The 72089-nt window shown below is 30.8% G+C and overlaps 1 protein-coding gene and 1 long non-coding RNA gene across 5 annotated transcripts; both read right to left on the minus strand.

Moving 5' to 3' along the window:
- Nucleotides 1-21239: 21239 nt before the first annotated feature.
- LOC129317451 (receptor kinase-like protein Xa21) lies at nucleotides 21240-37320 on the minus strand. The gene is made up of 10 exons (XM_054961776.1): nucleotides 37244-37320; nucleotides 35352-35416; nucleotides 35067-35132; nucleotides 33059-33666; nucleotides 32300-32440; nucleotides 30480-30623; nucleotides 29462-29605; nucleotides 27498-28793; nucleotides 26884-27314; nucleotides 21240-21416 (listed from the first exon to the last, which is right to left on the minus strand). Exons 3-10 carry the CDS (start codon nucleotides 35096-35098, stop codon nucleotides 21240-21242), a joined length of 2973 nt encoding a protein of 990 aa, XP_054817751.1. The 5' UTR covers nucleotides 35099-35132; nucleotides 35352-35416; nucleotides 37244-37320.
- Nucleotides 37321-46639: 9319 nt separating this feature from the next.
- Nucleotides 46640-53297, minus strand: LOC129317089 (uncharacterized). 4 transcript variants are annotated; one of them, XR_008594919.1, is made up of 9 exons: nucleotides 52780-53297; nucleotides 52628-52670; nucleotides 52504-52543; nucleotides 52128-52252; nucleotides 51738-51909; nucleotides 51555-51659; nucleotides 51033-51135; nucleotides 50698-50870; nucleotides 46640-47355 (listed from the first exon to the last, which is right to left on the minus strand). It is a non-coding gene; the product is annotated as an uncharacterized LOC129317089 (long non-coding RNA). The 4 variants fall into 4 exon arrangements; XR_008594918.1 differs by lacking the exon at nucleotides 46640-47355 and having other exon boundaries at nucleotides 50419-50870; nucleotides 52780-52893; nucleotides 52964-53297; XR_008594920.1 differs by lacking the exon at nucleotides 46640-47355 and adding an exon at nucleotides 52352-52428 and having other exon boundaries at nucleotides 50419-50870.
- Nucleotides 53298-72089: the final 18792 nt, after the last annotated feature.

The raw sequence follows: 72089 nt of genomic DNA on the forward strand, positions 1-72089 counted from the left end.
ATGAACTTGTGGGAGTGCAACACTAGCGATTTAGGAATCTCACCAGACAAATTATTTTGGGAGAGGTCCAGCTTTACTAAGCTTAGGAAATTCCAAGTGATTCTCAAATCTGCCCTTGTAATTTGCTATGGAGAGATTCTACAAATTTTGTGAGCTACCTATGGTTGTTGGAATGATACCTGAAATATGATTTCTTGACAAATTTTATAGAATAAAAGCTTTTAGATGTTTCCAATCTTGAGTGAGAGATTTCCATTTAACATGTTGGAAAACAGGTTTACTTTCAATATACTTGTTAAATTCCAAAAGGATATAAGAACTTACATTTGGGCTCCTTTCCAGGATATGTTCATTGATCTTGCTATAATTCTTGCATTGAAACTCTACCTCTCAATTGTGGACACTTAAGAGTGTCCAAATGTTGTCACTAGTGCTGTTAAGACTCTCGGAAAAGTTATTTTCAGGAAGTTGTGAGTTGTGACTTTCACTTTGAGGCATCATGGTTGTTTACCATATGTATCTAAATAACACGAGTCATGATAAGTGTAAAGTAATAAGAAATATTAGAGTTAAGGTGCATTTTTTAATTTTTTTTACATACACTAGTCACCTTAGGGTGCCACCATATCATTCCTCAAGTATTAAGAAGGATGAAATGTTGCCCCTCATTCAACCTCCATATCTCCATTATTTTGATCATTAAGTTAACACGAAAAATTATAGAAAACATGTCAGAAAATTAATGTTGATTAAGTCTCCAAAATTATAAATAAATGCCAAGAGACTGATGTTATTTTTTACTCATGTAAAATACCAAAGTATCATTTTGACCAGTCATTTTAACTAATTACAAGGTGACTAACTACTTTGCTAAAGACAATAGCAGTGCATAATTAAAAAATATTAGTTAATTTTATTTCAATAATATTTTATTAACGAAAAATTCACAGCTCAAATCTACTTTGAGGAGCCTACTTAATTTAGTATAAGTCATCCTTTAAAAATTCATAGCTCAACTAACGTATTAGAGATTTGTAAATGAATGTATTTTTTATATCAATTGAGTTCTAAATTAAAACAGTGTGACAATTTATAAGCTTTCCACTAAAATTAATGAGTCATCCTTATTATGAAATTTACAATTTAGAAATATGATTTTTAAAATAATCTAATGTGGCTTACATCAAATCTAACCAACATTTTAATAGTATGGAGGTGTGTCAATATCTGAATGTTGAGGGTGTGATTTTAAACATCCATAAATGAGGGATCTTATTTGCAATAGATCTAAAGCTCAAAGGGATATATTACGGGTATTTTGTCCATTTTTTGAAATTAATCTGTCTCATCCAAAATACAAAAACCAAAAACATTTATTATAAAATTTAAACTTTCAACTTCCAAGTGCTTTGCATGAATTGGCCCAGAAAAAAAAAAAGTTCTTTGCATGAAATCATAGCCCAGATATTGCGGGCCAAAGAACAAACAAACTCATACTCTTCGTATTATAAAGATTTAGCCTCAGTTCTGTGATTATTAATTAATTAATATTTTTAGTTCAACCGTCTTTCATTTCCTACTCTAGCTAGCTCCATATCCATTGTTCTACTTCTACCCTTGTATTATTGTGATAACTTTTCCTTTTTAAAATATTCATTAATCAAATTACATCTCAATGTTGGACTCAACAATGCCACCCCATTTAAGAGCCGATGTCCCCAATAACTTCACTCCATGACATTTCGCTTAGCTTCCAGTTGATCAAAACCATCTATGAGTAGTCATTTCTATGATATTGACCTTTCATCAAAAGCACCAATATTATGAGTATAAGTTGATAGGGAGAGTTTATCCCAAAAGACTAACCCATTTGAATGGAGTGCCCCTTAAACTTACAAACTCTACTTTACTTGTGAGGCTTCCAATATTAGGCTCATAATATTACCCTTGTGGAAGGTTTGCATGACAATGAAAGAAAATCATCAACATCAATATCAATGTAGATTACAAAAATAAAATTAGGTGGTACTGTTGTAACACTTTTAATCTAACCTTATTTTCAGTAAATATATAAGCATGTGTATGATGGTAAAAATTAATGGAAGAATGACATTTAAGGCCCTCTCAAGGGAATTTATCACAATAAGAACCCATATATTTTGCACCAGATATTGTCTTGTAAAAACACATATATGTTATTCTTAAAAAGCTGAACATTAACTTTTTAAATTTCTAGGGAAACCTTAAAGAAAAATACAAGTTAAGGTTTAGTTTTTAACAACAACATTTACATGTTTTCATAAAACAATATCTAATGCAAAACTGACGGACCCTTATTATGATAAATTCCCTTGAGAGGTTCTTAAATGTCATTCTCCCAAAATTAATCCATCTGATTATAACATCAACGTGGAACAAAATTCATCAAAATTAACTGTTGTCAATCAAATGGGCTCCAAATAATAATTTTGAATTAATTAATCCTCTATTCTTATTTATAAGATTATATTCTCTGGTCCTTCAAGATTTTTTTAAAAATTTAATAAAGTATTTATAACTCATTTTCAAAAGCACCTTTGTCTCTCTTTAACTCCTAGCTTAATTGATAGCTTTTCCATCTTTTCTCCCTTCCTTAATGAACTATTCTATCAATCAAATGGTGATTTTGAAATGTTTTAAATTAAAACTTTTTTGCATGCATTTAACTGATTGTAACTATTCTTTTAATCTCATGAAAATAGTTGATAAGGCCTTCTTATAAAATAGACATAGGAAGTATTTAAATTCAAATTTTGAATTCCAATCTGTTCAACTCTTCAATGACAAAAGTGGAATCAAAATTTCTCCCTACCTAAACTTCAATCTTGATCCCAAATAAGTCATCAAATGGCTTGAAAATAATACCATGATTGTGTTAGAATTGAATAAGATTGGCTAGTTTGACCGATAAATAGCCTTTAGTCTAGTCTGACCAACCATAAGAACCAGAGGAAAAGTGAATTAACCAAGACAAAGTCGGCCAAAACAATGAAAATTGATATAAGTGATCAAGAATCAATTTTTCACTTCTAGTAAAAAAATCTCCATAATCCAAAACAATACAATTTTATGTTTTTATATGTCTTGTGATTGGTTTTTCTCTGGTGTGATATGTGTATATATATATGATGATTCAATGGTAATTTTTATTAACATGGAAGCTTGTATTAGGTTGTTGCAAAATTAATGTGACATATTCCCTCTGTTTTTAAATATAAGCAAATTTTAACCACCTCATATAGTTTAAAAAAGTTCATTAATCATACTAATTATGTTTGAAATTAAAAGTTTAGACTAAAATTATCTTGTAAATCTTGGTAATTTGTGATGAAAACCAATAGTATTTTATTATAATGTTGGTGGGATTAATCATAAATTTGCCATGTATTAACCATATTTTTAATATACATCTCCATGGAAACGATACTCTACTTACTCTATATTACTTGCTATGATCCATGCACTCGCAGAGTGAAACAAAAGTTTATTAAATGCATGTCAAAACTCTACTTCTCATATGAAGAAGTTCATTCTCATGTGAATGAGACTCTATAGAAATACTTGTATAAAGCTTAGTCTACTTCTCACATGCATGCGGTGTGGTTCTTGCGTGAATGAGGCAGGTATAAGCACAAGCTTTTTGGACACTTACTTCATGCATGGGTTCACTCTGGTTCTTGTGAGAATTGGATGACAGAGGTGAAAGACCTCTATGTTTGCTAGTTCTCGCGTGGAAAGGATTCAATTCTTGTGAGAATTGGTTGGACAAGTTTTGGAACACAATACTTAGGATATTCCATAAAGTGTTCAAGGTGTTTTGGGCTCTCTAAGGCAAGCTTGAGTTTTTCTTAAAGAAAGACTAATTCTCGCATGAAACAATTGCTTCTTAATAGAATTGGTTTGGACACAACTCAAGGAGTTACTGGAACTCTCATTCTTGTGAGCATGACATCTACTTCTTGCAATCGCCTAGCATTGAATTTTTAAAACAAAAGGTTTCATCATGAAACAAAAAATTTATATAACATCAATATCAATGATTTCATAACGAAGGGAGTGTTTTTGCACCTTTGAAAAATGATTCATTGAAATTTCAATTGTCATTATTAAGACATTTATATAGAGTATTTAACAAGGATATAATTAAAATGATGTAAATATTTGAAGATATTAATATTTTACCTAACTTTTTTTTAGAACCCTTATGATTGAGAGGGAATATATATATATATAGGTGTAGAAAGCACGTTTGAAGGAGTGGTGTTCCATAATGTCACAATGCCAATGCTGTCCTCACTACTGATGTCATTTGAAGAGTTGAAGTTGGAATTCAAAATTTGAATTTCGATGCTCCTTTTGGTCCATTTTAAATGACCATATTAACTATTTCCACAAGACTAAGAAAATTAGTTCCAATTAGTTTAATGTCAAATTTTTTTCTTTTTACAATTTTTCAAAAAAGCTATCAGTTAGGCTAAGAATTAAGGAGAAAAAGACATTTTTGAAAATAAATCATAAATGTTTTATTCAATTTTGTAAAGGGTCTTGTTTTAAGGATCAATGGATATGATATCATAAATAGCTAAGGCTGGAAGAAATAAGTAATTCTAAGGGAAAATGACAAGTAAGGACCTCATAAAAAGATTAATGCCAGGTTAGGATGTCTTTAAAACTAATATTCCTAAATTCAGTACTCTTTCTTCCATGTTCAATACTAAAAAATATTTAAAAATATTGATTTGGAATTAATCTTTTTATGAGGTTCTTACTTATTATTCTCTTTAATTCCATATTTTTTGGAGCCCAATATTTAAATGATAACAATTAATTTTGTTGAAATTTGATCAACGTTCAGACAGATTTTTACGATCAAGTTCTCACATGATCAAGCTTAGATTGTACACTCAGCATAACTTTTTCAAGTATTAACCAAGTAAGCACAACAATTTTATTGGTGGCCAAACAACAAGAAACATTAAGCATGGAGCAAAATGAACATAATAAATTGATTTAACACAAATATGAATTATCAATACGTATTCTCAAAGAGACTGGATGAGGGTAGTGGTGTCGAACAAAAATAATATATATCGTCATTGGAGGTTTGTTAGGTTCGTTTATCCAACATGATTTTAACAGTCTGTTTTCCCTTCAGAGTCTTCATTTTCAAGTTCTTATTATGTTACTTCTCCAATCTTGCTCCCTAATTGGTTGATGGATTATATAAAATTGGGCTCCTATAGCTTAAGCATAGCCCTAGCAACCCATTCTATGTTTTATTTTTCCTGGAAACATCTTATTTAGCGTGTAGGTATATCAAACATGCATATTTATCACTTTATCCAAATGACTCTGAATCTCTCGATGAATAGATGCCATATATATTAAGGATATGGACACGTATATAGATTAGGAAATTTTTAATTAATGTAAAATATAACTACAGATCGACCAAAAAAAACAGAGTTATTTCTCATGGTAACCTATGAAGTACTAATATTTCAAATTGCCTCACATGTCCGTATCGGTATCCTATGCAATACTAATACTTCTTCGATTCATATCCATAAAGTATTGAAATATTATTTTTAAATTCTAATTTTTTTATTCTTGATACATATTCAATACTTTTAGATTGCAAATAGGTACTTTAAAGCTGCTACTTCAAGACTATTTTTAAGAAATTAAAATTTGTGAAATATTGTGGTATTAGTTTTTATTGATTTGTTCCCATGCCTATCACCCCCCTGTTTTCAGGGCATGACAACTGGGTAGCCTCTACTATCAAGTGGTGAGCCTTCTATCAATTTTAACCAAATATCATTTATTTTTAAACTTATGGAACCTATAACACGTCAATTTCTCTAATCTTTTTATCTTCATTCCCAATTTTAGCTCGAGAAGAAGTGACTTAAAGAATTATTATATGATAATATTCACGAGGATGACACCAACAAAGTATGAGAAGAGTAAGAAGATAAGGTTTCATTTAAATCTCTATGGCAATTGAAGAAAATTAGCAATTTGAATTGTGATGCTACTACACATGAGAAAAGCTTAATTCAAGCTTACTTTAGCCACAAATTATTTTTACACTTGTAGTAGCATTGCAAATTTAGCCACGAATTATTTTTATAGACAATGAAATGATTGAATCAAGCTTCTCCAATACATAATAGCATCACAAATCAAACTACTACTTTACTTGAATTGCCATAAAGATTTAAACAAAATCTTGTCTTCTTCCTCTTCTTTTACTTCATTGGTGTCATTCTCAAAAATATCTTCGGATAAGAACTCTTTGACCCTCTTCTTCTTAAGTTGAGACTGAGAATGAAAATAAAAAAAATTGGGGGGGGATTAACTTGTTTGTAGGTCCCATAAGTTTGAAAATAAATAATATTTAGTCAAAATTGATAGGAAGTGCTGGAACATCCATTTTTCATATTTGATAATTTTCTTTGCATCATCAAAAGAGCAGAGGCTACCTAGTACTTCTTGAGTTAGTGGCTAAATTTGCACCTTTACCCTATGTTGAGGTGGAGTGTCATGTGTCATTTTTTAGTCATAATTTTATAGGCCCACATGGGCACTGGATGCTCCATTTTTAAAGTTGAAAATTTATTTTACACTACCTCATAGTATAAGCTATCCAATACTCTTGAAAAAATAGTTAATGACCAAATTTGTAGCTTTACCCTTTTATTTTTTTTTTAAATTGTTGTAATCATTATTATTCTCTTTACATGTATTTTTGTTCACTTAGCTTAATTTCAAATTTTCAATGCATTGTATGTATGTCCCTTTTATCAGCAATAGTTGAAATTAAACTATTGACATTCAATGAATTTAGATGTTACTCATTCTTTTCACTAATCGATAAGATGGCTATAACGTGGAGAAGAAGTTAATTATATGGTGACGGAATCAAGAAGAGAGCAACTTTTGTCACTCTCATAATTAAATTCGTAACCAAAATAATTTTAGGTGTTATCAATGGAATAGACTAAATGTACATAGAATTGAATAATGGTCAAATTCTAAAATTATGCTTTTTTGACAAAAAAAATAAAAATAAAACTATGCCTGTTTTGAAAACATAATCAATCGTAATTTGATTCTCTCTCCATCTCTCCAGTAATTCTTTTTTCACCTTTAATATGTTGGACTAATTTGGAAATATAAGCCACATTATTTATAATTTGTAAATTGTTCAGCTAGTTATTGATTTTATAGTGACATTTATTTGACCAACATTGGTTTTAGGGATAACTATGAAACACTAATTCTTCAAATTGTTTCTTGTATGCATATTAGTATCGTATCCGATACCCATAATTCTTCAACATATATCCATAAAGTATCAATATTTTTTTAATTTAAAAATAATTTCAACATATATCCAATACTTTTAAATTGTGAGTTGATATTTTAAAGCACTACTACAAAATATATCTTTAGGAGCGCTTCTTTAAAAAAGTACTCTAAAATGCTAATGCAGAATTTACTAGAGCACTTTTTTAAATAAGCGCTCATGTATATCAGGGCTTTGAGAATGTTCAATAAGATAGCACCCCTAATTAATATTAATAAAAGATTTTAAAAATTTTAAAAAGACCTTCGAGAGTGCTTATGTAAGAGCGCTCCAGAAGGTGTCAATTGAGTGCTCCAGAAGACTCAATCTTCCAAAGCACTCTTGAATGAGTGCTCTAGATGAAAGCTCTTCCAGAGTGCTCTTGGATGAGCGCTTTAGAAGAGCCTCTTCCAGAGCACTCTACAATGAGCGCTCTGGAGGATTGAGTCTTCCGATATGCTCAATTGATGAGTACTCCAGAAGAATGGCTCTTTATTTTTCTTCTTCCCGTCAACTTTCTTTTCTTCATTTAGCTTCTTTCAAACCTCTCTCTCATTTTCCACAGCCGTGCATTCCTAACGAGTTTTAGATCCGTCACTGAAAGAGTAGTCCGTCCGTTGAGGTACCTAGTCTATCGTCTGTCATTCCATCATCCACTGTTGTTTATCGTTCATTTTTCCATAACATCATCTCTGTTTCTATGTTGCACCATCTGTTTCTATGTCACAATTTCTCTATTTTTGCATTGCCATCACTGCCATCTTTCTTTCTTTACTGTCTTTGCGTTTCTGCATCACATCACGAATGTAATAACCCAAGAATTAAAAAAAAAGAAGAAAGAAAGAAAAGAGGGGTAAATATATAAATTGGTGTTTTAATTGTAGTTATATTAATTTTTAGATAAATAAAGCAAGAAAAATGAGCTGGTGTAGTGTACTTGAACAAGTATTGTTCTATCAAGTCTCAAGTTTGAATCTGATTGAGACCAAGAAGATATTTTTTTATTTTTTTTTTCCTTGAAATTATGAAATTGCCCTCCTCATTATTTGATAAAAATCTTCATCCTCCTTATTTCTTTTTCCTCCAGAAAACTCACGAAAAAGAGAGAGAGAAAGGAATGCTCTGACCCGATTAAGCCATCTTTCTTCTTCTACACCTTCATCTCTGTCTTTTCTGCCAGTGACTATCGTCGACATGTTTGTGCTCATGGTCAATCATTGGATGATAAATTCATGAGGAACCATGGTTGAAGCTGGATCAACTGAGAAAGAGAGAGCTTGGATCTTCTTATCTTTATTCTCCTCTGCTTTCTTCCTCCTTTTGCTATCATCATCGATGACATGGGTGCTGTTGCTCCGTCTACCTCTGATCAATTAGCTTGTGACTTTTGTTTTTCCTTCCTCTATTCTAGATCGATAAGGTTCCTTCTTCATTGTCGGTGTAGCTATACGGGCGAGCTAAAATCTCTTCCGTCCTCTTGCTTCTTCTGTCAATACTGGTATGCTTATCTGCTCTTCTTTCATGATGATCATTCCCCTTTTTCTTCACTGTTCAGGCATGCTATTGTTTTCTTCTTTCTCAGTTCATTCGCCATGAGTCAATTAAGGTGAAAGCCTTGACCTTTTCTCCTATTCTCTAAATAATCTGTGCTATAGGAGTTGATTTGTGGCTGTGGGAGTTTTATTTTATTGACTGTCATTTTCCCTTGCAACCATTGCCTTCTTTTCTCCCTGATATGCCAATGTTAATAAAGGTAAAGAAGTCTTAAGCCATTTATTTCTCATAGTTTATGTGTGTGAATGACTGAATGGATGATTGAAGTTGCAATTTTTCCCTTTTGGTGGCTACTACATGATTGTGTGAGAAGGATATAAGTTCAATTGAAGCTGAAATTATGCTTCTATATTTCCATGTGAAGCGTGGGAGGTGATTCTTTAATTTTCTTAAATTAAGATTGATTTATTCAATGAAGAAATTGGACTTAGGAAGCTGATTTACTTATTTATTTATATATTAGAGTTTTGGGAAATAGAATCTAGGAGCAAGGAGTAGTTGACCTTAAAAAAAAAATAAAAATTAGTGTATGCAAGGTGTTTGACATAATGCTTGTTAGAAGAAATTTTATTTGATTTCTATACAAGTTTTAAATTTTATTTATTCCTGTGAGTGATATGTCTAGATTGAATGCTATCGCTCTATGAGCTTAATTTGAAGTCTAAAGGAAACTTGAGTATGGAATTAGTATTAAACTATTTGAATTCTTAGGAAATAGATGGTATTATGACGGAGTATTGAGTTATGGTTATGAGGGACTTTTACATGTAAGGTTTTATTCCTAAAATTCCAAATTTACTTTAGTTAAATTTTGATGGTAGTAATATTGGGAGGAAATAATTGACATTATGGGAAGTTTATTTAATTTTTTTATTTAATTCATAGGATATTTAGAGGAGGAGAATTTAGCTGGCATTAAAAGGTGAATTCTTGAATTTTGAAAATTTCAGGTAAGTGGATACCGTCCTAACTGATTGTCTAATAAAATTTTCTATTACTAAAATATTACAGCTTTATGCAAATCATTTTATAACAACAATGTGAATATCGGGTAATTTGTTTGTTAAACTTCTTTATTTTATGAAATTACCTTTATCACTTTTGAAATGTTAATTGTTCAATAAATACAAGTTTGGATTTTACTTATGGGATTTCATTCTAGAAATTATTGAATTGCTATGAAAAAATAAAAATTTAGTAGCATAATGTATCTAAATTCTGTCAATCAATTGTAATTTAATTAACAACAATAATCTCCCTTAAAAGAATACTTCATAAAAAAAATGTTCAAGTAGTTTCTTCAACTTTAATTTAAATTATCAGCTACAAATACTTCATAATTCTAATATAAATAGCTTCAATTCATAGATATCTATGATATTGATTATTAAAAAAATATATATGAAATTTATTCTCAAATATATATAAATATATCAATATATTACATTATAAATTAATTATTAAAAAAACTTCACATTGTAGTCTTCACGGCAAAAAATGGCGGTCTTCACAGCGACAACAAAGGTCTTTACGATGTTGCATCCTCGAGTATACAGTAGCGATGCACGGTGGCAACAGAGGTCTTCGCGACATTACTTCCTTTAGTATACAGTAGTGACGCAGATCTAGAACAGTAATGCTGATATGGAACAGTGATGCAGGAGACTTCATTGTCATGCCCCGAAAATAGAGGGTGACCGGCACAAGTGCGAACTACATCCCACACTCCCGTAAGCCTTAAAATGAAAATTTCTTCCATTTAAAGAAATAATTAAATTATATAGAAATTTTAACACTTTTATTAATTGCCATAACAAGACTTCAACATTTTTTTTAGAAATTTCAACAGAACTTCCCCTGTACCTACGATCTCCCAAAAGTTCTACAACAAAATTTTTTAGTAAACAATATCATTTAGGAGCTTAGTTTTTTCCAGCCAGCAATAGTATATAGATCAAAATAAAACTCTAAATAACAATCTATGTGGAGCAACTGATCTTTCTTCTAGATTTAAAATGTATGAGTACTAATATATAAAAAGGTAATAATGCCAAGCAAAATTTTCCCACCCAATATAACTATGTTTCCCTTTTTTAGGTCGGTGGTACGATTAGCATCAGCTAATGAATCTGTGACCAAAATAAATTTTTCCAGTGAATATCGTCCCAACAATAAATAATTGATCATGAATAAATAGAAAACTTCAAAATAATTATGTAACCAAAGAGGCAACTCCTTCTATAAAAATTCCATAAGCTTTGGAATGAAATGGCTCTATAAAAGTTAAATAAAATCATAAATCATTAAACTATCATAAAACTTGTTATTATCACTTGATTTCAAGAAAGCATGTAAATGAAATAAATACTTATAAATAAGTTGCTAAGTAAGAACCGATGGAATATAAAATCACCAGATAAATAGATTATAATTATAGGGACTTATTAAAACAATTAACAAACATGAACACATAGCCCACAAGAGTAAAGAACTAGACGTGGTCAAAGCCACGAAGACAAACGTGGACACACCAGTCCACGAGGGTATGTAACTAAATGCAGCTGAAGCTATGAAATAAATGTGGACACACAGTCCACGAGGGTACTATTAACCAAACGTGGCTCAAAGCCATGAAATCAAACGTGAGTACAATGCTCACAAATAACCATCCCTCTGTTCCACGTGCGCTGGCCATTGCACAGGGCTAGCACCTCCTATAAACACCTTACTAGCTAGGTGTACCATGGCACAACAAGGGCTAACGAAACTGCCGTTAGCAACCAGTGTTCTGTATAAGGTCCCTTTCAAATTTATTTTCAAACATGTGAGAAAATCATCACTTTGAAAATAAAATTTTCATTTTCAATCTCTACAAAAAGATTAAAAATTTGATTTATATGAAAAATAAAATTAGATACACATAATCATACTAATAGTGTATCAGATGCATTAATTAAGAACTTTTCTTAATCAAGGCTTAAGGTATATAGATTTGTGCCTATATTCCATGCTGGTCATGTCTATTTTTTCTTTTTGCATGACAAATAAGCTGAAATAATTGCCAATACATTTAGAGGGGAAAACTTTGAAGTTTTTGAAGCAAAAATAGAAACTAGGAATCACAAGAGGAAACTTCGAAGAATTTTAAAATCAATAGAGAAGTTTTGAAAGAAAGAACTTTGAAGTTTTAGAGAAACTTTGAAATTTGAGCTCTAGAGCTTAGAGAAACAACATGAGATGGAGAAACCTCTATGTTTAGGAAAAACTTCAAAGTTTAAACTAGAAGGTACAAGATATTCTCAGTATAGAAACTTCTCGAAGAGCCATACAAACTTGGAAACTTATTAGAGAGATGTACAAAAGCTACTCAAACTTCGAAGATTGACAGTGAAATAACAAAAGCCATAGAAACTTCAAAGTTTTTCAGACAGAAATTCAAAGTTTAGAGAAACTTAACCACAAAGGCATAGACACTTTGAATAATCAAAACAAAACTTTGAAGATTTGAAGAATATGACATAAGATGAAACACGTGTGTATGCATATTGATTCACAAGTGTATGAGAAATATGGTAGAAGTTGAAACACACGTGCAAGCATGCAGATCCATGTGTGTATTAACTTTGAATACCAAATGCATTCAAGAGTTTGACAAAATCAAGAGATAGGAATTTTAAGCCATCAAGCTTACTTCCTTACTATATTTCTGAGTAAATTAAACATGTTAAACGCACAATATTATCTAACTTTGTTATAATCAAAAACTAAAATATATATATATTTCTACTTTCTTCTTGAAGGCACTTTGGGGGCATTGTTTAGCTATGACTCGGCCATTAGAAGAGTTAGGATCAAGAGTTTAAAATTTTAAAGACATCTGGAGCTTCATTTTCATTTTTCTTGTCTCAATAACTACTATAGCCTATGCATGAGGGGGAAAAAGAAAGCTTATGTTATAGCCATCCTTCAATAAAAAAAGATAAAAGAGTTCATTCGTGAATATGTTTTCAGTTAGATGGAATAGCTTAGCTATATTATATAATGTTGAGAAATTAAAAATCTGTTAATGTCACAACATAGAAGATGATCGACGAGCAGTAGGAAGTTCCAAAACCTGAATTTTCCTTGAATAATAAAAGAAAATATTTGTTATTACTTTTTCCCCCATTCATTTTAGTTTTAAACCAGTCATAGACGATGATAAATGTTGACGTACATAATCTACTTTGCTTTACTGAATTATTTACGTGATAACGCACTAATCCGATCAAGATGAAAGTCAAAATTGAAACTCTTTTTATTTTATCATTTATTTCAAATTCATCTTTTACATACGAAAGTGAATTTTATTTCACTCATAATATGTGTGTAGAAACAAACACTACCAATCTCCCACATATTATAAAGTAAAGACTATCACTGGCTTTGGATCAACTAATAATAAGTTGATCCCTCTTAACTAGAAGTTTCAAGTTCAAAGCTAGGTATATAGATAAACACTTATATTGATGCCTTTATGGCGTCACTATATGCACTTTTGAGATTGAAGGACCTGTCCTAGATCATAACTCCACCGTACTTGGAAGACTGATTGATTGCTAAAAGAAACTGAGAAATCATCACGTCCGTTGGAATAAACCCACTGTTTGTGGCCGCATCCACCAATGCTGGAACCCCCAAGAACACCTGATCGGCCTGCACGGCGGTCCATTGGTTCCAAGTGGTCAAAAGATTGTTAGTGTCTCTCCATTGTAGTGCCATAACTGAACCCAAATGTAATTGAAGAAACCCATTTTAAGTGTATTGTCCAAGTAACAGATTTATGGGGTTATCAGACATTGCGGTGCCACCGAGAGAATCAGTTGCTGGTCAAAATTCTTCAAAGCTCTAGCCAGCTTGTCCTAGTACTGCCCATCGCTGGTCTTAATGTCGAAGTCGATGCCATACAAAATGGCGTTGCCCAAGGGGCTTTAGTCAGAACTTTCTCTTGAGGAAGTGGTCCCCAAGATATTGAGCAACTTGTTCGTTCAAAAAAAGATATTGAGCAACTTGGCTGGCGTCATTGGCAGAGCTCAGAGAGTAGAGTCTGGAAACACCGCCGAGGGAGAGAAGTACTTTGATGCCATTGACTTGGAAAGCTTTAATCTCGGAGCAAGAGACGGTGCAGGTGTTGCCGTCGGGATGGCAGTGGAAGCCAAGGTTAAGTTTCAACATTTGGCTGACATCGAAGGTTGATAAGAAGACTATGTTAATGAATTGGTAGTTTTATCCTATAAGAGCATTCAAAGAAGGAAAAATATCAATCAAGGACCATTGAAGGATATTTATATCAATTAAAGATTACTTATTGTCAAAACTTGAATAAATACTTATCAATTTGGGATAGTTTTTTATTAACAAATATTTATTCAAGTTTTAACAACAACTTATTCTAAATTAACAACAATCTATTTGAGCTTTTTTTCATTTAAATTTTGATAACAAGTAGTTCTTAACTGATATAAATTTTTTTCAGTGATCCGTCATTGCTATTTTCCCTTCAAAGAAATTGCCCTATTGTATCTTGAAAAGTTCAGCCTAGCCTCGACTTGACTCAATAATATTAAATCATATACTCTAGCCAATTCAAAGGACACGGAAGCAAATCATAATTTCTTTATCATAGTTCGGGTCCAAAAAAACAATTATGTTATGTTATGTACATATGGATTTGGATTTGAGTCAAATTCTGAATTTGGGCTTTTAAAAATTTATGCAAATCTAAATTTTTTCTTAACTCCTTCATAATTTAAATTTAAATTTTTTTCTAAACTCTTGTTATTTCAAATCTTTAAATATATATACCCTTGAATACTATTAATAATAATCTTTATTATTGCATTTACACAGACATCAATTTTGAATATATGGATTTGAAATGTGAGGTATTAAATATAAATTTTAAATCCAAATCTATGAAGTGAAAATCACTTTAAAATCCCACATAACTAGTCTAAACATCTAAAAGACCCACTAAATGCACAAATAGGCAATAGCCGTGAGGTTCCTGGGACATAACCGTAAATAAGGTTGAAGTGATAATGACCTGTTTGCCCTTCTTGAGTAAAAGAAAATAGGGGTGGAAAAGAGGCATTTGATACAAGTCTTAACCTTAGCTGAGCTCTTGTTCACCGTCTCTGGGAAAGTGAGAGCTAGGAACGTAATTTTCTAGCTAAAATGTGATCACATTTGTATACATTTTTTATTTATCACCTATGTAAATTCAGTGTACGTGATTGTAGGATTTCGTCAAGGGAAAAAAAGAGTTTTGAGTTGCCATGCTGAATTTATTTTAATTATAATTCTTTAGATTAATGATTGATGCATATTTCCAACGAGTCTTATTTATATCGCTTTATTGGCATGATATCAAGAGCTGATCAATTCGGAATACATCAAAAAAGAAAGGAAGAGGAAGAAAAGGAAAAAAAAAATACAGAGGGCTGAGAAAAAAACCAGCAAAAAGAAGAAATAAATGAGAAGATAAGAAAAAATCTGAGACTCAAGAGAATCAAGAGAAGAACAAGCTCAAGCAAAAAGAATAAACAGAAAATGGAGAGAAAATAATAGGAAAAATATTAGAGAAAAAAGTCTCACACGTCACAACTAAAATTAATACACATTAGATTAATTAATTTGAGACTCAGTTTGTGTTTTAAAATTTAAAGGACTCACCTGATAATTTTAAAAAATATTAAGTGTCAAATCAATAAAAAATTAATTTAAAGGACCAAATCAATATTTGAGGTGACTAAAAATTAATAAAAAATCCTCACCATTATTAATATAAACAGTTTGACAGCCTTGAGCCCTTGACTAAATAATATGAAAGGAATATGCTCAAGTCAAGCTCAAGTGACACGCAGCAAATAATGTCATTGGAGAGTTCATTAACACAAGTCTTTCTCTACAAGAAAGATAAATGATATATTAAAAGCATGATTAATTTTTCCGTAACTATCACCATCACTCATGACTCAAGTGATATGTTCTTATCTCGTTCATTATTTTCTTCAGAGGTATTTTGTGTCGCATGTAAAATGACAAAAAAATAAGTCAAAGTCCTCTTTTCCCATCAAAACAAGGCATTCCTTTCACAGAAAGATCTTGTTGAAAATTTATAAATACATAAAATAATATCCATACATTAAGGAAAACATTTTTTCTTTTTTAATGGAAGTATTGGTGTTTGGGCTAAAATATAAAATGTCACTCAAATAGGTTACAAGGTTATTTGAGCTGAGTAAATAAAGAGTCAGGCCCAATTTAAACAAATGGGCTAGCCTCGAGCTCAATAAAAGGCCATGATAGGATGAACATGTTGAAATCACGCCAGTTGCAAATATTGGATTGTTGGCACATTAAAGACATGATCTCAAGTAATTATGGAATCCACAGACATTGTGCCCAAGTATCTTGGTGAGACGGGCTAATTACCAAAAGAGGAGAATATTGAGTAAAGACCATGCCATAAGTTTCGCAAAATCCCTGATTCTTTGGCAAAACATTCTAGGTCTTAAGGGGAAGGCTACTACCACCATAACACTATAAATAGAAGACGAAAACACTGAAGAAAGACAATCAACACTCAATCAAATACTCGCATTCTGCACCTTTAGCTTTTAGTTTTCATTTTCAATCTAGACTTGTAATTTTTTCACATATTTGTTCTACCAAAGCCTTGTATATCTTGTACATTCGAGTGAGTTGTGATAAGAGAGCTCGGAACCCTTTTGTTATCAATTGAGATTCAAATTTCTGGCACGCTTGATATTTGTTGTTCACACGATGAACAATTGGAAAATGTTTCATGAATTTATTGTTTTATTTCAAACTATTGGCATGGCTAGATTTATTTACCAGCTATATATTGCAACCTATATCTTTTCATTGATATCATTTTTTTTTTCAAACAATTTTTTCTTTGAACCATTTTTATTAAAACTTGCGACTTTGGCTTCTAATACAATTTGTTGAGAATTAATAGGGAAAAAAAGGTCTGTAAAAAATTAAGCCATGTTAAAAATTTTCAAACGAGGTTGTGATGCATCGGCTTTCAAAATGTGAAAGGAACAGACAGAAGAACTGTAAATGCATTTATATTGACAGATTCTATTTCGTGAGGATTATAAATGCATTCATTTTTTATGACTTCAAGTAATCTTGGGATACGATTGACTATAAATTTATATATATGTATATATGTAGGGTCCGGTTCAATATGCATTTTCTGAATTCCCCATATTCTTACTTTTTATTTCATTCTATATATCTTTGCTTAATGCCACTTTTTTTTATATTTTTTACATTTCACTTTTTGTTTTTTCTCTTTTTGCATTTCACTTTCATCCATTACCAACAACGCATTCAAATATTTTTCTTGTAAAGTGTATTAATTAATTTCTAAATAAAATATTATTTTATTTTTCAAAATTAATGAAACACAAGAAATAACATAAAATTAAGGGAAAAAACGAAGCATAATAAAATTTTTAATAAATAAATTAAAATAAAAAAGGAAGAAAGAAAAATGAAAATTCGAGGTAAAGTTAAGGATAACAAATTTTGAATAAAAATTAAACGACCAATGTGAGACACATTGGATATTTAGTTTAATTATTTAACTTTATGTATGGTTTCAGTTTGGATATTTAGTTTTATGAAATTTTTCAGTCCTCTAACTCTCACCCATTAGTTAAATAATAACATTTTATGTCCGTCATTGTTATACTTAAAAAAAACTTAATATGTCAATATTGAAGAATATTTTGTCAATCTTTAAAAATTTAATGTCAGCATTTTTTTGTTAATAAAACAAACTGTGTTAGGATTAAGAGATTGAAAAAACACTTTATAAAATTACAATGAAACTTGTGAAATATTAAATCACTAAAGACGTATATTTGCCATAAATTTTTAAAAACACTAGGATCAACTGAAATTAACAAATATAAAAATTATGAAATTATAAATGTCACACCCCAAAATATGGGAGTAACCGGACACAGAATATACACCTAAACACACATCCCTTAAGCCTAATTCAAGAAATGTTTCATTTTAAAAATACTTCTCATTTAAATGAAATCTTAATATTTTTTTGTGAAAATTCCGATAGAATCTCCCTTAAAAGTAGGATTTCCCTGAAATTTAACCATACAAATTTTTTTTAAAAGAAATATTATAACGAGCTTAGCTCCTTCCAACCAGTAAACAAACTATTTACAAAGCAAAGACTCTCACCATAGTCTATGTGGTACACCTATAACATTATTTTATAAAAGTATAATATATAGATTAAAATTTTACATAAAAAGAAATAAAGATTACCAAACCAAAATTACCAAAGCCGATGAAAATAATTTTATTAATCTTGAAAATATTCTTTATAAGGAAAAAACACATACACATTATAATTCAAATATCTTTTAACATCTCTTTACAATTTTCAAGATAAAAATAATTTAATTAACAAAGTATTGAATATGTAATATAATTGTTATTAAATGATTTATGAAAAAAATATTTTTGAAAAAAAGAATTTTATTCATAAGTCAGTTGAGACACTACTCACTTACCTGATAAACTTCCAAAATAATAATTTCTTCCTTCTAAACATGTCTTTTCCCTTAAGATACTCTATCACCTAGACAAGAAGAACAAACAACTTTCTTTAACGGTGACTTCACCCCATACATCTCCAATAGACATTCATTTACCCAACATCTTGCCTAGAACATATTAAAGTCTTCTCAATCCTTATTTGTCCCTAACCCACCGATCATCTTTTAAAAGAAAAATATATATATTCTTCTTATTTCATTTCACAAGTTCACTCTAGTGGAAGCATGCAATTTCTAATCTTATACTTGCAGGTATTCTAATATCAACCCAATCTCCTTAAATTAATTAAGGCCACCATTCAGAACTCAATGAACACATTTTCAATCCAAGTTCATGACAAATAAAATAAATAAATAAGTTAAAATTAATTAATTTATAAACATTCAGGCAATATCTGCACATTCTCAAGTATTAATGTAAAGATTGAACCACTTAAATCCTAAATTTTTGTCCTTGATGCACCTAATATATCAACTCTTTTCCAACATTAACATAACCGTAGTTTGTCTACATAATTTAAAGCTACCCAAACACCATAATTTATATTATAAAGTTTCTCCATTATTAATCGTAGTTAACTATTTCATAAGGATATTCTTAACATTCAAATATCTTGCCCAACAAATTATTTATAACCATAAAACTTCTAAGAATAATTCAGCTAGTTGCCCATTAACTTCATAATCAACTTCCTTTGTAAAGTTCAAGTCAAGTTCATAAATTATTAAGGCCCAACCTAGACATACTCCTCATAAGAGTTAGTGGAAAAAAAAAACATACTTAAACAAAACTCCTAATGACAGACATTTGATTGAATACCTTGCAAGTATCAACCTCAGACTAACTTCCCAGTCCCTCCTCTTCAATTCCATTTCTCAAAAATTCTCCAATAAGATTATTGGAACCAGTCAACCTCTTGAATTCCATTCTTTAATGAAGAAAGATCAATTTTTAATCTCAAAGAAAACCCAAAATCCAACTCCTCAACACCCACAGTGATTAAAAAGGAGAAATGCATGACAATAACCATCAAATGCACACAGCACCGGTGAAGTGGGTATTACAATTTCAACCTCTTAAACAAACACACATACACGAACAAATAAGAAGAAGGGTTGGGGCCTCTAATGTACCCTTCTCTAATGGCTATTGTAATGCCTCAAGTTTTCAATTTTATTTTTTATTTTTTTTGAATCATTGGATTCTACTTAAAATAAGTGACATTTGGATATCTTAAAGTGTCAAAAGTGGGTATTACAATTTCAACCTCTTAAACAAACGCACATACACGAACAAATAAGAAGGAGAAGGCACCGTAGCTCCGCACCTCAACAGTGACAGCGAAAGCAGAGGAGTAACAGCGAGAGACACTGGCTGTACGAACAAGGAGAAGAAAGAAAGAGATGATCCTCATGCACCCACGCCGGCGAGTTCACACACATACAACACACGGAACTAAGGAAGAGAAGTGGAAGATGCGGCATTATGCGTTGTCATAGGGCAGAGAAGGAGCAGAGAATGGTGCACAAGATCCAGCGAACCACGCCACAGAAGCAAACAGCGTTGACGAAGGGAAAGCCGGCGACGAGCTATTGGCAGTGGAAGGAGGAAGATTGATGGAAGGGAAAGGCTGGTGGAGAGAGGCAAAAGGATGAAGCTGATCACACATTTTTCTCTCTCTCTCCAATTGCTCTTCCCCACCCCCCTCTCTCTGTCTCACTTTTTTAATAGGTAGACAAAGGAAATGAAATTCAATCTGGTGGGTTTTTGTTTTAGAGGGGCAGTCTAGTGTTTTCACAATTTAAAAAAAAATAAAATATCTCCCCAACATTATAATTTCGAACTCCATAATCAAAGTAGACATCAAAAACAATTTTCATTAAGCCACAAATTCACTTTGATGTACCTTTTCTACAATATAAATATAAACATATATAATCAAAATAATTCTTCATTAATATTACTGTTATTTTAATTATTATTTTTTTGTCATTATAGTAAGTCGGTAAAATAAAATTGGTGATCTTTTCTTCTTTTTTATTAGTATTAAGTAATGGCATTTCTAAAATTTTGATGTACTTAAGAAAATATAAAATGTTATTTTTGTCACCGCCCAAATTTGAACTGTGAAGCATCAATTAGAAACCCAAAACAAATCTCATTATACTACTAATTCACTTTATTATAACTATCCAATAATTTTATAAAAAGAAAGTTAAAATATTTAGAAGAACAATTTATTATTTTATTTTATTATTTTTTTATGAAAATATGTAATGAGAGGTCTAATTAATCCCCTTTTTTAAAAAATATATTTATTGTATATTTAACAAAATTCTAAATTCATGAGTCATTACAATAAACCACTATGGTTAGTCCACACTGCAAATTAAAGATGTAATTCATACCAAGATAAGGGTTTGAATCGCCTTATGGATGTAGGACCTTTCTAATAAATAATTTATATTTTCATATGCATAAATATAAATAATAAATTAAAATTATATTATTTTGGAAATTTTATTAATTATTTTTTTATGGTATATCTATCATAGACGTAGGACCTGATCAATGGAGTAGTTTCAGTGATCAACTAACAATTAAAAAGCTAACACTCCTGAGTAGTTCTTTAGACAATATCTTTAATGGCTTTGCTATATCCACTTTGGCCATGCTTAGAAGATCTTTTGAGAGCTGGAAGAACTGGAGACGTCAGAACGTTTGCGGAAATAAACCCGCCGATGTTAGCTGCGTCCGGTGATGTCAGAATGTGCAAGAACACCTGCTTGATGACTTTCATGCTGGTCTATTGGTTCCATGCATTCACAAGATTGGTCATGTTTCCATCAGTAAACTAGCATGGAGGGTTGTTAAAAATTCGAACCCAAACATAATCAAACAAGTAGGTTTTAATGGCCGAGCCTAAGAGAGCGTCTGGGAATGTACATTGCGGTGCAGCAGAGAGGATCAACTGCTAGTCCAAGTCCTTTAAAGCTTTAGATAGATCATCCCAATACTGGTTCACGATATCGAAATTGATGCCATGCAAAACCGAGCATCGCTAGGCAGCAATGAACTAGATTGTTGATGGAATATGGATGAGATTTAATCAGTTTTATTTTAGATATTTAGGATTATTCTATTAAGATTGTTTGAATAAGGATATTGAATATCCATTAGATTATTTAGGGTTTAATTAGATTTTCTTTGCATTTTTTATGATTATTTTGGATTTTCTTTATTTCTAATAAATAGGATACCTAAATATATTAATCCAGGTTATCCTTGTTGTTATCTTTTAGGACTATGTTAAAATTTCATTTATTATTATTTTTATATGTTTATAGCTCTATATATAACCTTAGAGTTTCTCAGTTATATTCAAATTAGTTTTGAAGAAATTGATTTGAATATTGAATTGTTCCCTTTATTTCAGTTTCTATTTTCTCTCTAATTCCCACTTTATTGGCGGAGTTGAGGGAGTGACTTCCATGGAGGGAAAGAGAAGAACTTTAATGCTCTTATCTTGGCAAGTTTTGATGTCCGTCCTAAATTTGGTATATGTATTGGCTGTGGCATCACAATGGCCAGCAAGGTTAAGTTTAGGAGTCTTGACCGTTGCCAAAGTCAGACAAGCAAGCTAGGTTGACGCATTTGTAGTTTCCGGTGTTATAGGCATCAGTGAATAAACTTGTTTAACAAAAGCCATGTGATTTTATTTGTGAATCATTGAATGATATCTATTGTAATGAGTATGTTATGGCTCTGCTTGGTGGTTTGAGATAGGAAGTGGTGGATACACTCATAGTGTTTAGGGTGAAGAAAAGTAAAAGAACATGTTTTGCGGGAAAGATTGACTTGCTAGTATAGTAAAATTCCAGGAAACTATTGATTTATGACATTCAAACTAAATAGTCTTCTGAATGCAAAAGACACGGAAGGCAATGATTTCTTACTTCTGATGACCACATTACCTCATTAGCGACTTACACACGCAATTGTTTCTCTACATTAGAACAATGATATTATGGAATTTTGCTTTATACGTAATAATTATTACTACTTTTTAGAATATAAATTGTTTCTTGTAAAATAAGTTTAAATCTTGCTACCATATAATGTGATGATCTTATTAATGAGTAATTTATATAAATACCTTTATGAACAATTTTTAAGCTTGGAAGTTTGCATGGCTTCTAGAAAAATATTAAAACTACTTTCACATGGTTTTCAAAAGTCAAAACATACCTTTATGGTTTATTTGAAGTTCTCATTCTACTTTAGATCACCACCACTAGGAAATGGGTGTTTGGGTTTTAAAAAATTAACATTTCCTACAAAAATCAGACTTTGAAGCCTGGCCTTGAAACAAAGGGCTCGAACAACTTTTTTGGGCCCTTTTTATTTTTTGCCCCTTAAAAATATTAATTTTTAAATTAAATTTAAACTTAAGTCGTTTTAGCACAATCTGTTTAGATTTTAATATATTTTAACCCATATTTTGAACATCCAAACGAGGAACAAATGTGCATCTTATATATTTGGTTTTGCACATATGACTTTATATTGATAGTTTTGGGCAAAATTTCTACTATTTTTTTTCGCATTTTCTATTCTTTATTGATGTTTTTGAAAAGTTTAAAGATGAAAAAAAGAGATAAAAGGGAACAAACCAAATATGAAAAAAAATTAGACAAAAATCAGTCAAATATTTTGTATATTTGTAGGTTTTTTATGTTTATGAGTAGTTAAACACATATGTTCAAATGTTATTTTGAATGCTTGCATGAATTAATTAATACTAACTTTTTCCTATCTTTTTTTTGTGATTAATTATATGTACATGTTTATTTTACTATTCTCTTAATGCTTCTAAGTGATTGGTCATAATTTAGATATTTTGTTCACTAGCTTGAATGTAGATCTTGGATAAAATAGTACAAAAACTTGAGTTTGCATGATGAATAGATGGTTTTGTTAGTAAGATATAGATATATTTTCTAACCTTGTATAGCCACATTAGGGTTGAAACTTAAAAATTGCATTTTGTTAATTGTAACAAGATATTAATTAAGCAATTAATGAAATTAAAAATTTGATCATGATCAATGAGAGAGCTTATTCAAGTATTTTTAGAACCCTAAGTTAGCACTTATTTTTATTAAAAACATTTATAAGAGGATGTAATTTTAGTGTTATGCATTAAATGCAAGGGAAACAAATAATCCAAAGTCCTATTTCATTCTTGATTAGTATAAGAATCATTTGATTTTCCTTATTTTCTAGTTTTAATACAATTGAAGCAACCAATCTTGTCCAACTAATTGTACTTTGCTCAATTTAGTTGAATTTGCAATATCTTTTGCTTGATCACACTTTTAAGATAATGCAAGTCTATGTGAGAATGATACTCTATTCAGATTGCATTAGTTATCATGACCTATGCATTTTCATAGCATAGAACAATTGGATATTTAAATGAGATTGTTAACAAGTTCCTTTTGATGAATTAATAAACTATACACTACTAAAATTACAGGTTTAAGTTTGGTTATAATAAGTCATCATGATGTTAGTGAACTTGGTTCATTTTATATATAACATTTTGCAACATATAATTAATAGTACTAATGGCTTAGTGGTTCAAATCCCCTAGTCACTTTTAAGTAATTATTTTGTTAGCCAATGGCTGGAGCTCTAGCTGGTGATGGTCTAACCTGTAGAGCTCTCTAGTAGTGGCAATAGTGATGGTTGGGGTACTTTTAAATTTTAAAGGAGGGTTTTTTTGTCATTTCTTAAGGACAAGACTTGGATACTTAACCTTACATATTGAATGTGCCTTTATATAATTAAATTAAAACAAATAGATTTTAATGTTGTAATAATATTAATAACAAGAGTTTATTATAGATATATATATATATATAATATAAATTATCCACATATCTTAATTTGATTGGAAAAAAGCACCTTAAATATATATAAGGCTAAATATATAATTTTCCATTCAATTTAATCCCTTGGTTGTGCAATGTGATTTCAGAGTTCAGTGGTCCTGAGTTTAAATTATTTATCTATTGTGATCATTTACTAAAATATTTTTAACTCATTTTTTGTAATTGTCATTAAATTAAGTTTTTAAGATGTAACTGTTATTTTCCTATAAACATGTACAGTAGAAGCAAATCCTCAAAATATTCTTACATGGACCAAATGCACCATGTCATCCATGCTCTACCTAATAAAATTTCACTATTTCAATCAAATAAAATATTATGTGATTATTTTTAATAATTTTATTTTTGTAATAGTGTGTTTCTTTAATTTCTTTTATTTTTTCTCTCCACTATTATCAAATGCAAAGTCAATTTATATTTATAGCCATTTGACATGACATTTTTACTGGAAAATATATAAATGATGTAGTGCATTGGGTTTATATAAAAATTTCTTACAAATTCTCCCTAGCAAAATTGGGAAGAAGAATATAATCGCAACGCCGATAACTTTTTTTTTTTTTGGGTATAGTGATTCAATTAAAATGACTATATTGTCATTTAACTTTTTTCTTATATTTTTATTGTTTAACATATTATATTGTATAATTGAAAAGAAATTTAGAAATAGAAAAAATATATTTTTGTGTCAACTTAGTCTTTTATCGAGGAAGAATAATCTCTCGTTTAATTTTGTCACTAAATTAAATTTTTCTAGGTGTGGATGGATGGACATTTTTCTAAGTTTAAAGCTAATATAATTGTTTTGTTTTTTGGATAACATCTTTAAAAACTTAAGTATATAGACCCCTACATGTCATTAATCAAAAGGCTCGCAATCCATGTAATACAGGTACAACTCATGAAAATAAAAACGAACAGGTTTTACAAATTCACAACTCACAGTTTTTATTAAATGTTTAGAAGAATATATCATCATCCTTTCTCACAAGGTATTAGGTATATCCAACATTTTCTTTAGGGATAGTGGAGGAATGAAGGATAGACAACAACACCAATTGCAAAATAGATTTAATATTATTATTTTTTAACTTGACTTCTTTGCACAAATAGGTCCTTGATCTTGTTCAACGATGCTACAACATCTAACATATTGCAACATTCTGTTGGAAAATCGGAGCAGCAAGTCAAGGCCAATTTGAAAATAGTAGATGTAGTTGTCAAAATATTGCCAACATATTGTTCATCTCCTTATAATAAATTGGAATCCATGACTTGAATCAATGAATGTGACAATGATTCACTTATCCAAGTTTTTAAGCTTAATCCATCGACAAACATACCTTCTGTTGGCTTTTTCCTTGTGAACACTTCCATTACTATTATTCCATAGCTATACACATCAACTTTTGTTGAAACAATTCCATCAAATCCATATTATGCATGTGATATAATTTAATTCAACCAAAGTCAAATATCAAGTAACCTGTATATGATAAAATAAGAACTAACTAATAGCACAAATTCCTTTACATTTCTTGAAGCATTCTTTAGAATTTCTTGGAGATATATATATATATATATATATAATAGGTTTAAAATAACAATCAAACAGTAATTTAAATGTATGATTTTTAGAACATAAAAACTGTCAGAAAACATTCCCATCAAATACAATATATGGGATATATTTTTGACAGGAATATATATCTCTAATTCTTATATACACTATATTAAAACTACTTACTACATTGATGAACATGAGCCCACATACATTTTTTTTGGCCGAACACAACGACATACATTAAAACACACCATCACATTCATGTTTGAAAGTAAAACAAAGAATTCAACATAAGTATACTAAATTAGTTAAAAAAGTATAGTTCTTTTTTTAATATAAAAAGGCCATCAAAATTGTAAGGAAATAGCCAATAAAAATTTTATATAAGAATTAGGGAAATTAGATTCAATTGCGATTATTTTTCACTGATAACTTTAATAATGTGCTGTAGTTCGTCAATTCAACTTCTCATGTATAAGAACATAATGTTTTGTAAACAAGTGCATCATTTCATATAAATAATAACTAATTTATTTTTTCTCTAATTTCATTCGATTTTGCTAATATGAAAGACAAGAGACAATATATGTATATTATTGTAGTAACACCAATTTAAATGGGGTTTTGTAAAAGAAGAATAATAAAGATTTAAGTTGATTACCTGGTGCAATATAACCGATGGTAGATATTGTCTCTGTGTGCGTCTTAGAATTCCCTTTATCTAAAAATTTGGCAATTCTAAAGCCACTCACATGGGCAACCATATTATCATCCAACAAAATGTTACTTGGTTTCAAATCACAATGGACTACTAGTGTTGACAAGTCATGATGAAGATATTCTAAAGCAGATGCTACATTTATCATTATATTCAACCTTTGTAAGAAATCCAAATGATAGTCATCAAAATATAACCATTTTTCAAGGCTTCCATTAGGAATGAACTCCATTATCAAACACTTCAAATCGGCATTGGAACAACTACTAATGATCTTCACCAGATTTCGATGGTGCAAATTACGCATTGCATCGCATTCTACCTCAAAGCTCCTTGACAACACTTTTGAGTCAAAATTGAATATTTTAACAGCAATCATTATTCCACTTGAAAGTTTTCCTTTGAACACAGAACCAAAACTTCCCCTTTCAAGTAAGTTACTCTCATCAAATCTATGAGTTGCACCTAAAATTTCAAAATAAGAAATCTTTCTTGGCATTCCTAAAGTAGATAAAACTTTTTTAATGGTATGCCTAGAATTTATTCACTTTTGTTGAAAGAGCACAATTCCTGTAGCAATTAAAGCTATTGACAAAGCCATTGACAACACCTATTTCAACAAAATCAATTTTTCCATTGACCTTTTACCTGTTCCTTTTTTGCATGGAGACACTTGCATTTGTGGCTCACCACAAAGTTCTTTATTCATCATGAAAGATTCAAATGTTAAATTTTTGAAGACTCCGCCACTTGGAATCTCACCCTGTAGTTCATTAAAAGAGAGATTAACGTACACAAGGGATATAAGTGACTCCAGAGATTTAGGAATCTCACCAATCAGTTGATTTTGGGAAAGGTCTAACTTTACTAAGCTTAGCAAATTCTCAAGTGATTCAGGAATCTTCCCATGCAATTTGTTATGTGCCAATGAGAGAATTTGTAAATTTTGCAAGCCACCTATGGTTGATGGAATGATGCCTGATATACAATTTCTTGACAAATCCAATGATATAAGTTCTTTCAAGTTACTAATCTTGAATGATAGATTTCCAACTAAAACATTGGAAGAAAGGTTTACTTCCAATATACCAGTTAGATTCCAAAAGGAAGAAGGTATCTCAGAAATCAACTTATTGGAGTCTAAGTAAAGTTTTTGCAAGGACATAAGATTTCCTAAGCAAGGTGGCATTGCTCCAGAAAACTTGTTTCGAGATAAATGTAGATAGGTGAGTCTTCTAATTTCACAAAGCTCATCAACATTCAAGCCACCTAGCTCATTGCCTTCAAGATTCAAATCTTGAAGAGCCTGTATGTTGCCAATTGCTTTTGGTATTGATCCATGTAAAAAATTTTTAGCTAATGATAGCTGGAACAAGTTAGATAGATTCCCAATTTCTGATGGTATGTTACCATTAATCCTGCACGAGTCTACAAGTAGCACCTGTAGAGAATTAGACAAGTTTCCAATGGACTTGGGAAGTTTCATATGCAGTGGATTTGTTGAGAGAATCAAACTTTTCAAATGTCTACAATTTGACAATGAATTGAAAAAGCTAGTTTCAGAATCAAAACTATCCATAATGGTAAAATTATTATCACTTACTAAAAGGGTTTCTAAGTATCTTAAATGCCCAAGTGTGTTTGGAAAAACCCCTTCAAAATTATTGTCCTCCAATTCTAGAGTGGTTAGCTTAGAAGCATTGGATTTAGTATTTGGGATTTTTCCAGAAAGTTTGTTGCCCCACAGATAAAGTATTTGTAGATTAGAAAGGCCAAATCTAAAATTTGATGGAAGACTTCCTGATAGAGAATTGTTTGAAAGAGACAAGACCTCCAAAGTTGACATGTTGAAAATTTCTGATGGAATAAACCCTCTCAATTCGTTTTGAGACAATTCTAATATCTCAAGCTGTTGAAGATTACCAATTTCCATAGGTATTGATCCTATAACACAAATATTAATTGAAGTATCAATGAAAGTTAATATTAAAATATAAACAAAATTATAAATGTCTAACTACTTAGATTTACCCACAAATTTTCAAGAAATTTGTGATGAATTTGGGCTAAAAACTTATAAGTACGCTTTGATCCGTCAACTATTTTAGTGGTCAGAATTTTGTGATAAATTTCACATTTTTTATGTCTAAAATAAATGTTCTTGTAGGCTTTTTTTTTAGTGGTAGATGATGAGTTTTTAGTTTGTTGGCCTGAGCTTCTAAAATTATTTTTAATTTATACTATTACAAACCTAAATAGTCAGTTACATCATGGTTTTAACAATTGGTCCATACTAGCCGATTGGATGTGAACTAGCCTGTGGTCAAGTCTAGAATAAATCATTAAATCTTATGTGTAGCGAACTAGTAAAAAAATTTTCAACAAATTAGGGGAACATGAAAAACATGTTGGTTGGTTGATTCACTAGTTCAAGAATCAGATCTAAACAGAAAAATAATAGACGGGGAGAGGTTCAGAGAGAAGTTGAAAATCATGAGGGGAATGAAAATGCATGATTGAAAGAAAAAAATTAAAAAGAAGTCATTATACAATATAAAATATCACATTAAAAGAAACTGATGGTAGTACATTATATTTTGGTGAAAATGTACCTTCTAAATTATTGCTACAAAGATACAACTGTTGAAGCACAGTCAAGTTTCCAATGCCTCTTGGTATGGGGCCAGATAGCTGATTAACCCTTAGGCTCATCATCTTCAGATTTGCAAGACTTATAATTTCATTGGGAATATTTCCTGCAGACAGGAAAAAAAAAATAACAATGCATCATTGTAAGTAAAAAGAGCAACACTTAAATTTGTGGTAATGCATACTTTCTATGTTATTTGAAGTTATTTTGTGTTTTAAAGTTAGTGGTCTAAATTGAAATAAGCTTATATATGTCAGAAGCATGATTGTCCTCATATATAGATTTACATATTCAACATATGAGCAAACATTTAAAATCATCAATAAAATTATGATATATATATATATATATATTGTTCTATGTTTTGAAAACAATTTAGTCTATATTAGCGTATTTTTTTTTTATTTTGATGAATTATATTTCTTGATAAATTAACAAGTTTAATAAGGGGTAGCGATTTTTTTTAACTTTTCATAGAAAAATTACATTTTAAATAATAAGAAGCTTGTTTAAATGATAATAAAGGATAATTCCCATTAATTATATAGGGTTTTGAATTGCTACGTACCAATCCCAAAGTATAATGTGCGGTTGAAATATATTTTTAATTAAGAAAATTAAGTTAGTGAATATTTGATATAGTCTGTTAAATTTGTAGTACAAGTTGTGAAAGCTTTGGGTCGTAATCTAAATAAAAAAATAAAAAAATAGTCAATTTTTCAATTCCTTGAGTATATGTATATATTCACCATACTTGTTTAAGGTTAATTAATGCTCAGAAACTTATTATCATCATCTGTGTTTATAAATTTTGGATTTGAGAGAATCTCTATGTTTGTTGTAAAGAAATACTTTCTTTAGCAATGTGGTAAACCAAAAAAAAAAAAATTAACTCTATTTTGATTGCTCGTGCATAAAATATCATATTAACAGAAAATTAAGCAGAACAACCCTTTAATTTTATAAAAGTATTTATATACCTTCTGAGTGATTGTTATCCAGAAATAACTCTTGAAGCCTAGTGAACTTGCCAATGCCTCTTGGCATGTGACCAGACAATTGATTAGCACTTAAGTATATGCTGCTCAAATTTGTAAGATTGCTTATTTCATTCGGAATATTTCCTGCAATATTGCAACACAATAAAATCATAATGCTATGAATTTTGTTACAAAAAATTAAACATTCTAATTCCACACGTCTCACCTCCCACAATATTACTTTTATTTTTTGGAAACAAATTTGATATAGTCTATTGAGTGTGTGTATATATATACTTGGTTTAATAATTTACAAAGAATAATTTTAATTTAAAAACCTAAAATAGAATGAACTCTTATGAATTTGTTTTATAATTTTTAAGAATCCTTGTAAAAATGAAGTTATGAAATTAAAGTTGGAGATTTAATTTGGAGTCCATTTGTTTGATCTTCCTTTTACGAGATGATCACTTATTTTTTATGAAAAATTATTTTGTGAAATTTTGTGATATTAGCTTAAACTTTTGAAAGTAATCAAAATAAAAAAAAAACATATTTCTAAGTTTTGACTAATTTGAAAAGCTACTTTGAATAGTTTCTGAAAAGGAAAAATTTTATTTACTTAGCGTTATATGTTATGGTGTTTATTTCCAATTAAATGATTCTAAAATAATTTTTTGTTATTAATATTACTAAAACATTAAATTTCACTTGTTTTAATTTGATTGGATTTAAGTACTATATATTAAATATATAAGGCTAAGTATGTTAGTCTTGCCTGTTTAAAATAACTAAATAATAATTTTTTATGGATAGAGATCCATGAAGATATCATAAAATTTAAAAATAACTAAATAATAATCACTTTTCATTACTGTTATCAAACATAAAATAATATATGCTTTTTATAAAATATCTACAACACAAATCACTTTTTTATTAAAAAAAATGTCTAAATGATATAAAACTCACTTATTTTTTCATCATAAACAAATGGGTCCTTGATTTATTTTGTAGTATAGACTTATGAAAATATGTTGTCTTCTAAATGTAACCATTGAAATCGTCAATTTGACATATATTTGAAGGGATGCTCCTCCAAAAATTTTGGTCACTCAAAAAAGTTGTTTATAATGATTCCCATTAAAAATAAAGGAAAAATTATATATAAGTCTTATAGACCAAACTTATTTACAAGTAAGTCCCGCAAAGTTTAAAAATCATAGCTAGGTCCCTTAGGACTTAAGTATAATTTGAAACTAGGGTGGAAAATCAATAATATCCATATTAAAAATACATTACATCGACTGAGTAATTTACAATTATGTCATTAGTAATTTACAACTATCACTTCAACGTTTTACAACTGTAATTTCACATATCTAATAATTAAATTGATCATGCATGATAAGTTTAATACTAATTATATATAATACCTTATTAGTAATTTACAATTATCGTATTAATATTTTACAACTATAACTTCACATATCTAATAGTTATACTGATCATATGTTACCAATAAAATTCAACATTAATTGTTTACAATTATTTCAGCAATAATGTATAACTATCACTTTAACTTTTTACAACTGTAATTTCATATATTCAATAATTAAACTGATCATGTATTACAAGTAAGGGTAATAGTATCTGTATACCTTAATTTTAAATTACACTCAGATCTCAAGGACTATGACTGTAGTTTCTAAATTACGTAGGGCTTATTTGTAAAATAAGTCTACTCCACAGGATGTAGTTGTCCCAAAAATAAAAGCAAACAATAGTTAAAAAAAAGTTATGATTTGTTAAAAATGTACCTTGGAGGTCATTGCTTGCGAGATATAAATTTTCAAGCATGACCAAATTTCCAATGCTCGGTACTTGCCCAGACAACTTATTCATACCCATGTACATATTTTTCAGATTTGTAAGCTTATTCATTTCTTTGGGAATATGTCCTGCAATATGGCCACAAAATCACCTCGTACTTTTTTCATGAATGCTCATATAAAAAATAATATTAAACGAAAGAGTAAGACATATAATTCTGGGAATGCATTATCGTTGTATCTCATACATGTATTCAATAATTTGATGTCTAGTCAATATTACCAGCTAGATAATAATATACAAATATACAATAATACATGCATCAACTTATGACAATTGAAAAGTAGAAAAGGAATTCCAAAAATTATAGCGTAAAAAAAAGTGCCTCGTTGAAAGAGAATTCCCACTAACATTTAATTAAATACTTAAACAAAAATATTTTGTCAGAGATAACTCATTCAAGGAATAATTTTTAAAGAATAGTGAAATTTGTTCTAGTGATGATAGCTTAACTATAGAAGTATAGTTAATGTGTTTCATGTAATTGTAAAATGTTTGTGAATTTTCGATTCAAGGTCTAATTTTGAGAAGACATAGTAAATAGCATACCCCAAGGTAGATTGATATCAAATATATGACTGATATAAACAATTACGAAAAAAAAAAGATAAATTCTTCAATTTTGAGATAGAATAAATGTTTATATAATCATATATATATATATATATATATTATACAAGACATACCTTCTAAGAAGTTGACAGAAAAAGAGATGTGCTCAAGTGATGATAAGTTAGAGATAATTGGAGGTATACTTCCTGAAAGCATGTTTCGAGAAATGCTTAAAAATTTCAGGTGTTGAAGTCTTCCAATATCCACCGGAATAGATCCATTGATAGAATTAGACTTCAAATCCAAGGTCTCCAACTTAGACAAATTCCATATGCTTGGAGGAATGAGACCTCCAAAACTATTATTGCTAAGACTCAAGTGTTGAAGCATAAACAAGCTTCCAATCCAAGTCAGAATTTCTCCGCTAAAAGTATTATAACTCAAGTTTAGAATTTTCAATTTGTGCAATTGAAGCAACTCTTTTGGCAACCCACCATGAAAGTTGTTGCTCTGTAGTTCAAGTTTTTCTAGGAAGGATAGATTTCCAATTTGTAAGGGTAAGGTGCCCTCAAGACCTATCTCAGGAACACTTAGGATTCTCACTCTCTCATTGTTAGAATCGCATGTGACTCCGAACCACTTGCAGTAGGAAGATGATGAGTTGGACCAATTCTTCAAGTGATTATAAGGGTCTCTAACAGAAGATCTGAAAGCAAGAAGTGCCAATCCGTCGAGGGTAAAACTGGAATAACATAAAGATTGGCAAACCATGAGACAAAGCATGGAGAAAATGGAGAAGGAGAAATGAAAGCAAAGATTTCCCATGTTGAATAGGGTCAGAGCTTCTTGGGTTGAAGAAAAAGAAGACAGCTTCACTATATATAAGCTTCACTACAATAGCTAATAATAATGAACAAAATAATATGCAAAAGCTGTTTTGTAATGGAGAAAAATAGAAGGATATGTTAGAATATTAGTGAATTTACTTGACCCAAAAACTTGAAAATTAGATCCCATTCAAATTTCCCTATAATTATTTCCCGTTGATTTAATGCTAATATATGTGGCAAACTTGTGCTCTTTTTTTTCCTAGAAAATTGCATGCCTATGTATTCACAAATACAAAATAGGTTATTATTAAAATGGAAACTTAGACTTGTTTTTCTCTCAAATGGTGACTTGTTAATGATCCTTGTTTGAGAATAACATCGTTCACAAGTCCTTAAATGCAATTCTCTCTGTTTTTTTTATTAATTACACTTGAGATGATAATAAGTTGGCGACTAATTAGTATTGAATCCAAAATTTTATATAAATTATAAAACAAAAGCCTATCAAAAGCTTGACTTAAACAAGTTATCCAAAAAAAAAAAATTTCTTGACTTAGACAATTGAGAAATAAGAAAGATAAGTTTGTGGAAAAAAACAGAAATGTAGTTGTGAGTTGCATTCATCAATGAAATTTCGCATTGGAAAAGGAATAGTGGTGTGGTCTTCAATAATAATGTTCTTTAGAATTTTTCTTTCTTGAGGTAACTCTGTCTCTATTTCAAAATTTACCTTTGTCACTATTCACTGTAGTAGATTATTGTTTGAGAGATCAATCAAGTAATAAAATTTTTAAATGAAGTTATTAAATTTTTATATTTTTATAAACAAAGTTTATAGGGAAATGACACTTAGATCCTAAAATTGTAGAAGATCAACTAAATTATAGTTAAATTTACAAAATTTTAATGAAATATGATTTTGGTGAAGTTGTATATCTATACTTCTCATTCTCATCTGTAAGTTGCTACCATAATTTTCAAGGTCAAGGAAAAAAAAATGAAACTTGAAAGGAGCTAATTGTTATCCTAAAAAAAATTCAAAAACAAAGGAAAAAAATAGGGAGAATGATAATTAAGGACCCTTAAAAAGTATGAAGAACCTTTAACAACTGAAACGTCAAGAATTTACAAATGAAACTTTAGAAGTTATAGTTGTTAATCAAAGTAAAACTCTATTTCCTTGAGCCTTAAGCTTGCACCAATCACCAATGTCATAAGTCGGAATGTTAAGTCCATTAAATTATAGGAGAGATTTTGACCAAACCTCAACTAAGGGCAATTTTTCCTATAAGAAACACACAATGAAACTCACATAGGTGATGGCTCCAACCAGGTGGGCTCCATTAGTTGTGGATATCTTCATGATGGACAGCCCATCCTTGATCAAAGAAAAAGAAATTGAGTGACTAGGAACATTGGATGGCAATATTAGTCAAAGTTTGATAGGTAAAAAAGTATTTATGCTTTTTCCATACGTTCTAATATTCAAGTCAATGCATGCCTATTCTAATGTAAGTCTATTCAATTATAGGAGAGACTTTGACCAAACCTTAACTAGGGACAACTTTTCCTACGGGAAATATGCAATGAAACTCACCTAGGTGATGGCTCCAACCAGGTGGGCTCCATTAGTTGTGGATATCTTCATAATGGACAGCCCACCTTGATCAAAGAAAAAGAAATTGAGTGATTAGGAAAATTAGGCGGCAATATTATTCAAAGTTTGTTAGGCAAAAATGTATTTTCTAGAAAGTATTTATTCATTTTCCATACGTTCTAATATTCAAGTCAATGCATGCCTATTCTAATGTCACAATTATGCTTGCCTTTAGAACAAGACTATTGAAATTTAGTGAATTTAGACATTATATAAATTATAATTAATTATATTAATCAAATTTTTTATAATCAATTACACCAAAACATTCACCATTCAAAAACTATTAGCAATCCAATAACAACATATTAATTATAAGCAAACAACTTTGAATAAAGACAAGTACCACTCTCAACCTAGAAAAATAATATATTTACATTTAAAATGTTTAAGCACAAAATAAGATAATTGTTTAGTAATATAACAAAACAATCCATTTCTATACAGATCTTAAAAAACCTACAATTAACATTCTTTCTAGAATATCAAACTCCCTGGTTCCATCATCATTCTGTCATATATTTCTACAAAAGAATAGGCTCAAATATCTTTAAATTTGAACTCTATCTATATTCATGTAGTTTCAGGCTTTGCTATCAAGATTGCAGCAACTAATGAAAATGACCAAGTAACTCTTGAGCTTCTTACAAAGCAAAAAAAAAAAAAAAACCTCGGTGCTTGCCTACTTAGCTTTCTTTCTCTTCAGCTTCTTGGCCTATAAAACATGTAATAATAGATCGTTATGTGAATTATCTAATAATCCATCTATAATGACAAAGAAGAAAAATTTAGACAAAAAATAGCCCATTAAGAGCCTTGTGGTTGACAACTTCTTCCTTTTTTATTGAACAAAAAACTTCTTACTTATGGAAGATGAAGTCTGCTATTCAATCTTAACCAATGTTTGTATGCTCCTCCTCTTTACCCTATTCCTTTTTGTTAACAATATCTTAAACTTCTTTCTAGAATCGATAATGTATTTAACTATGGATTCATCAAATATGTCATCATCATCATCTAATATAGATAAGGTTATAAAAATCTATAGACAAAAATTTTAATAACCAATTCAAATAGCAAAAGACAGGAACCTATAGAAGGAAGAAAACAAATCATATTGGTTTGGATTATAGCTGCGAATAATACAAAATCATAAGAATTACTGTGTCATAGTTTCAAATGTTAATCCATCATGCCTACATAGCAAGCCAACAATTAACTTTAAAAAAAAAAGCCAACCACAGTAAAAAGACAATAATAATCTTTGAAGAATCTAAGATAGTTAGAAGGAATTGAAATTTCTTTTGTGTTAGACTTAAGAATCCAAGGTACAATTCTGGCTAAAATAAGGTCATTTCACTTGACACACATAGAACTCTTTTTAAGCTAATTGAGTTCCCTATCTGTGCATTAGAGTGCTACATCTCTTTTTTTCAACAAAAGCTAACTTCCTTAACTTAGAGAGAGACAGAGATAGAGGAGTCCTTAGCAATAAACCATAGCTATTTAATAGGTTCAAGAATGTCTGAAAGTTAATTTGTCATTTGTATCTCACAAAAGAATAGTTCTTGTGGAGCACATTGTTTTCCTCTTAAAAATTGTCATTGGAAGAAGTCATACTCATGTGAGAAAGGCATAAAGTGGTAGAAATATATATCCATACTTGAAAAGATTAGAAGGACAAAAGATGGATATTCATTGAACCATACACCTAAAATATATAATCAAACATCGACTATCATTATTGTTTCAATATAATCATTCAAATGAATGCAGAGGGAGCGGCTATGAAAGACAGAGAGATAGCACCACTAAATTACTTGCCCCAGTTACCTAAGAATGGTCCTGCACCTGCTGCCATTGCTTCTTTACCCTCTTCAGTAAATCCATTTGCAATAGTTCTAGTCCCAACCACTAATACACACCTATGAAGTTTGCGCATTGTTCCACCTGTCAGAGCAGCTAAAGCATCCTTCTAAACACAGCCTCATATGGCTTAGGAATATATCTTTGAAACAGCAAGGCCAAAACATATTGAAATTAAGAGAGATTCAGACTTACTCCTATTTATAAGAGAATAAATAAACTACTATGGCACTATGCAAGAAGAAAAAATTTTAAAAATTGCACCAGTAGAATACATAAACAAATTGAAATTTAATTAGCACTATATAATAAGTGAAGAAGCTTCCTTATACTATAATGTCACCGCACTTTCATTACCTAAACTCATTAAAACATTGTGAAAATAATATCCAACATTATTCAATCAAACTTACACAAAGTACTATAGAGTAAAACATTAATCAGGAAGCTAAAGGATAAGTGATTTTTATTATCAATCCACCATTCAAAAATGAAGACTGCTACAATTGATATTTATGGCCGCACTCAATAGTTAGCCTATATTGTTTTACTCCATAGTATAAGGAACTAAATCCTAGAACTCCATATCCAAATAATAAAAAGATGCTTCTTTAAAAATACCATTCACTTTTAGTAAAAAAGAAATATGAGGAACATGAGCATATAGCATCCATGGTCTATGCTTTTTATTTGCATCGCTATTGTACCTTGATTATTATGATAACATATAGTCTGATAGTAAGGCCACACAAAGATACTTATATAACTTTAAATGCATACATGTAAATTTTTTCTTAATCTACAAGAGTTTCCTAAATCCATAAAACACTTTAATGGGTTTCACTACAAATAATTTTTAACTTAATCCACAAAGCATTCTTAAAAACTAAATAGATGTTTTTTTAAAAACCATACTTTATATAGAAATATCACATGATTATCGCAAGGTAGCTCTAATTTAAATTTTGTTGTAGAATATAGGGTCCATGAAAAAATTTTACAAGAGGCAAAAGGTCAAGTAAGGGAAAAAAGAGAGGAGAACTATCAGACAACTTGTTTTCCCTTTACTTGCATTCTTTGTCAATCTCAAGGCATTCTTCATGCATATTTATACTTAGGTAATCCTTCAAACTATCTTCAGTGACCCTATAACTTCCTACAAATGTAGATAGATTTCTTTTAGTGACCATAAACAATAACAAACAATGCATGCACATGTATGTACAAGAAACACAGACTATCTATGGATTGCCTAATTAATAGTGTTTCCATCATGTGTGTTAAGATGTCTTTTGATAGAGTAAATGGTGTAAAAGTAGACTGTTGAAGCAGAAGCTTCATGACAAGGATTATATAGCCCCCATCTTAATATTCTAAAGAGTGTAGGAAAAACAAATTAAGACAATTCTCAACTCATTGGATTTAGTAGTTTTCATTCCACAGCAGGACTAGAAAAAGAGGCAAGTAATCATAGATAAAAAATTTGTTAAAAAATCTCTTACAGGACGCTTCCAAACCAATTTAGGCATTCAATGACATTCCTAAATATGTGAGAGATTACCTAAATTAATCTTCACCTCGATGAAGCCTGCCTTCCTTATTCTATCCACAAAATCCTTGCCTTCAATCAGATTATAGTGATCAAAAAGGTTGAAAACTGTTTTAATGTCATAATACTTTGAAGCATATAGAAGCAACACATTGGCTCTTGCGTCCAAGTATGACAACAATTAGTAATGGTTCCAATAAGCCTACAATACCTCATTCACAATGTGGCAAGTTGTAGGGCAAAAGACAATAAGCTAATAAACACAAGACATGGATGAGTAGCCCATATTTTGCTTACCTTCACCAGGGTAAGCTTTTTTACATTTGTGTGACATTGATGTCAATGCACGAACTTTATTTCTTTAACCTGGAAGGGGTTAGAGAAAATCATGGGAGTTTATTCTTATATTTCAACATGCTAAGTTCTCACTGTCCACTTTGGACATCTCTTTTACATGCTTGACTTATTTGCTCCTTATCTAGTAATGCAATCAAATAAAAATGCACTTGGCTGAAAGTTTTATTGAGTTTCACAAAGGGTTGCAGTCATGTCTCAAGAAATAACTGTCACGTCCCGAAAAATGAGAGTGACCGGCACGGAATGTGAATCATATCACACATTTCTTAAGCCCTAAAAAGATTCCTATTACTAAAACATAATTATGTTTATATTAAATTATAACATGCATGATCATTTTCATAGAAACTTCCTTATTCTTGTAGAAATTTCGGCAGAACTTCCCTTGTAAATAGGGCCATCCTAAAAATTTTACAACAAAATGTTCAATAAAAAAAATCACAATAACCATTAGCTTTGCTCCTTCTAGCCAATAGACAAAGTATATAACAAAATAAGGACCCTAACTATAGTCTACGTGGAACACCTAATTACATTTTTCATGACATAATACATAAATTTATATTTACATCAATAAAAATATATATTTACAGAACAAATCTCCACCCACCTTAGCAAGACGTACAGCATCAACTATACTATCTAAGACCAAAATAACTTTTCAATGCATAACATCCCAACCATAACATTTTGTAGAATCAAAATGAATAAAATACGATAGTTATATAAATTAGATGAGAAAGCAATTCTATATAAATAAATTTATAAACTTGAAATAAAAATTTTATATAACTTCAATAATAAGAATATTAAAATTTATAATGACAAAGTAGCTTTAACATTTAATCTTGACAAATTAAGATGATTAAATAATATATAAGAATAGCAATCATTACTAATTGAAAACCATTAAATGTGAAATCACCAATTAATTAAAAATTCATATTTTTGGGGGTTTATCAAAACAATTCACAAACGTGGACACACAGTCCACGAGGATTACCAAACACGGCTCATGCCATGAAAACAAATATGGACACACAGTCCACGAGAGTAATTAACCAAATGTAGCCGAAGCTATGAAACAAATGTGGACACACAGTCCACAAGGGTACGTAACCAAACACAGTCAAAGTCACGAAACGAATGTGAGTGCGATGCTCACGAATAACTATCCCTCCGTTCCACGTGTGCTGGCCATTGCACAGGGCAAACACCTTCTCTACACACCCTGCTAGCTAGGTGTACCATGGCGTGCTAAGGGCTAACGAAACTGCCGTTAGCAACCAGTGTTCTGTATAAAGTTCCCTGAAAATTTATTTTCAAACATGCGAGAAAATTATCACTTTCAAAATAAACTTTTCTCTTCTCAATATCAAACTCGCATGAACTGTTTAAAATATCAATCCTTTAAAATATGAAAATTCATAACTAATGTTCCGTAAACTTTTGCACGCATTTCCATGATTGTCTTTATTGAATAAAAGAGTATTAGAATTTATAAAAGCATTTCTGCCAAACTCATAAGTAAAAATCATGAAAACTTCAAGAGATAAAGAAATTTAATCAACAACATTAAACAATGCTAGAGTGGTATATATTAATGATTGTAAATTATTAAAAATAATAGTTGATAAAAGAAAATTTTCAAATATATATAAGTTGATTGCGACGTTATCCACTTACCTGTAATACTCCAAATGTTCAAAATTGACTACTTTCAACCTCAACCGAGTTTGTTTTCTTCCAAACATCCTATAAAAATAATAAGGTGATCTATATAAACTTTCCATAAGTTCGATAAACCCTCTTCTAACATTAACACAACCAATATTTAATCCAAATAATTCAATGTTCCCGACAGCATCATTTATATCACAAAGTTTCCTATAGTTAATTGTTAATTAAGAGTGTGTGTCAGACCACTAGCAAATACTCTATCGATCCATCATTCATATATTACTCACTGTGTTGAATACCTTAGGTACATCCCCAAATTTAAGTCTTATAGCAATACTTTAGCTTATAATCATCAACCATGAGAACTTCACCATACTTCTATCACTTATCTTGTCTAACACCTTAAAATGCATTCTTACAACCAAATGATAAAACAATACCATAGTTATAGATTATCCTCACATAAAATTTCTGAAGATTTCACTAACCACAAAATACCTTAAAATCAAGCTCTTTAATTTGTAATGTTCAAGTTAAAATTCAACCAAATAGAATTTAACTTCTTACCATAATTAATAGGATTTCATAAAATGCATAACCAAGCAAAACTCTTCTAATGGAAATTCCATCAAACACCTTAAGGACACTAATCCTCAAACTAATACCAAGCTTGTTCCTATCCACTTCCATTCCCATAAATTCTTTAATATCAATATTGAAATAAATCAACCTCCCAAGTTTTATTTCTTCTATAGATCAATCAACTTTAACTAACATAAAATAAAATAAATCCTCCCTTCCCAAATTTGTCTCAGCAGCAAGAAAAGGAAGAAGAATCAGTTTCTATCATTTAAACACACCTACGCAAAACAAACAAGGAGCAAGGAGGGGAACAGGACATACTTGCATCAGACAGAAGCAAAAGAATGGCAATGGTGGTACAGGGGATGAGAGAGAGCCACCATTCGAACCCCCTATAGCAACACACTAACTCCCATACCAACTTCAGTCTTTAAACATGGGAAACGAAGCTTCTGAGCTTACTTATGGCAGCATTAACAGCTGCAACAACGAAGCAGGAGGCAGCTCAGGAGGCTACAGATCAAGGTTCGAACAAATCTGCAATGAAGAAATAGAGGAAGAAGACCTTGAAGCATCCATATAGCAGCATGGACAGAACCCACAAACCTGTCGACGTCGAGCTGACCAGCAGAGGAGGAAGGATCGAGAACGCCAGTGGACACGATCACTGGGATAGGAGAAGAGCAGAGGCAGTGGATTTTTTTCTAGATATCTCTCTCTCTCTCGTCTGGTGTGTTTTCCAAAGTGAGATGAGAAAGAGAAATAAAAATTTGATCTAAGAAGAATGGAAAAAATTACAATAAAAGGCATAAGAAAAAATTACAAGAAACTACACAAAAAAATTACAAAAAGGGCACACATTATTTTTCCTATAATTAAAAAAAAAAACAAAATAAAACTGAACTTTTGTTTAATAAAATTCAAACTCTAGGCCTTTAACAAAATTACTTGTAAGAGTTCTAATAATTAACCATTATCTACTTAATATAAAATTAATTTAAAATTTAGGGTCATTACAATAACAGTCATATTGAAATTCTTATAATCAATTATAATTAAAAGATAAATGATGATAACTCAATCATCTAAATTTTATTACAAAGATGTTTTCCGTTGTCTATTCTTATTTGTAGAAATACATAAGCATGTATGGAGGACAAATATAAACAAACCTTTACTATGGCCAATAATTGCAATAACTTTTCAATTTGCTTCATGGAAATGTTGGATCACTGCATGCAAATCGTCAACCTCTTTACAATAGTTGCCAAAACCAAATGAACCTTCATTTTCCCCAGAAAGAAGCAACAAAGTCAAAATGAAATGGTATGAAAAAAGACTAACAGTGAGGATGAAATGAATAAACCACAAAAGACAGATTTGACTTGTCACGCCCCAAAAATAGGGGTGACCGGCATGGGATGTGAACCACATCATACATCCCGTAAACCACAAATTTAAGGTTTATTTCATTTAATTAAAATGTATTCAGTTTTATACTGGCATTTTAATACTATTGATATTAATCATTATAATAATTATTTTAATGTAAAAATTTTGATAGAACCTCCTCTAAAAATAGGATCTGGCAAAAATTCTGTATCACAAAAATTTTCCTTAAACATTATATCCATTAAGAGCTCGGCTCCTTCTAGCCAACAGACAAAATGTATAATAAATTAAGGATTATAATTATAAGTTATGTGGAGCACCTAATCATATATTCTCATGTCATAATACATGAATTTCATATTTACATCTATAAGACATATTTATAGAACAAACCTCTACTCTGTTTTGCAAACATCCATCATTGGTAAGCAAGACATACATCGTCAATTATGCTATCTGAGACCAAAATAATTTTTCAGTAAATAACGTCCTAACAATAAATAATTGAACATAAAAAAAATTAAACAATTATGTAACTTAAAGAGGCAACTATCTTTATAAAAGAATTTAATAAACTTTGAAATAAAACGATTCTATAAAATTTTAAATAAAATCTCAAACCGTTAAAATCTCATAATAAATATTATTATCACTTGATTGCAAGTAAGAAAATAAACAAAATCAATAATTATAAATAATTTACTATTTAAAACCAATGTGATGTAAAATTACCAAATAATCAAATTCATATAATAAAGACTTATCAGAACAATTAATAAATGTGGACACACAGTCCACGAGGGTAAATAACCAAATGCGGCTCTTGCTATAAAATCAAACAAGGACACACAGTCCACAAGGGTATGTAACCAAACGCAGCTGAAGCCACAAAACAAACATGGACACACAGTCCACAAGGGTACGTAACCAAACGCAGCCAAAGCCATGAAACAAACGTGAGTACGATGCTCACAAATAGCCATCCCTTTGTTCCAAGTGCGTTGGCCATTACACGAGGCTAGTATCTCCTATACGCACCCTACTAGCTAGGTGTACTATGGCACACCAAGGACTAACGAAATTGTCATTAGCAACCAGTGTTCTATATAAAATCCCTTTTTAAAACCATTTTCAAACATGCGAGAAAATCATCACTTTCAAAATACAGTTCTCATTCCCAAAATCAAACTCGCATGAATACTTTTAAGCATTAAAACTTGCCAGAATAAAATTTCATATCTAATGCTCATGCGTGCATTTATCAAATAATAAGAAAAAAATTTCAAAGTCAAACTCGCATGAATCATTCTCTGTATCAATCCAATATTTGATAAAATAAAAATCTCATAATCAAAGTCCAAACTTAATTTAATTGATCAAATAACATTTCAAATTTGGTAAAGCTAGTTTCTCAAAGTAAAGTAATGTTAATCAACAAATATCCAATAATCGCATTAATGCTATTAAAATGATTTCTAGAAAAATGTAATATTCTAGTAAAAGAAATTTTGATTTAAAAAAATTAGTTGGGACGCTATCCACTTACCTCCAATTTTCTCAAAGCATAAGGTTCTCCTCTTACCACACTAATCAATTTCCTCTCCTTCCAAACTCCCTATATAATATATTAGAGTCTTAATAAACTTCTAACAATGCTCAAAACTCTCTTCCAACATTGACTCATCTATATATATGTCTGTGTGTATTTATGTATATAACGATTATAGATTTAAAGCTTCGGAATCAAAATTTATACTAAAATTTCTTTATGAACATAGCTAGTTTCCCAAACCACTCAAAAGGGCTTTCTAACATTCAAATCTCTTATCACACAATTTATCAACACCCATCCACACTCAAGAATTCACCTAATTACAAGCCAATTTCACAATAAAAATTCATTAGCAACCTTGAATTTAGTTCATAAATTAATGACACCCACACTAACATACTTTTCACAAAAATTCATAAAATATTAAGAAATATAAAATCAAGCAAAACTTCTTCTAACAAACATTTTGTCAAGCAACTCTTGTGCGTTAATTCTTAAACTCAAACCAAATTCCTTCTCCTTCTATTCCAACTCCTACAACTTTATAATAGAGATATTTGAATCATACTTCAGCTTTCCAAATATGTATTCCTCAATAGAAAAATCAATCTCAAGCATAAAGAATTCCTGATTCCTATCACCACATTTCATACGATTGAAGAAAAGAAGACGAAATTTCCATAATTTAACCTACAGTACGCACATACAGCAACTAGGAAGAAGGATTGAAGCTTCTCACCTTAGAATCACCGACGGCAGAAATGGAAAAAAAGTTGACAGGAGTTAGGGAAAAGAAAATCATGAAACCATAGCAGCAACCACGAAGCAACACACAGACAGAGGGAAATTAAGGAGGAAGTTTCTTCCCACTCATGGTCTTCGATGGCCGCAAGCAAAATGAAGGAAGCTGTGAGTTTGACAAAAACCCCCTGCCACAGTAGCCATCGGCAACAACAAAATGTAGGGGAGGAAGAAAACGAAGCTGAGTTAGAACAGGGGAGAAGAAAACAATAATTGACCAGCTTCCAACTCACGAATTCGGCCCTTATAAATCCGAGACCATCTCCTCGTGTGCTCACAACCCTCAAATGGAAGAAATGAAGAAGAAAGTGAATCAGATCGCACCAATAACAGAGAAGGATGCGGAGGCTGACAACAGAGTGAGTGATCAAGAACTCGTTACCCGAACCATAGCGCTCACTTGCATGACCGGCGCCCGAACGACGGTGAAGAGAGGATAGAGAAGCCAAGTGAGGGACGAGCACTCTTTCATTCTCACGGCGTCTAGAATTTTCGAAATGAAGGAAGAGAAGGAAAGAGGAAATAAAAGCACGTTTTTGGTTTGATTTTCTCTTTCTTATATTCTTTATTTTTAATAAAAGAAAATGATAATTTTATAGAGGTTGAAGAAAGTAAAATTTTCACTCTTTATATAAGAGCATTCAAACCTGACCCTTAAGGCTGACGTTAATAATAATTACCATTGAGCTATCAATTACTTTAATAAATTTACTTCAAAATATATAAATATAATCAAATTACCTTATGATCATTTTTTTATCAAGCTTTCGAGTTATTATACTTATTAATTTTAATTTTACAATTATATTTTGGGTCATTACATGACTTTAGTAAGATATTGCAGGCCACAACTATTGCATATATTAACTTTGTTTGCACAATTATAAATGTATCATGAAAGTTTTATAATTTGTAGTATGATCTATCTTTGATTCTTCAATTTCCAATATTTACCACCATCATGTCTTCCTCACTAACTTACAGCGTTTCGTTGGAGATATGTTAGAATTCGTTGAGGTGACAATAGAAGCATCAATGATAGGTACATCCAGACAAGAAGAAATGAGGAAGCCCGTTCACCACTAAATAAATTTAACCCAAGAAAAAAGGGAAGATGCAAGATCACACACAATATATATATATATATATATGAATAACAAAGAGAGGAAAAATAATCGAACAAGCAATGAAAAATAGCCATAGTCACAAAAATTTGCCAAGGATTGCAAGGCATCTGATTTCATAACAGGACTTCTCAGCTTATATAATAAATTGATAAATTGAAGACTGTAATAGCCTATAATAATAATAATAATAAATATATATTTAAAAGTTGGTGTTTAATAATAGTTATATTAATTTGGAAACATGTTTAGTAAGGAGAACTGTTGGTAGAGTGGAAGCATGCATGCTAGAATATTTGAAGCTCCCAAGTTTGAATCCCCAGTGTAAGAAATGAAAATTTTATTTTGCTTAGCTCCTTTGAAATTACAGAATACCCTTGTCCCATCAGATATATTTTCTTTCTTCTCTGAGTCGATTTACAGAGTGTGAGAAGGCGATAGAAAAGTCTGGAACTATGGTGTAACTGTTCTCTTCATCCTTCTGTGTCTCTCTCTGTCTTCTCATTTTTAGTGGTCGTTGATAAGAGTGGAGGTTGTCACAGCTCTTAAATTTTCAAGAGGTTCACCTTCGTATCTCCCCTGTTCGGCGTTAATAGAATCTCCTTTTCTTTTCTCTGTTTGTTTACCGCGGTTCAGGTTAGCTAAGTTGCATGGTCACCGACTAATCTTCTCCTTCGTATTCTCAATGGTCGCTGGCCAGAGTAGAGCATGAGCAGCACTGGGTTGATCTGTCCGTGCTTCTTGTCTCTGTTTTTTTTTTTCTTCGTTTTCTGCTCTGGTTCTACCTGTATCGTCACCTTCAAGCAGTAGCTGGATGAGGAACCGAGTTGCTGGAGCTACGGCAGTACTGTAATGAGTCTAGACTGTTGCTGTTGATTCATTTGCTGTGTTTCCTTGCGAGTATAGTCCAGTTTTTTTTTCTGCTCCCCTGTTCTGTTGCAAGCTTCATTTTTCTCCTTTCATAACGTGCTGCAGCATCAGTTTTCTCCTCTGTTCAGCATTTAAGGACCTTCTTCTCCTTCCTTTGCTGTCCATTGCTGTCTGGATCAGTCAAGTTGAGGTGAGGAGTTTCAATCCTTGTATAATTAATTTTGCTGGGTTGTGAACGTAGGCTTCTGTTGCTGTGCGTGAGAATATAAGTGCTGTGTGTGTACGTGGAAATGCAGAAGCTAGTGTGTGTGTGTGTTACTGCTACTGCTCGGTTATGTGTAGTCATGACAACTTCAGATTTTTACTGTCACCTATACTGTTACGTAGAGAGGAGCAGACAAAAATTTAAGCAAGAAACCATCTAAACTTAATGATAATATATGATAAATGTGGGTTGGGGGTTGAAATTTTAGAAATTCATCCTTGTGATTACATGTGCATACATAGAAAAGAGTGTTTTAAATTAATGGATATTGTAGTTGTATAACCAAGGAAAGTGATTGAATTAGTAATAATACTTGAACCAATTTTAAATCATAAATTTGGCTTTAAATTTTAGATGAGGATGGTTAATTTGGAATTATACTAAAGATTGGGAATCTATGAAATTATTTTTATCCTGATAGGGGGTGAGGAAGAACAGCACCCTGATCAGAATTAAAAGAAACGATATCCTTGAGAATTTAAAATTTTGACGAGTAAGTGAATAACATTCTTTATAATTATTTATTGAAAATCGTTTATTGAAATATTTCATTTTTATGAATTATGTTAGTTTTGAAAATTTTGAAATAACGATGAAGGATAATTACATTATGATTTGTGCATTTTCTCAAAAAATATATTTCTAATATTGATGAAGGCACCTTTGCTTATTGAATTTCAAAATTTCTTGGTTACATGATTAGTGCAAGTTTATACATTCGTTATGATGTATCAATTTGGCAAGTTTCATATATTTGAAGCTATGCGAGTTTGATCTTGAGAATGAAAATTTGACTTCAAAAATAATTATTTCTCTCGCATGTTTGAAACGGGATTTTTAAGAGAACTCTATACAGAACACTGCTGCTAACAGTAGTTCCGTTAGCCCGTAGCGCGCTGTGGTTAAACACTAGCTAGTTTGTTTCGTGAGCTTTATTCTCACGTTTGATATTCGTGGGCTTTATACCCGCGTTTGATTCCGTGGCCTGAACCGCGTTTGGTTACTTACCCTCGTGGGCTGTGTGTCCACGTTTGTTTTGTAGCTTCGGCTGCGTTTGGTTACTTACCCTCATGGATTGGTGTGTCCATGTTTGTTTTCGTGGCATAAGTCACGTTTGGTTATTTACCCTCAAGGACTGAGTGTCCACATTTATAACCTGTTCTGTTGAGTTCTCAAAATTTTAAATGTTGATTAATATGTATTTTCAAAACTTACATGATTTTGACTAGCAATTTGTATCACTTTGAGTTATATGTGAACAGATTGTTTTCTTTAAGTATGATAACATAAATTGTTTTCAACTTATTCTTATTTTACAAATATGATTATGACTTACATGCTTATAAATTCTGGTGGAATTACTTTCAATTATCTGACACCATTATTTGAGATTGTCAATTTAAATTTTAAGAATTTTACCATGAGAATGATATTCATTGGAAAAAAATTATTTGGCCTCAGATTTGTTAGCTGACGCCAATCCCACCATCGACCTCAAAAAGGACAGAATAGCTACAATGGGTGAAAGTTTTTGATTGGTATTGTTTCTTTTAATGTAAATATATAACTCGTATGTCTTTTTGATTTAAAAGAAAGATTAGATGCTCCACATAGTTTGTTGATAAATCTTATTTTGGTCTGTATATTGATTGCTGGCTGAAAGGAGCTACGCTCCTGATTTATACTGTTATCTGTAAAAAAAAATTATTGTAAAATTTTCAGGAGATCCTAGTTACAGGGGAGGTTCTACTGAAATTTCTACAAAAACGTCAACACTTTCTTATGATAATGAGTTTAAAGGAGTTATTTTAATTCTCATATGATTTGATTAAATTTTGTTCTTTTCTTTTGTAAAAATGAATAAATGTTCATTTTGAGGCTTACAGGAATGTGTGAGTGATTCACACCCATGCCGGCCACCCTCTATTTTTGGGGCGTAACATAGATAGATCACAGAGAAGCTAGCATAATTGCAGAGAAAGATTATACCTAAACAGCAAAGGTCGAAGATCCCTCTCTCCAAGGAAGAGAAGACGAAGAAGACACGGTGAGGCCATGAGGGAGACAAAGTTGAAGATAAGGTTCTTTGGAAGGGAAGCAAGAAGCTTCATCGGTGGGAGTAAAGATGGAGAGAGGGTGCGATGATAATGAAGGACAAGCTCGGTGATAGGTGCAATAGGAGAGAGTGAGAGGGCGATATTTTTTTCCAATTGGAAGGTGGGAGAGAAGACGGGCGCACATTTTAGAATGTGGATAAACCATAGATTCTACCATTAATCACCCTTCATCAACTCATATACAAGTACATACCATGCATGTTAAACACGTCTCTTTTATTATCTCAGTTTTGACTTGATTTATTTCCTTTTGTATCATGGTCTAGCAACATTTTATATATAGGTTGCCTTTTCTTCTATAATGAATAAGATAATAAAATCAAACATGTCAATGCCCTCAAAATCTACAAACGTAATGGCAAGACTAATTTTTAAAGTTTTGGTTTAAGAAAAATCATAAGCAGCCATGTATTTGCTAGATCAATAAACATGATTAAGAAAAAGTTGGCAAGACTTTCTCATTATTGATGTTGAGGTAAAAATATAAATTCAATTCGCAAACACAGCTTTTAATGCTGGTCATTTCAAACATGTAATGACTAAAAAAATAATCTGCACTTCACAAATGAATCATGCCAATAAGTGTTTGTTGTTAAGTATTAGCTTTTGAGAGTCAATAACCGTGCGAGATAAAAAAAGTTGGCAAGCACTGGCCAAAATCATATCATCCACCCACCCACAATCTAATAGTACTCTTGCCTTCTCCATATAGTATTCTTTGGCTTCACTTGGTTTGACACTTTATGGTGATGAAAATGCACCCGATATTTGAGTCTATTTTCCTGACTCAAAATCTTGGGATATTTTTGCAGAAATTCTTGAGAAGACCCAAATAATTGCAGTCCTAGGAAGTGGTGTTGGTCTAAATAAAATCTTGCATCACATGAAGGTTCACAAACTCTTGACTTGAAGGTTCACAAATAAAGATAAAGGGTAGAACATTTTAAAGAAGAGGGAGAGGAGGAAAAAAATAGTACTTGTCAGTTTGGTTTATGTCTGATTTAACTATCCATATGCAAACATATAGAGAATGACTACTCTGTAGTATGTACCACAATATTGAACAGTAGAAGCTTAATGCGTGTAACTTGCCTCAACCTTGCTTGCGAGTGTGTTCCCCAACTCTCTCACCTTATTACGTCCGCTCCTGGTGGAGTCAGTTTGGTTTATGTCTGATTTAACTCTCTTCTTCATTAGATCTGATCCAATGGCATGGAGGATACCACATGTGGATCCCTCTCTGTTGTGATTCCCTCGTTAAAAAGAGAGGAAATTAAGCTCCCAAGTGCCACAACACCAAAAAGCTGCAAAATTTGTTATTCATTTATCATTACCATTTGCTTGGAAATTAATAGCCCTGGACTTACTATTTGGTTCACTGTGATCTATTTCCTGAGAAAATTCAAATGCACGAGAGGTATAGATAAAAGGCAAATATATGTACTCAACAAACTCTAAAGTCATACCATAGCTTCAACAGTAGTGCCCATTGGAGCCTTTTGGGCTTCGAAGTCATACCATAGCTTCAATAGCGCGCGCGCGCACGTATTGTGTTCATTTAATGAAAAGCTGCAACACACACGCACACTATGTTCAACATTACACACGTATGCACACATTATGATCAACATTTAATGAAAAACCGCGAGAAATTTTTTGCAACAAATAATTACAAACCATAGACTATTTTTTCATTATTCACCACACGTATTCACCACATGAGTAAAGCCTTAAACACTAATAAATTTTAACTTTATTAGAAATTATTAAAAAAAAAAGACTTGAATGCAGTATTACGTCTACTATGCTTTGATCACTGCAGTTGTTTTTGGGTCTGAGTCAAGTTCAAAATCATACTAACTTACAAGTATACTACAATACTATCTTTGAGCACTATTTGCATGTAGTATAGCAGCTAAAGGTAATAATATATGTATGTGTGTATGTAAAAAGTTCGCCAAGATTTCTATGAATGAAGTAAAACTCACCTTCATGTAAAGGCTATCTTCAACCTAGGGAACTTCATCAATGACTTGAATAGTTTGATCATCAGCTTTTTCTTTCACGGTTGAGAATTCATATTCATCAAATTTCTAAGAAGGAGTTTTTGTCAGCCAAATTAAAAAATAATGAGCAAAAAGGCACTTCCAAAATAAAGAGTAAAAGTCCACCTTTTGCCTGTTAATGGTGTAGATATCCATTCCCTTTGCTGATAGCACGTCTTCCCTGATGAGCTTATCCATCATCTCCAAATAACCCATCAAAATTAATCACCATGACAACATTGATCGTCAAGCGATGGAATTTATCACACCGCTCTAATGTGATGGTTAAGTCTTATACCTACAATTAAAACTTGCCATGGTCAAAAATCCAAAATTATATTGTATCCGACATAAAAGGAGAAAAAAAGGTAAAAAATTACACAAAATTAAATTGCAAGACTTGAACCACAAAATACAAATGACCAAAACCAATTATCTTAGACAAATGTTGTAAAGGATATTAAAAAAAAAAGGACAAATGCTGTAAAGATCAGAAAATTAAAAGAAAAAAATTACCACTGAGGTGTCAGGAAAATTTGCTAGAACGTCAGTAAGCTCAACAATGTCAAGGTAGCTATGAAGAATCCGCTACTTCACCTGGTCTAATTGTCTCCCATCTTCTATAGAATCCTGTGTATTGTCTGCGTAAAAATATAAAAGATTATGAGGTATTCAAATAGCTAGTTTTTTGGTCAAACTATCTGCGTGTGTTAAAGAAAACATACTAGTTAAATTGATACCTCTATACATACACATTAAAAAACAATTGACAAACATATACATCTTCTGGGTTGTATATACGCACATATTGACATGCCTGACAGAAACAGATATATATAAGGTAGGTAGGAAGGATAGTTTAATTCAAATAAGTTTAAAATGCCAAGTTTACCTTGGTCATCCATGCCATCAATTATCTGTGGTTGTTTTTTCTGCGGTAATAGATACAAACTCGTTTACATATTAAAATGGACTTGAGTAAATGAAATGAAAAAAACAGCCTGAATGGCAATTACCTATTGGGGCAACTATATATCAATCTCCTTGAGTATGGTCGACCTAAAAATTGTATAATTACAAAATTTTAAGAACTCGATCGCTTTAATGGCTCATTTCAGTCAGGTAGAATTTATAAGGATGTTTTATATCAAGCAACATCCTTACTTACCTCACTGTTAGAATCAAAATACTCATCCCTCTGCGTGGAATCAGCCCCAGGGCTCATCTCATCATCTTGCATTTGCTCATTCCGATGCTCACAAGGATCTGTAACACTCTTTACCTGTATAGGTAAAAAAGAAACCCTCATTGGAAAGATGAAAAATGGAGTTACCAGAAGCACAATTACTCACTCCCAGATGTTGCTCGACAAGCATGAAAAATAGAGGGTGTGGAAAGGAGGATGCAAAGAACAGTGAGGAAAGATGTGAAGAGTGATGCAAGCAGATCTAACAACACGCCAAGTTAGAAAGAGAAAATCACGACCAGATCTAAAACTTAATCATCGTCGATGGTTTCGTTAGAGAATTAGATGAGGATGCGGAGGAGGAGGGAATTGGCTCTGATGAACGGAAAGGTGATGTTTGTGTTTTGGATCGTCTCTCTCTAATACTTTCATATCCACGGTGATAATAGAAGATAATTTTGGCCAGAAGTAGGCTCTGAGGGAGAAAGGGCGAGCGGAAGGTGATTTATTCTGAGCATAGAAAGGTCCGGAAGGCAGGATAAAGAAAGATAGAATAATTTTTTGAAATAATAATAATAATAATAGACAAAAAAATGATGGGACCCACAAAAAAGGACATTTAGAGAAAAACACTGTAGATGACAACATCAAGCAAGGCCATTTGAAGGAAAACACTGTAAATAATGAAAAAATACACAAGCTTTATAAGATATAAGATGTATTTTTTTTTATACTAGTTAAATTGTAAATTAAAATAATGTGATAATTTAAAAGTCTTTCACTAAAATTAATGTCAGTTTTATAAAATTTACAATTTATAAATCTTTTTGTTTAGATAATCTAATGTAGCTTACATTCCATTAAATCCAACCATTATTTTAACAATAAGAGGATAAATGTCAATATTAGAAAGTTGAGGGTGTGATTTTTAAACTTCTAAAGCTAATTAAGAGGTATTATGGGCATTTCGTCCTTTTTCAAAAATTAATCTGTCTCATCCAAAAATGCAAAAAACAAACAAACATTCATTTAAATTTCAACTTTCAACTTCCCAGTGCTTTGCATGAATTGGGCCAAAAGAAATGCGCTTTGCATTAAATATAGTGCAAATATTTGTGGGCCAAAGAACAAATAAAACTCATAGTCTTCGCATTATAAAAAGTTAGTCTCAGTTTTGTGATTATTAATTAATTAATCTTTTCAATTCAACCATTTTTGATTTCCTACTCTATATTTGTTGTTTTACTTCGGCACTTGTGTTCCACTACTCTCCATGTGTGAGAGCCCTCTTCTTCTAAGATCTTCCATTTTCCAGTCCTTGATTCCCTTTCTTCAACACTTGAAATATATATCATGCATTATTGGATAGAATGAATGGATACTTAAAATCAAATCATATAATGCATGGATAACTCACCCCCCCGGGCTCTCTCTCCCCCTCACTTGTATGGAATTCATCATTTAATATGGTAAGCTTAGGATAGAAGATCTCAGTCCCCCCTCCAATAAAAACAACAGCAACAGCAACAACAACAGCAACAACAATGTGTTTTACTATTAATTGAATTTATTTTTTGTATTGGTTAACATTATATTTTTTTGATAAATGTTTGATTTTTAATAAAAATTCTCTATACATATATATGTTGCTATTCTTATGATAATATTTTCATTTTTATATCTAATTAGCATTAAATTTTTAATATGCCTTGATGTTGGACTCATAACAATGCTACCCATTCAAGAGCCGACTTCCTAGCAATAAGGGTGATCAAATGTGATTTGGTTTGCACAAAAAATGACATTTGATCAATCTTTAATTAATATTAGTTTGGTACAGTTCTTTTAGGCAGTTTGGTTTAGTTTGGTTTATACATGAATCAAACTATAATATTTTGTTAACATATAAAATTATATATTATGGTTAAGCATAACTTTTTACTCTCTTTTTTCTTTCATATTACAACTTCAGATCACATTTTCACTTTATCATTCATGAATGGAAATGAGCATCATGTCCAGATTAAAAATATTCAAATTTCATTATCAATAAATATCATAATATATACATTTGCAAGTAATATGTGCTAAATTTCATTACAAATTTGCTCAACATCTATAATTAAAAGTAACTCATTTTAAATAAAAAAGGAAAATTTTGTATCTAAAATTATTTAAAAGATCATTCTTGAAATAACATCACTATATACATTTGACTTTCTAATAGAAAATTTGAGAAAGGAATGGTTAATATATGTTAGGAATTCTATTAAAGTATTTTAGTTTTTCGGCTGGACTTTAGTTAGAGTTAAAATTAAAAAAAAACACTAATAATCTAATATTAACCATAAAATAAACTTAACTAATTGTAACTATTTGTTTAATCTCATGAAAATAGTTGAGAAGGGGCTTCTCATAAAAAAGACAAAATTGGAATTCAATTTTTGAATTCCAATGTGTTCAACCCTTCAATGACAAAAGGGAATCAAAAAATTTCTCCCTACTCAAACTTCAGTCTTGATCCCAATTATATATAGGTCATTAAATAACTTAGAAATAATAGCCATGACCATCATAATCAAATTGGACTGGCGACTGAGTAACTAGCCTATAGTCTAGTCTAGCCAACCATAAGAATCTGAGTAAAAGTGAACCATGACACAGTTTATCAAGACCAATGAAAATTGGTGAAAATAATAAAAAAATTGATTTTTCATTTTTTTTAAATCTCAATAATCCAAAACAATGCTATTTTATGCTTTATATGTCTTGTGTTTGGCTTTTCTCTTGTGTTATACATATGATATATATCTATATATACATATATATCTATATATATATTCAATGGTATATGTATATATATATATATCTCTATATATAGATGTGTATATATATATATATATGATTCAATGGTATTTTTTGTTAACAATGGAACCTAATTGAGTTAGTTTGGTTATAACATTAATGTGACACACTCCCTCTACTTTTAAATATAAGAAAATTTTAACCAAGTCACATAGTTCACTAAAGTTGGTTAAGGTTAATCCTAATAATCATATTTGAGATTAAAAAGTTTAAATTAAAATGTCCTTGTAAATTTTGGTGACTTGTGATGAACAACAAATATTTTTGTTACAATGTTTTTGGGATAAACCATAAACTTGCTATGCATTATAAGAAGTATGAATGAATATTATCTTAAATATTTTTATATTGCATACATGTTTTTAACTAAGATAGAGTTGGTTAAAGCCAATGAAAATTCATAAAACTGATCAATAATTAATTTTCTTTTTTTTGGAAAAAAATGCTCATTAGCCTAAAATAATTCTATTTATGTTTTCAACTATTCATTGGTCTTCAAGATTTTTAAAAAAATTTCATAAAAAATTTGCAACAATTTTTTTAAACACCTTTGTAACATCCTAAAATTTTAAGACTCAAATTTATAAAAAAATAAAATATTTATAATTAAATTAAAATTAAAAATAGTATGATAGAGGTCTTGAGTTTGAATTTTACTAAATAAACATTGGGTTTTATTTTATTTTTAACTATGAAAAAAATTACAAAAGTTAACCCAGGTTTGTGTGTTGAACAAAAAAATTTGGGCCCTTTCTTGTAATTTTTCCTAAAATATTTTAAGATCAGTCTTTTAAAGAGAAACAGAAATGCAAAAAATAGAACAAAGAAAGAAACAAACGGACGAGAGAGTGAGAGGAAGAAGAGAGGAGGAAGAGAGAGAGTGAGATTCAGATCTAAGAGGCTTTACAACTGTTGCAAGTTCGGTTACATGATAGGTAAATTCCCTACTTCAATCATCTCCCTTCCTCTTTGTTTTCTTCAATTTTGGAAGAGGAAATTTTTGAAGTTTGATCCAAAAGGCTTTATTCTTATAAGTTTTTGTTTCCTTGGGTCCTTGGGAGATTGTTTTGAGTTTCTACACGGTGCCCTAATATCTTGAGTGGGTAATTGGATTAAAAATGGAGTTTTAAGGCAATAATCAAACCCCAGGAGGTTGGATTTTGCTCATCAATGATTTAAGCCTATTGATTTAATTATAATTGTGCTATTTGAATCTAATAAATTTAAATTAAGCTTTGGTTTTCATTATAAGGGTAAATGGTGAAAGTTGGTGACACTAAGTGAAGGTTTTTAATTGATTAAAAATTATATGAATTGAAAATTGGCCTAGTGGTGGCTAATAAATAGTTTTGGTAATTAAGTGGTATTATGTGAATGATTGGTTTAATATATAGACTATTGAGATCGATTATGGCTTATTGACCCAAGTTGTGTGGTATGAGTTATAGTCTTCATTAATGCTATTTGCCATGAAAAGTGATATGGATCACTCATATGTTGTAGGGAATTGTTGTGGAACTTATTGAGAAGTTAAGGAACAAGTCAAGTCCTATTTTATACAAAAGGAACCCTTTTATTACCAAAGGGTTAAGGTAACAGGGAAATTTATATTTCTTATTACTTTATTTAGCTACTTTTTGAATAAATATTACTAGCTATCATGCATTATATATTTTAAAAGATTAAATGTGCTTTATAAAGGGTTACGGGGTACTACTTTGATTATAGTGCAAATAAGTTTTCTAATTGTTTAACAACAATGTTTTATGAAAACGAGATTTGTTTGCATGTATTGTAATTATAAAGAATAGAAGTTGCACTTAAGAAAATGTAATTAAGTTAGGTACCTTAGATAGGCTAAGGAACTATTCAAAGGAGATTTATAAATGTTATACTACCTTAGAGTGTTGAAGTGGTCAATACTCAGAAAAGGTAGACAAGAGTAAAAGGCATGATTTCGATGGGAGTTCACTAATGAGAAGTTGTGGACTTGTAATATTCTATGGCACACTACCAGTACTTAGTGTTGCCTTACATATTGTGGACTCGGTGTACTGAAGAGGTTAGTGTATTGAGTATTCAGCACCTTTTAATGGGGGAGGAAATCTGACATATAAAGTATAAGGTTGAGTGCCTAGGCCAAGGTAGCCCTCACATAGAGAGTAAGTCGGACTGGCTTTAGGAGGGAGTTAGTTTCGACTGCTCAGGATTCACATCGAAAAGGCATAGGCAGTTCGGTGGATTAGATTATGCCTTAGATTATGTTTTGTGCCTTTAGAGTACAAGTAGGTATAAGGTTTACATATGAATTAAAGAGTGCTAGGAGGCATTCTGTTGGTCATGAAAGGCCGTACCGGCCTATGTCATGCATTCATGCATATTAAATGGCTAAATTATATATACGTTGAATTTATCATTCGTTTATTTGATTATGGTTTACTTTATAATAATCAATATAGATTTCTCTGTTACTGAGACTGTGATTGTCTCACCCCTTTCTTTTTAATATTACCAGGTTTAGGTGAAGGAACCAGTGGTGGATGGGGAAAGGAGCAGAGTTAGGGGTTGTTTGTGGATTGTAAAGAACTACAACCCCTTTCTTTTGAAAAAATCTATTATAATGTATTTAGGATTAGGGTGCTAGTAAGATGTGATTATGTAAATATGTGTGTAAATATGTGTGAATTGTATGGCTTATGTATGAATTTTTGTCTACTTGTAGACTTGTGGCTAGGAAACTTGGTTATGGTGTGTGGTTTTGATGGATTTATTTAATAGACCAAGTTTCTACTACAAGCAGATATTTATTTTGACATATATGTGATTCTATAAGAAAATGCAAAGTGGTTGCATTGCAAATAGTGTGCTATAAGCAAACAAACACCTTGGATAGAGAGAGTGGGTGCGTGGGCCCTACGGGAATCTCTGAGCCAAGTGAAAATGTTTAGCATGTGTATTTATATAAATACATGGTATTTGGATTGATTTTTGACCAGTCTTGTATGATTTGTGCATTTTAGGGGCTTAGGGTTCATTTTGGGAAATGGCATCCGGGTAATCAAATTTTGATACAAAGGGTTTTTTCTATTATTTAAATGTCCTATTAGGTACTCCTAGTCTATTCGACATGTTCAAAGTGTTCCCATAGATTTGTGACCATTAGAATGAGATTTAGACAATTTTGAAGATGGTTTTTACCAAAGAGCTGCCATTTTATATCCAAATGTCCAAATCTTAATCCAACCGTTAGATTTCTCTAAAATTGGGTCATAAGTAAAACTTTTAATAAGCTTCGTGTGGGCTTTAGAATCATGTCAATCAGACACCAGATAAAGAAATGACGCACTCTAAAATTTGGTTCAGAGGTGTTGTTATGACAGCAAATTGCTGTCATAACAGCAACAGGGTTGATGTTAGGACATGGACGAAATTTGATCCAACTATTGGATTTTTTTGAAATTTGATACACTTATAGTACCCTTTGAATGTGATGTGTGGGCTCTAAAATTACTCTGATCAGAGGTCAAATGATGAAATGGTGCACTCCAAAAGTTATTCCGGAGATGATGTCATGACAACTAAAAAATTGTCATGACAGCAAAAATGACCAAACTTGTAACATGTCCAATTTTTAATCTAACCGTTAGATCTTTTTGAAATTTGGTGTACTACTAGTAATCATTAAAAATGACGTATGAACTTTAAAATCACTTTGATCGAAGGTCGAATGACGAAATAGCGCCTCCCGGAAGTTGGCTCGGGAGGGCTATCATGACAACAATTTAATGCTATCATGACAGCATCTTTTCATCCCACTTTCATCTAGCTTGCTTCCATGCGCTATAGATAGAACTTATAAATTTTTTTAAAGGGTTTAAATGTTTATTTTGTGATGGTGTATTTTTTTATTGATTTAAATGATTTCTTTCCTAAGTTGGTTTGAGAATCAACTCCTTAAGCACACTTAGTTTATTTGAATTGTGCAATTTTTAGATAACACTCGGGGCAAGTGTTACAACCTTTTTCTCTCTTTAACTCCTAGCTTACTTGATAGCTTTTCCATTTTTCCTCCCTTTTCCTAATGAACTACTCTATCAATCAAATGGTGATTTTGAAAAGTTGTAAATTAAATTTTTTGCAGGCATTTAAATAATTGTAATTATTTTTTTAATCTCATGAAAATAGTTGATAATGCCTTCTAATAAAAAAGACACAAGAAGTATTGAAATTCAAATTTTGAATTCCAATCTATTCAAAAAGACAAAAGTAGAGTCAAAATTTCTCCCTGCCCAAACTTCAATCTTGATCTCACGTAGGTCATTAAGTAGCTTGGAAATAATAAAAGAATTGTCATAATTGAATTAGACTAGCCGGTCCAACTAATAACTAGCCTTTAGTTTGGTCTGGCCAACCATAAGAACTAGAGGAAAAGTGAATTAACCAAGATAAAGTCAGTTAAAACTAATGAAAATCGATGAAACTGATCAAGAATTAATTTTTTGTATTAAAAAAAATCCTCAATAGCCCAAAATAATAATATTTTATGTTTATATATGTTGCGATTAGTTATATATATATATATATATGATGATTCAATGGTAATTTTTGTTAATTATGGAAGCTTGTGTTAGTTTGGTTACACAATAAATATGACATGCTCCCTCTGTTTTTAAACATACGCAAATTTTCACCAACTCACATAATTTAAAAAAGTTGTTTAATCATACTAATTAACTTTAAAATTATAAAGTTTAGAATGAAATATCCTTTTAAATCTTGGTAACTTGTGATGAAAACAAATAGTATTTTATTTTAATGTTGGTGGGATTAACCATAAACTTGCCCTGTGTTATAAGAAGTATGAATAAATATTATCTTAAATATTTTTATTTTGCATACATGTTTTTAAATTTTATATTATTTTAATTAAAATAAGTCCTACCATGAACTGTTCATACCCTGACCAGTTGGATGCCTGCTTAGTTCTTCAACATTAAAAATAACTGTTACGACCCTTGAAAACATGTTCAAACACGTTAGTGACAACATGGGAATTGCAAGTTGCAACATTATATAAAGGCCAGAGAATTTACAGCCATGCTATCAACATTCTACACCAGAGAAAAATAAACCCTAAGCAATTAAAATGTTTGCCAAGTTGTTATTAGTTGTGCTTTTGGTTTATGTTGAGTTATTTCTGATCCCAACTATCTCTCTTGCTCATGTGAAGCCATCAATCAATCAACCAACACAAATGGCCTCAAACTTTCAGAGAATATTCAACACCAACGCCACACAGAGATGACTTGTATTTTGGTAGAACCTCATCATCTGCTTCAGTTTTGCCTCTTGGTGGAGGTTGTTAGCTGATGATCATGCTCATCATTGGAAATCTAAATAATGCTTATGTCATGTGAAATGCTCTTTTTAGGAATATCATGAATAAGTACTGCATACTCGCATGGTGTATTCCCAGTGTTATGAAGTTGCTGTTGTTTCAGAAATGCAATGCAGTTTATCATATGTTTGTATCATCTTTTTTCCTTAATTATTATACTCTCATTTACTACATTCGAATATATATATATATATATATAAAAGTCATTTTAAATTACTTTACCGGAATAGGAAAAGAAGGAAATTAAATTATTTATGTTTCTAGACAAAAAAACAAGAAAAAAAGGAAGTGACTTATATAATGGGTAAAACTGGAAAAAATGATTAAAAGTCCATCTTATATATATATATATATATATATATGTATGTATAACAATATCCTACTCTAGCTAGCTCAATATCTGTTCTACTTCAATACTTGCACTGTTCCACCCTTTACCTGAAAACCCTCTTCTTTTGAGATCTTCCATTTTCCAGTCCTTGATTCCCTTCTTCAACACTTTAAATTTATATAATGCATACTTGGATCGAATGGATGGATAATTAAATTCAAGTCATATAATGCATGCATAATTGATATACCCACTTGTATCGAATACATGATATAATATAGTAACGTTATCAGGATAGAAGGTCCTGATCCCTCCCCTCCAAACCAAAAAAAAAAAAAACTTGTGTTTACTATTATTTTAATTTATTGATTAACATTATATTTTTTTTTGTAATAAATGCTTGAGTTTTTAAATTTATATGTTGTTATTATTCTGATAAATTTTTATTTTTTAATATTTATTAGTCAAATTACGAAGTTTCAACATTATTCTTTTAAAATTCAAATGAATTGTGATATGTTCTTTTTTGAAAGAGGGAGCTAAACATACTAATAAAATTGAAAATAACCCTCGAGTTTAGTGGTACTAGACGTGCCCACTGTGGAATCAAGTTTTGGGTTTGGTAACGTACTTCCTCAAGCATTATGCTTGCTTCAAAAAAAAAAAAAGAAATGGTTGTAAGTTCGTATCTCAATTCTTGCAAATAAAACAAGGGAGAATTACATTGAAGTCTTACATAAAAAAATTAATTACTATAAGGTCTAGTGACAACTGAACTAAAGTTTTGGGTTTGGTAACTGAACTATAAGGTCTAGTGAAAATTAATTACTATAAGTTTTGGGTTTGGTAATGTACTTCCTCAAGCATTATGCTTGCTTTAAAAAAAAAAGAAATAGTTGAAAGTTCGTATCTCAATTCTCGCAAATAAAACAAGGGAGAATTACATTAAGTCTTACATAAGAAAATTAATTATCATAAGGTCCAGTGACAACTAAACTAAAGTTTTGGGTTTGGTAACTGAACTATAAGGTCTAGTGAAAATTAATTAATATAAGTTTTGGGTTTGGTAACGTACTTCCTCAAGCATTATGCTTGCTTAAAAAAAATGGTTGTAAGTTCGTATCTCAATTCTTGCAAATAAAATAAGTAAGAATTACATTGAAGTCTTACATAAGAAAATTAATTACTATAAGGTCCAGTGACAATTGAACTAAAGAGATTGATAACTAATTGTATTGTCAACCTCCTTAATTCAGTTGTTAATGAACTTGACAATAATTAATTTTCATGTGTGGGACCTAGATGTAATTTTCTCATAAAACAACTTAGTTTGAATCTTAGCTTCCATGTATTGAACAACTTTTGTTTGAATCTTAGCTCTATTATTTAATTTTTTAAGTATTATATCATAAGTTATCATTAGGTTCCTTAATATTTGATAAATTAATAGATATGAATGTAGATAATTTAGGTGGCATGTGATGTAGAACAAAAAGGAGAAAAAGATAAGAGAAAGAAGAAAAAGAGGAGCAGGAGAGAAAAAATATCACCAGCATTATTGAGTTCTATAAATCTATAATACTCAAAAAGCTATATATCGATAAAAATTCTAACTTTATTTATAGAACTTTAAAAATAATGAAATAATATATCTAAGTTCTAAATCTAATTTAAAAAGATATTAACATGATGATAACATTCTATTTTACTGAGTATAACTAAATCTAATTTATTGACCATTAGTGAACCAAAAAAATTACAAATTACCCAAAAACTTTAAGAAATTTTATCAATATTAAGTTTCTATAATTTATAAATTTGGATGAATATTTATAAATGATAATATTTAAATTATTAAATATTAAAATATTTAATATTTAATAATATTTATTAAATTTTATTTTAACATCATTTTAAGGTGCCAACATTCTAAAAAAAAAGAGTTCAAAAGAAAAATTAATATCAAAGTATATGATCAGAATTATACTTATCACTATGTGTGGGTACTATGCACATGTCATGTTAGCAGAAAGCGACAAAGGAAATAGGTGACTAATAGAAAGAGTTTTGCTCTTGAAAAAAATAGTTTAGGAAAAAAATTGTTTTGCTTATTAGTAAGGGTGCTTAGTATTTCTCGAATATAAGATCTGAGATAAAAATAAACTTTAACCCTTAATGTATAAATGGAATCCAACTTACAGCTTCCTATTTAGAAGGGAACTTTCATATCACAGCTATAAGACTATTGGCTTGCTATATATATATATATATATATTCTCCCTTCATACCACTATATATGGTATTTTTTAGGAGTCTTGTTTGATTCATAATATAGAGTATTAGATAATTTTTATAATTATTTTTTTTAATTATACCGTTACTTCATTTATACTCTTTTTCATAAAATGATGCATTGAAATTTCAATTGTTATTGTTAAGACATTAAAATAAAGTATTTAATGAGAACATAATTGAAAAGTGTTCCACACTATTCACATTACGGTAGATTAATATTTAAGAGATCAAATCAAGTGATAAAATTTTTAAATAAAGTTATCAATTTTTCATATTTTTATAATCAAAGTTTATAGGGAGATGACACTTTTAGATCCTAAAATCCTAAAAGATCAACTTAACTATAGATAAATTTATAAAATTTTAAAGAAAGATGAATTTGATGAAGTTAAGATGACTAGCACTAACTAAAAGTTGTGTCTATAATTGTTATTTCTCATTCGTAAGTTGTAATCATGCATGATTCTCAAGGTCAAGAAAAAATGAAAGTTGAAAGCAATTAATTGTTAGCCTAAAAAAATTCAAATGCAAGAAAAATATGCAAAATAATCAAGAAAAAATTGCTATTAGGTGCAACTCTATTTCCTTCAACTTTCAGCTTACATCAATAATCAGTGTCATAGGTTGGAATGTTAATTAAGTCCATTATTGAATTATAAGGGAGACTTTGATGAAACTTTACCAAGGGGAAACTTCGTATGAGAAAGACACAACTAATGAAACTCACCTAGATGAAGGGCTCCATTAATTGTGGATGTCTTCATGATGAAAATTTCCTATGATGCTTGGCGCACTTCCAACTCCAATCAAATTAGGGGAAAACGAGGGATACTTCAATTCTTCTTAACTCATCAAGGTTTCTCCATCGCTAAGATTATGAGTAAAATATTAGATAACCAAGTAAAATATTAAATAACCAAGTAAAATATCTTCTTCAAGTGTCTTGAAGATGCCATATAAATTTTATACACTTGACAAGTTATTTGTCTGTCAGTAATTTAACAGGTCCTCTTCATGAAGGTGAAAGTTGAAGGAAGTGAAATATTAAATTTAAAATATTAGGGAAGTTTTACACACGAAGCTAAACTTCAACGGACTAATATGCATTTTGGCCAACACTCCAACAACACATACACATAACCAAAAAGAGAAGGGTACGGAATCTTGACTGACCAATTGCTGCAGAAGAACGCCAAACCAGCACTACGAGGAGTAAATCATTAGTGGCGGAGCAGATAACGCCCAGGAGAAACTGACTGAGCGAAAATGGAGAAGAACCGAATAAACCCACAGCCACTCTCACGAGCTCGCGGTGACTTTCAACTCCAGAAGGTGGAGAGGCCATTACTCATGCAGAGAACGAGCAGGGGAAGAAGAACGAAAGGGGGAGAATCTGGCACACCTACGGGCCCGGCGACGATGGCGATAGTGAGCGGTGGAGGGAGAATGGAAGGGAATGATGGAGACGAAGATTCTCGATCCACACCTCTTTTGCTCTCTCTACTCATCCTTATTGGGGAGAATAAATTGAAGGGGGGAAAAAAAATTATATAAAGGTCTCATGTAAAAATTAATTATTATAAAATTTATTAGTAATTAAACTAAAGTCTTTAATAACCGTCATCAATAACTTAAATTTAATTATTAATAAATTTTATAACAATTAATTTTTTATATAAAAATTCAATATAATTTTTTTAAAAAATATTGAACTGTCATTGAGGACATAATAATAATTGTACAATGTTAAAATATAAAATAATATGTCTCTCTTGGCCCCACGGGTATTTGAACAGAAAACTAAGAAGCAATCATTCATTAAAAGTTGTAACCAAGCATAATTTTCAAGGTTAAAAAAAAAAACCAAATTAAAAGTGGTTAATTGTCGATCTAAAAAAATTTTAAAAAACAATAAAAAAATATGCAAATTATTCAAATTCTTGCCCTGAATCAAATATCAACTTTATTCCAACCATCATGGAAAGAAATAACAAGAAGTGTTAAATTGGTGATTTTTTTATTGTGTGTATGTATTTTTTTTTATTGTTTTCTTCACAATTTCATTATTGGTAGTGTTATTACTCTTCTCTTTTTCCTCATCTCTTGTTTTTGTCTCTCACCCACTGAAGAACGTAATTAAGTATGCCACTCATAATCTTTTTGTAATGATCCAAAATTTTAATTGAACAAAATTTTTCTCCTAATAGATATTTTATTTAAATAAGATTTGTTTTAGCAAGTTTGATTTCATTTATTTTAAATTATAGGAGAATTTGTGTACTTTTTTATAATTCTTTTGGGCCTTTCTTGTATTTTCTTTGTGCCTCTTCTTGAAATTTTTCCAAACTTCTTTGTTCAGATTTTATCGCTGCCGCGTAGGGGAAAAACAGAGCATTCCATTCTTTTCTTCACCGCCATTCTACACTTTAGTTCTTCATCATCGGTCCATGTTTTTGGCTCGGGTCATCAATTTCCTTAGCTCGCAGTCGACTGTGTCTTTCTTTGCTGCTGTAGCTTCATCCTCCGTTATTCTCTCCGTCGACGTTCATCGGCCACAGTGGGGTTGAGTTGTTGGTTTCTTTTTTTTCCTGTCATCGTTACTGCTGTCTGTCAATGTGAGGCGAATAGTCTACAACTTCTCCTCTTGCCATCGCTCTATAGTCCTCACTGCCACACTCTTCCTCTTTTCTGTCTTCATTCGTCTGTCACAATGGAGGGAAGTAGTTGCAGCCTTCTTTCGTTCCTTCTCTGCTCTGATGTTGTCGGTGGTGAGTGATTGAATTTAGATTTCATCTTCCTTCCTCTCCAACTGCTGAACGTGCGCGTCTGTATGTGTTGTAAGCTTAAGTCTATCCATTTTTTTGGGTCAGCTATTCTTGCTTCTCATCCTTCTCGAAGAGCGGCTGGGCGGGACTCTTCTTTTCTTCTTCGGCGTGGTCCACGAGCTAAGGTGTGGCAGCTCCTACTACTCTTCGGTTGAGGTAACACTGGTTCTTCCTTCTTCTCCTTCGATTTCAATAGCAACATGAATTTTCCTTTCTCCTGCACTGGCCGAAATGTGTCCTGTTTCCCAATATTTCTGCCGTGGGTTTTGTAGGAAGATTTAGGCGTTGTTTGGGCTAATGTTGAATACAATTTTATTCTTTGCTGACCTGAAATTTGGTGAAGACATTAGACATTGGAAATTTTTGATTCTACTTGGATGCTTGTCTCATGATTCACTTAATGGTAAATGTTATAATGTTTGTAGGAATTCATGAAAGAAGAAATTGGTGGAGATAAGATTATTTAATTTTCATATTACAGCATAGAGGAATTATATACTATTTAATGAAGTATATGTCTTTACATATAAGTTGTAAAGTTAATTTACTCACTTGATTTGTATAGCACTAAAGAGGGAAACTATTAGGCTATATGATAATTAATGTTTTTGTTAAACATAAGATAAGAGACGTGTTAATGGTTGGGGTTGAATGTTGTTTGGTATTGTTAAATACTTGATAGAAGTTGTTGGAGGATTTAGTGAGAATTTAAGGGGTAATGAGAAATTTAAAAAATATTTGAAGAATTTGAATGTTAATTTCGCTTATTTATATTAGGAAGGGAAAATCATAATGACATAAGAGTTGTTGGTTTAAATACTCGATTAATTTGGAGAACCACTGGAGTAAGCATGAAATTGAGGAAATCTAATTATAAGATTTTTGAAAACCCTCAAATGAGTGGGTAGTGTTCCAAATAAATTTTTAGTAATGTATTTATGAAAAAATTCCTTTATTTGAATTTTAATATTATTCCCTTATAAATTGTATTAATATTTTCTACAATTCAATTTTTGTAATAATTGTTTTATTAATGATTATGTCTTAATTTTATCAATAATTTGTTATTGCCATTTAATTATTTAACTCCACGTTTGATATAAAAATGAATTTGGACAAATTGAATTAATAGTTGAATAGTATAGTTAAAGATAAAAACTTTGAAGTTACTTTCTTGCTCTATGCATGCTTGTTTTATTAGGGAGATTGAGATTAGAACGCTAGTTGCTAATAATAATTCTATGAGCCTTTGGCACACTATGATTCACCTAGCTAGCAGGGTATTTGTAAGATGTGCTAGCCCGTGCGTGGGCCAATGCAGGTGGAACAGAAGGATGGATATTCGTGAACATTATACTCATGCTTCTTTTGTGGCTTATGTTGTACTTGTTTTGTGGCTTCTAGTCATGCTTAATTATTTCACAACTTTAAGCTGCACTTGTTGGTTATTTACCCTCACGGACTGTGTGTCAATACTTGATTGGTTATTTACTCTCGTGGACTGTGTGTCCACACTTATTATTAATTCTAATAAAGCCCTTCTAAAGTAAAATTTAAAATTTATTATTTCTATATTAATTTTTTAAAGTATTCTACCTAATTGTATCATTACTTGAAAATTTATATTTTATGAGTAATGCAAATTATGATGATTTATATTGTTCTATTAGCATTGTTAAATTTCATGATTGAACTATTGAGCAAACTTGTTCCTTATTATTAGTTCAAGTAGATATTTACTATTTCATTGAATTGTTTAAATTAAATTTATTAGTTCTATCTTCATAAATTTTATTATAATTCTAATTGGAATGCTACTAACTAGAAATTTATTTAGTCTTAGATATTGTAACTGATCCTATGCCTTCTACAAATCATTGAGGGGGCCCTACTATTTCTTTTTGAAAGAAGTGGCACACTGCAATTATCCTTTTTGGTGAAACTATGTATGATATTTTATAATTAGAAGTTAGTGCTCTACATACACTGTAGTTAATTCCTAGTTTTATTTTGTTGATACGAAATTTGCTGATGTGGAGCTCATCTCCCTTGCTGGATTGGTTAACTATTTTGTTATTGTAGAAATTTTAGGAGGCTTAAAATGTAGGAGAGACTCTGCTGAAATTTCTACAAAATATTTAAAGCTTTACAAAATTTATTATTGCATAAAACTTATATACATCAATAATTTAGCTTAATCTTTAATTAATTGAGACTTATGAAATGTGAGACTATCTCATATTTTATTGCCGGTCATGCCCTTAGTATTCGAGTTGTGACACTTTTGTTTTAGCTTGAACCTTTTTAAGTACTTTTGAACCAAAAGGCTTGTTATTGGTGGTCCTACAAAATCCAACTCACCTACATTTTTTTGTTATAAAAAAATAAAATTCCAAACATTTTCTTTCAAAGTAAAAAAAGAAGAGATTTTTTAGTCTCTACCATGAGGGACCAAGAAAGATTGGGAGATCATTTTATCTTTCCCTAACTTTTTAAGTCAAGTCAATGCATCCCTTTAATTTTTTGTGGAAAAATGGCACAGTTATATTGAGCCTTTAAAATAAGAATAGTTTAATAAACCAACTAAAGTTGGTGAGTGGTAGAGACTCCCAGTATCATGGGAGAAATAATTTCTATTGTCAGCAAAGCATAATTACTATTAAAAATGAATGGTTCAATAAGTTTTAAGGGATTCAATCATGATTTTATTTTTGAGATCGATGGAAAAAAATAATATAGTTCATTTAGTTTTTCAAGGGATTCAATTCATGATTTTATTTTTAAATCGGTGTGATCAATGTTATTTTATTTATGTATTTCTGTTCGCTTAATTTTAGTTCAATGTAGTTAGAATTTCAATGTAATGAAGTGCATGTCTCCTTTTATCAGCAACAATTAAAATTAAACAACTGAGATTCAATGAATTTATATTTTACTTTCTTTTCACTAATCACTGAGTTGGTCATAACGTGAAGAAGAAGTGATTTGTTGAAAATACCAATGACGGCAGATGCCGACGGAATCCAGTATAAGGCAACTTTATCACCCTCATAAATTCATAACCAATATAATTTTAGGTGTTATCAATGAAATAGACTTAATATACATATAATTGAACAATGATCAAATTGTAAAATTATGCTTTTTTGACCAAAAAATAATCAAATTATGCTAGTTTTGAAAATAATAAATCTTAATTCAATCTCTCTCTCTCTCTCTCTCTCAAGTAATTCTCTTTTTCACCTTTAATATATTTATAATTTGTTAATTGTTCAACTGGTTATTGATTTTATATTGATATTTATTTGAACAAAATTGATTTTATAGGGAGAACGTTGATGAAGGACCTCAAAATAATTTAATATTTGACAACTATTTTGACTAAGTAAATATTAACAAATTGATAATTGAAGTTATGCATGTTTAATAAGTATCCAATTTATCCAGAGTTCTTTTCAAATATTGATTTCTTTCATGGGTCCTTCCTTCATTGATGTTCTATTTTATATTGATATGTTGATTTTGATTAGCTTAATATATTCATGGTTGTTGTTTTTTAATTGTAAAATCATGGTTGGTTTTTTTCCAGAAAATTATGGTTGGTTTGAAAGAGCAGTCATCCTTAATTTGATTTTGTCCTTTTATTAAGTATTTTTATTTCAGATGGTGTTTCCAATTAATAATTATCTCTTGATTAAATTAAATTAATTAAAAACATTGAACGATGACATGACTTTGAGTTGTCATAGTTACGTTAAATTTAACTAGTTAGATTAATGATGGTTTTCTTCTTAGATGTAGAATAACACATGTCACATCTTAATTCATCACATAATTCCTATGATAAGATTATATGGCATGCAACGCATAATCTAGTATTAAGTACATGGAGTATGAACATAGAAGATATAAGAGCTCCAATTGTATAAATTTAAACCCAATAGCCAAATATATAAATTCAAAAAAGCGTTATCCAAACTATTAATATGCTTTCATTGATAACAAAACTATTGATGTTGTATAAATGAGATTTTCAAATCTTTTATTGCTCGTTTATGGGTCGAAAGAAATTAAACTTCTATTTTTTCAATAATTTGAACATAATTAAATTTTCAGCAAAAAACATGTTTGGAGCTCCTTTGAATGATACAAATTAATATTATTGAAATTATGTTAATGCAGATGTTTTTACATATATTCATATACTCCTCTAGTTCTATAGGAAAACTTCTAGAAAGATTATTTGATCCTTAATATAAGACACATGGAGAGTTATCTATGACCATTTTCCATGATAAATTTAATTTTATAGGTCATCATACACTGCATATTTCTCTTTTGATATTTTTAATAGGGGATTTGGATTTATTTTTCATTTCAAGATAATTTAATTAGTTAACTATCATTATTTGGTAGAGAAGAAGTTAAAAGCATTTTATAATAGGGACCCAAGAGAAAGTAGTTCATTCATGTCATCGAAAGAAAATAAAATTGCATTTATTTGGGGCCCACTAGTGTCCTTCTCATCCACCTACTTCTATGAAAAGTGAATGATAAAGTGCCATCACTGTACTAAAAGTTATAGTTGTTAATCAAGGTACAACTCCATTCCCTTGAATCTTTTGCTTGCACCAATTATCGATGTTATAAGTTTAAATGTTACATCCATTGAATAATAATGTAATAACCCAAAAAAATTAATTAAAAAAATTAAATATGTAATAATGTGCATTGATTGTAAATATATTAATTATTAGGACAAGTATGTCAAGAAGGGAAGCTAGTGTAGTGGTAGTTGTGCAAGTATTTCCTCAATAGGTCCCAAGTTCAAATCTGCTGGAAGCTACAAGGAGAATTATTTTTGCCGTTTTGCTCTGTGAAATTACCAAACTACCCCTTTGATAAATCTGATATATTCTCCTCTGCTCCTTCGATTTTTCCAGAGACTGGTGACTGTGAGAGAGAGAGAGAGAGAGGCAACTCTAATGCTCAGTCCTTCTGCTTCACCTCCTCCTTCATTCTTTCCCACCACGATCTTCGCCGGTGTGATTTCAGAAGCTCCGTCCGGCACTGATCTAGCAACTCGTGGCTTCTGTTCCTTTCTTCTCCTCTATTCCAGCTCGCCGAAATTCTTTCTTTTGTGCTGTTGGTGACTATATGGATGGGTGCAAAAAGGTTTGCTTTCTTTTGCTTGCTTTATCAGTTACCGATCTATTCATCTCTTCTTTGTGCTCAACGATAGTCTTTTTTTTCCTCCTCTGTCCAGGAACAATTTTCTCTTCCTCTTCCTGTTTGTGCGTGTTAGTTTATTAAAGGTAAGAAACGTGATCCCTTCTCCTTTCCTTAGAGAATGTCTGTGCATGTAAGTGGATGAAGTCATGGATATCAAAATTTAATTTTTTCTCTTTTAGTTCTGCTACTGCCGTGCTGTTGAAAAAAAAAATGCAATGACAATGAAAATTCAAAGTTAAGTTAGAAATGGATCTTAAAGTTTCATAATGGTATATATGGGTTTGAATTTTAAGTTGAAGTAATTTGGTTTAATTGATTGATTTTGAGGATTTGGTGGGATGAAGTT

This window comes from Prosopis cineraria, unplaced genomic scaffold (assembly GCF_029017545.1).
Source record: "Prosopis cineraria cultivar Desert tree isolate PC_DT_omini unplaced genomic scaffold, ASM2901754v1 PC8, whole genome shotgun sequence".
In the NCBI taxonomy this organism is placed as follows: domain Eukaryota; kingdom Viridiplantae; phylum Streptophyta; class Magnoliopsida; order Fabales; family Fabaceae; genus Prosopis; species Prosopis cineraria.

Bases quoted from the DNA above. Each gene is read 5' to 3' on its own strand.
- LOC129317451 (XM_054961776.1), bottom strand. From the start codon at position 35,098: ATGGAGCCCACCTGGTTGGAGCCATCACCTAT. The intron at 30,624-32,299 runs GTACATTTTTAA...GCAATATTGCAG, and splicing joins CGCAAGCAATGACCTCCAAG to GAAATATTCCGAATGAAATA. The intron at 27,315-27,497 runs GTAAAAGGTCAA...TTGAAATTTTAG, and splicing joins TCCATGCAAAAAAGGAACAG to GTGCAACTCATAGATTTGAT.